The following is a 72,089-nucleotide window of genomic DNA, read 5'->3' on the forward strand; positions in this document are numbered from 1 at the left end:
TGTTTTGTTATCTTTTGTTTTCTTGAGTTTAATCCTTTAATAATGGATTGTTGGAATAGTGTTTCACTTTAATAGCGTTTTTTCGTTCATGAAAAGTGTACGTCACTGATTGTTATCTAAAGGATAATTCACTATGTATTCAGATAATACAAAATGTATTTAGCTATTATGTTATGAATGTTATCGCAGACGTGATTTGTATTATTGATTAAGAACATATTACTGTTATTCAATGTACTGATCTATCTGTTGATTCAGTTCTGTTATTAAGTAATCTATGCTGTTGAATGAAAGATATTGTCATTACCAATACAGATTGACACAGAGACAGCAGCACGAGTCTTCGTCCTTTATTTATGAACATTTCTCCCCTTTATCAGGGGTGTAACATATGCACAAAATGTTTTCTGTGCTAAGTGCAGAACTGTGGTTTGTCACATTTGCTATATACGTGTTAAATAAACTAAGGAATCTTTTAAAAAACGATAACACTCTTTCAAATATTCATTGGGGTATGCAAACATATCAATACGTGGTCTTATAACCCTCTCCTGATGAAAAAAAACTCATATAATTTGTGCTTCTACGTCCACAGGATCCTCATCAAAAGAGCACGCCATGATCACCAACCGTCTGAAACAAAGTTATGCTCAGAGTCAGTTGCTATGGTTACATACCCAGAAAGTTACCTCCGTTTCTGGAACCGAAAGTTGAGGTTATCCACGAACTTACCCTTAAACGTACCCAGGTATGTCACATAACCTGCTTTCTGGAATACCCCCCTGCTTAGACCATTTCTGTTTTGGTTATATAGATTTTTTTTTTTAACGGACAGTCAAGTCACTCAGAGATTGATTTACTATGGTAAAAATCTCAGCGAAATTTAGCACAATTCATGTGCATGAATATTACATTTTTGCATTTTATTTTTACTTTACATTTAACATTTTATCTTGCTTTCATAGCATAGTGTTTGTTTGTTTAGAATTTTTTTCATGCTATTTTTCTCATTTTTAATGGGACACTGTAAGCATTTTATTTGATTAATAATACTTCATTATAATTTGTTGAATTAATTGCTTGTAATATTTAGAAACTATTAAGTAAATTGACCAAATTCAGTCCAGAAGATGTGTACCTATCATATAACAATGAAAACATAGATTCTAGGAGCACAAAATGCACTTTTAACATATGTTAGATTTGAACACACTCTCCCCCCTTAGACTCTTTCTGTCTGATCTTTTTCCCTCCTCCTAGACGTGATTTTCTTTTTATCTCCCCCTAGTGTTCTGTAGTATGTATGATCTATACATCCTTCTACATGTTAGAAGGGTTCAGTCGGTCATTGGTGTGTGCTCTACTCTGAGTCGTGGGTGAATGAGTTTGCTCTACACTTTTGATACTTGACAAGAAGTGTTTTTCTGTCCAAAAGTATTCCTTATATGTTCATAATTTCCTTTATCTTTCTTCCTTTATCTTTTTACCAAATATACAATAAAATAATACTATTGTAAAACAACAGATTTATATCTAAATATATTTTATAAATGTAATTTTTGTGATCAAACCTGAAGTTTTAGCGTTCAGTGTCACACGATCTATCAGGTAAAAAATTATAATATGTTGAATATTATGATAATATTTCTGAAATCTTTCTTTTTATTATCACTGAGAAAAACAGTTGTGCTGCTTCATATTTCTGTGGAAATTGATACTTTTAGGATTCTTTTGTTTATTTTGTTTATAGGATTCAATATTTATTTGAAATATTACAAATGACCCTTATGATCAAAATAATGCTTCCATGTTTAACAAAAGCATTATTTCCCCTCAAAATAATAATAATAAATATAAACATTTTAAAATTCTTACTGAACTTTCTGTACAAAACAGTTAACATGAGGCAAATAACTATTATAAGACATTGCTTTACTAATATATATATATTTAATTAATTTTATTTTTCTCCAGATTATTTTTATTTCTTGATAAATATTTTTAGAATTTAAAACACAGCATATGCAAAGAGCTAAAGTTTTCTATACAATATTTTTTTATTTTTTTTTCCAAATAAAATGTAAAAATACTTTTCTACATATACATTTACAGCTAACTTTAACTTTACCAGACCTGGTTTTCACAATATAAAATTTCCTTAATATTTCAGGGTTTTCACTAATCATCATTCCCAAATCATATTTCTTTCTTTCTTTTCTTCTTTTTGACTCACACGAGGGTTTGAATCTCTAATATTAAGTTCTGATAAATCTACTGACATCAGGTGCTCAATAAAGGTTATTACACAGCATTGAAGATCCTGGTCAGCTCTTCTCAACAGAAATCAGTATCCCGGGATTCTTGTCATTTCTATTTAACCTGAGCATACGTCACATCATTTGATCCAGCACCTGAAAATATACAGATGAGTTCAAAATACACCTTTTTGATTTTTAGTTTGATTTTATTCTTTTATAGATGCAGTTTGTAGAATTGTATTTTAGTTTGACTTACCTTGATCTGTTTTCAGTTTGAGTTTAGAGTAAAAACATTCAGAACTCTCCGCTTTTTATTCTCTAAAAGATGACATCAGTATATTATCAGTGCCTACTCTATGTCCAAAAGTTATATGAAATAGCAATATTTTTATAAAAGCTCTATAGCTAAGATATGTTATTGTTATTCATACTAACATACCTTAATTGTTACTTAAATTGTAGTGATTTTAGCTACTGTTATGATCATAAGAGCATAGTTTTTGTTCACCTTTATTTTCTTTCTTTTTCTTCTGCTTTGTTTTAGATTTCAGTTCAATCTCAGCATATGTGAGTTCAGCAGGTGCACTAACACGGTCTACAATAAGAAAAAATAAAACTTGATTTGCTTTGAATATATCACAGTGATATAAAAAAAGATGATTTCCATAAAAACTAGACTGTTCTTACCATTATTAACAAGAACATCAACAGAGTCATACACATGAGCAGTTCCTGTAAGACATAAATTAAACAAATGAAGTGTTTTTATGAATATTTTTGTTCATTAAAATGTCTTCAATCTCAGATTGTAAAGATCTATTGATGGTTAATGGGTGAAGACTGACCAGTCAGCAGTGTCTTGTATCCGGCGTCACTCTGGTTCTGGTCTGATGTTTGATTCACATTAGAAGGAGATTTAACACCTGTTCAAATAAAACTTCTTTATTGGCATCAATGGACCCGGGATTAAATGTCAATGGAAAATTTTCAATTAACAAAAAGCTCTTTATAGCAGACACTGCTGTGATAACCACCTTCTGGATCCTTTATTTTGAAGAATGCAGTTGAAAACTGCCTAGAAACCTTCTAAACTCAGTCTAAAAAACATCTTTACCAGGTTTGGGAGACCAGTTAAGAGCAGAAAACAGTCTTAACCAGCTGATTAGGAACAGAGTCAGCGTCTGTAAATGTATGATATAAAATTAAAAAGACCTTTGTTGTTTCTGTAGCACCAGAGCAGAACCAAGAAGACAACGATGAAGACTGCAGTCAGTCCTGCTGTTACTCCAATTATCATGGGTTTGAGATCCTCAGATACTGAGCCTGTAGAAGCAGAGATAAAGTTTAACATTTAGATTAGTGCTGTAAAGTGTCCAGAAATATTTCAATAGTTTATATTTCTTATATCTCACGTCTGACTGAGATCCAGCTCTTGGGTGACTCTCCTCTCTCTGGGTGTTTGCAGGAGTAGAAACCCTCGTGTGACTTTGAGACAGGAGAGATGATCATCTCTGTAGTTTGATTCTGGATGAGTGATCCATCTTTATAGAAATCAGCTCTGAGGTTTGATGGAGTGTATCGATATAAACAGTGTAGAGTCAGACTATCTCCTTCAGTCACAGGATGAACAGGACTCTCCAGAATCACTTCAGCTACAGAAACACAGCAGACATACACTGACTGTATAATTGTTATTTATTTATTTATTTATTTATTGTTTTGTTTTTGTCCACTGATGATTAATGCACTTGTCTAATCATCCTGCTTCATGCAATAATTGTAAACACACCAGTTAAATGAATAAAACAGAAACACAGACTCACAGTGTACAGTGATATTAACAGGATGATGTTTCTCTCCAGATTCAGACTCACACCAGTACACTCCAGTGAGTGATGTATAGACGTAACTGATTGTACATGTAGATCCTGTGTGTGATCCTCGAGGTATTGATGAACAATCCTTCAGCCCCCAGAGGTCTGTGTATCTTCTCACTCTCCATACATTAGAGTTACTCTGGTCTTCACAGCTCAGAGAGAGAGAGTCAGATCTGAAGTGTTGAGTTCTGCTGGGACTGACCCTCAGAGAGACTGGAGCAGAAACACCTGAGAACACAGTTACAGCTTTATACAAACTCTCTTTATTCAGTATGAAGCAGTAGTTTAAGTTGTGTTTGACCTCACCGGTGACCCACAGCAGCTGAGTGTTGCTGTACTGTGTTTTATAAGATGATTTCTCTCTCTCTGCTCTGCACACATAAACTCCTGTGTGATCTACAGCAGCAGAACTGATCCTGTATCTTCCTCCTGCTCCTCTGCTGCTGTCTGAGAGCAGATGATAACCACCTGTAAAACCAGACAATATATTAAATGATATTCTGGACTGAATCTCTCATTCAGATGTTTCCACATGAAGCACATCATAACTTACCTGGTGATTGAGTTAAAGTGAACCAGCTGAACGTCCAGCCTGTAGAGAAGTTGTGAACCTCACAGATCAGAGTCACTGGATCTCCTTCAGTCAACCACTTCTGTGGAGAAACACTTAAAACTGATTTGGGATCTGAAATAGAGAAATCTCTCATTAATAACATGTTAAACATGTGTTTGTGTGTTTATGAAGAGATGAATCTCACCTGATACTTTCAGAGTAACTTTATCACTCGTGTGTGACCGGCGTGATCCTCTGATCTCTGATCCTTCACAGGAGTATTCACCTGAGACAGACTCAGTAACAGAACTGAATGTGTGTTCCTGTCCATCACTGAAAACTCTTCTTGAATTATCTTTATACCAGCTGTATCTCCAGCTAGTGACTCCTTCATCATATATGTCACATCTGAGAGTGACTGTTTCTCCTCTGAACACATGTTGATCAGGTTTAATGTTCACTCTGGGTTTTGGTCTTTCTGTACAATGACAACAAATAACAATTAAAATAAGGAATAGTTTTTTTTTTATGAACACAGTTAACTGTAAGATAGATGATAAATCAGAGCAGACTGAAATGTTATTCTGTTATTTCACTAAGTGAGTGTCTCTCAGTTTTTTGTTAAAAATACTTGCCGTATACTGTTACTGTTACAGGTTTACTGTAAACTGTGTAATATCTTCCTCCTCTTCTTCGTGCTCTGCAGCTGTACTTTCCTCCATCAGAGACTTTCTCAGGTTTGATTGTTTTAGTTTGATCTTCAGTAGATTCAGGGTTTGAGTCTTTTCTCCAGAGAAACTCCCATCCATTCTGTGACTGAATCCCCTCACATCTCAGAGTAACTGAGTCTCCGGTGAACACTGGACTCTGAGGATCAGCTGTCAGAGTCAGTTTAGGAAGATCTGTCAATATAAAGTTAGTGGGATTATGAGTTATTAAAGTTTTCCAGCAGAAGATCTTAGTGAAGATCTTAGTATTTGTGAGTAAATCTGAGGTGTGTAAAATGGGGCTGGACAGAAGAAAAAACAGTGTGAGCAAAGGCAGATGTGGATGTTTTGGAGACGGTGATGATCTGAACTGGTCTCAGAAAAGAGAGCTAGTGGAGTGATGGGAAAGTAACTTAAATTAAAATATTTTTCCAGATGCTTTTTCACTTGTAGTTAAGTACAAATTATTCAAAGTAATTATCAAAGTTTTTTTTTAAATTTGAATTTCTTACCAAGTACAACTTTTAGAGCTGTGATGTGATCTCAACATTAAATTATTATATATTTATCATCAAGCTCAAAAATACTCTCACTACATCAACAAAACAAATTTTAAATTACTAGAATTTACCTGTAAATGTGTTGAAATAAAGAAATGCAGGTATGAGAAATAATGATCATTATTATTCTTATTATAATTCTTCTGTTTTTATTCAGCCATTATCAGCCTTTATTCTGATAATCAAACATTCATCAAGTCACATCAATCCCAGTAAACATTGACCCAACTATTATCAAAAGCATTTCTAAATAAATACAACCAAACATTTCCTTGTGACCTTCTGTGAAGTTTTATGACAAACTAGATACTGAAGAAGAACTGAACCTGTTCTGGAGCTGCATCATGCTACATGAGACAGTTTATGAGATTAATACACTTTTACTCAAAGCTCACTTTAAACCACAATCCAGTGTTTGTACTAATCTCCTTTTGAGGTCACATGTGGAATTTGGTCATTTGTTGTTGTTAAAATTGTCGCTGTATAAATTTCTCTCACATGTAACTTTCATTATTATTTCATTATGAAAATATCCAAATCTCAAGAAAATCACATAGAAACCACATCCTATCAGAATCGTGTGTTTATAATAATCTGTTTATTTCTGCTGTGTGAAAGCCTTGTTTTCTCTTGAGGATCGGGGGATCAGCACAAAGTTGAATCTTTATATGCAAATGATGATCATTTCTGAACACAAGCGTCAGATTTTACGTTTTAAAGCACAACTAGAGTCGAGTTTCGTTGCTCAGTGCGTCACAAACATTTTGTATAAAGTGCTGATAAAATATTTTCATTGAGAACTCAGTGTTTACATTTTAATAAAATATGTAAGCTGATATATTGATTTTCTTCTATATTCTATAAAATACTAATATTTTCTATTGTATTATCCCATTTCATTTTCTCATTATTATATGAAATCTATGACTCTTATTGTCCTCTAACTAGATCTAAAACAGAGAAGGGTTCAATCATTAATATGCTTTAAAATGAATATTTCAGCTAATATTTCTGTCACAAGCATGATATGTCAACACCATCTTCCAGTTTCTGAAGAAATGATTTGAAACATCTAGATGATTTTATTCTCCTGAAGCAGGTTCCATTAGTATCTAAAAAGTCTTGCAGGTCTGGTGAATGTCTCACTGAACTGCAGTGTATTATCATCATAGTTGTTTATCCATAGGAGTAAATGTATGCATAAATATAAATACAAATAAATATATATATTATAGAAAACAGCTAAATCTCAAAAAGTGGATTCTTTATCAACAGTCTATCACCCAGCTCTAAATCTGCTCAGTGTTAAAGCATACACTCTAAAAAACACAGAAGGATCTTCAGCGGTTCTTTGGAGAGGTTCATGTGCTGTATAGCACAGATAATGTGTAAAGAACCGGTGGAGCACCTTTATGATTCTTCAGTGGTTCTCTGGGGTTGCAAAGGTGTTATATAGCACCACTGCAATGTAAAGAAACCATTAAGCCATATTTTTTTTTTTTTACTGAACCAGTATTTTTTTGCACTTGGATGGGATTCATGCAAAACAAAAATTCCAAATATGTGTTATCTCACTACATCTCACTTCATTATACTTTAGGTTTCATTTTCTGCAATTAGTAAATTTTTAATTCAATTTTTAAATCAAATTTGTGTTAAAGTTTAATTTTCTGGAATAACAGAAATGTATTTTCTAATTGACAGGTTATAGTTTTTATTTAATTTTGTAATTGCAGTAAATTAAACTTAAATTTTTAATGTTACATCAGATGTGACTATATATATTTAATGAGCACGAAATAAAATGTCTCTCTAACTCATTTAGAGATACCGTAAAAGTAACATCAGTAAATAGTTATGGTGATCAATTATGTATATGTTATATAGCTCTGTCAAAAACAGGTTGATTTTGGCCTGTCTAATTACTATTCATGAACCTCATCATGTCTAGTGAGTTAGTGAGATCTGATTCACCTCATAGTAACAATCCTGTCAGATCGTTCATCCTCAAAGTGCACAGTTCAGATGATCTGGTTTTATCTGTTAAATTCTCTCGGTGAGCAAAGCAGAGAAAGAGGAGGTAACCTTTCCCCGTATGATGACATAAAGACTCCAGATTTGTCGTCTGAGCTTTGATTTTCTCAAAGAATATAGAGAGTGTTTTACACCTATCACCATTTCTAGTCACTGGGGGACCACAGGCAGACTACGAGAACTCATATTAATTAAAAAACCTCATGAAGTTATATTTTCACACCATGGGCCCTTTAAATGTAATGTCTTAAATTAGTAATGAAGTAATGAAATAAATTTGATGTCATGATTATAGATAATTTTCTTAGGACCTCTATCTTCTAGCCCCCTCAGCTTCAGTAGAGAAAAAATTCTGATGTGGTTCATGAGTTCATGGGATAAACATAGGACTTTTACTTTCTGACCCTTAAATTTTATTTTGTTTTAAAGTAAGTAAATTTACTCAAATTACTCATTAATAGCATGTTATATATCTGTATGAAGAGATGAATCTCACCTGATACTTTCAGAGTAACTTTATCACTCGTGTGTGACCGGCGTGATCCTCTGATCTCTGATCCTTCACAGGAGTATTCACCTGAGTCAGACTCAGTAACAGAACTGAATGTGTGTTCCTGTCCATCACTGAAAACTCTTCTTGAATTATCTTTATACCAGCTGTATCTCCAGCTAGTGACTCCTTTATCATATATGTCACATCTGAGAGTGACTGTTTCTCCTCTGAACACATGTTGATCAGGTTTAATGTTCACTCTGGGTTTTGGTCTTTCTGTATACAATGACAACAAATCACAATGAAAATAATGAATAGTTTTTGTTTTATGAACACAGTTACTTGATTGTAAAACTAATTCATATAATACTGAAATGTTGTTCTCTTGCACTTACTGAGTGTCTCATTAAATTATATGCAAATTATGTAAAAATACTTGCCGTATACTGTTACTGTTACAGGTTTACTGTAATCTGTGTAATATCTTCCTCCTCTTCTTCGTGCTCTGCAGCTGTACTTTCCTCCATCAGAGACTTTCTCAGGTTTGATTGTTTTAGTTTGATCTTCAGTAGATTCAGGGTTTGAGTCTTTTCTCCAGAGAAACTCCCATCCATTCTGTGACTGAATCCCCTCACATCTCAGAGTAACTGAGTCTCCGGTGAACACTGGACTCTGAGGATCAGCTGTCAGAGTCAGTTTAGGAAGATCTGTCAATATAAAGTTAGTGGGATTATGAGTTATTAAAGTTTTCCAGCAGAAGATCTTAGTGAAGATCTTAGTATTTGTGAGTAAATCTGAGGTGTGTAAAATGGGGCTGGACAGAAGAAAAAACAGTGTGAGCAAAGGCAGATGTGGATGTTTTGGAGACGGTGATGATCTGAACTGGTCTCAGAAAAGAGAGCGTTTCAGCGGAGGTCGTTTTCCTGCGTCGAGTGGATTGCCATCCCCTGTTGCCTCAGCACTAAAAGAGCATTCGCGGGTGCGTCTTTTTAAAGACGACGTTATGTCTGGCAAACTCGACGCGTCTTGGAAGATAGCGTTGGTCTTGCTTCAGACGACGTACACCTGTGTGTTTCTGGATGCGGTTGTTACCTGGTGTTAAGTGATGGTCACAATCGTTGCCTTGTGTGCCTGGGCTTGGCACGCTGAGGTGGCGGTTGTGGATGAATCATTTCCTTGCGGGGAAATGGTCATCTCGGAGTGATGGGCGGGCTCTGTCACCTTGAAAAAAAGGGGCGGAGCTTGTGTTTGCTTGACTTGGTTCTCATCCTGGCTGCAGACATGTGAGCTCCATTTCGGGTTGTGACACAAAGCTTAAACTCTGCAACCAGTGGAGCTGCAAAAGGGGCAGTCTGGACCCTCGTGTGGGGTATCAGCTGTACCCTCTTGGGCTCCCCCTGATGATCAGAAGTCAATCGCTGCATCGGAAGGTGAGCCAGACATTTCTGGAAGTGAAGATCCGGTTTGCTCTGCGTCTACCAGGCGTTGAATGTACTGGATACAGATCTAGATATGGTGGCTATGCTTGCCCAGGCCGCCGAGGTGATCGGGATCAAGTGGAAACCTCCACTGCTTCCCAGGCCCTCGAGGCTGGATGATTGGTATTTAAGGGTGGCTCGTGCTGGTTCTCAGGGCCCCACCCTGGTACCTTTCTTCCCGGAAGTGCATGAGGAGCTTACTGGGATGTGGAAGGCACCTTTCACTGCCAGAAACTGCCCAGTGGCTCCTCCTCCTTCACCACCCTTGACAGCGGCACAGTCAGGGGGTATACGGTGATTGTCCCCCCAGTGGAGCGGTCAGTTGGGATGCAGCTGTGTCCCAATGCCGTTTCCGCTTAGTGCGGTGATCCTGTGCTCCCCTCCCGGGCCTGCAGGTACTCGTCGGCTCTGAACGGCAGTGCCTTGTGCGGCCTGTGGACAAGCTGCGTCTGCAGCAAACGCTTTGGCGTTGTTGCAGGTTCATCAAGCCAAGGCACTGAGGGATCTGCACAGGGGTGGTCATGACCCGGAAGTTCTGAAAGAACTCTGTATCGTGATGGACCTTGCGCCACGAGCGACAACGGTCACAACGTGGTCTCTGGGTTGTGCGATGGTCACTACGGTGGTCCAGAAACGCCATCTGTGGCTGTGTCTGGTCGACATGCGCGAGGTAGACAAGACACGTTCCTTGAATGCCCCCATGTCCCAGACCGGCCTCTTCGGCGACACAGTGGAGAACTTTGCCCAGCAGTTCTCCGCTGCCCAGAAGCAGACTGAAGTGACTAGGAAAAAAGAAACATCCTGCCTCGGCGTGCAGCTGCTGCCTCCAACCAGCCGCCGACGGCCCGCCTCAGCCAGCTTGTCGCCGAGGGTGCCTCCACCCAGCCTGTCCAGGTTCCTGCCAAACCTGCAGGAAAGTGCAGGTGCAAGAGGTCCTCAGATCCGGCGATGGAGGGAGCTACTCTGCTGGGTGGAGAATCTTGCCGCTGACCTCATGGTCAGTGCTACCTAAAACCTCGACAAGGGCAGTTTCCTATGTCTCTGGGTCCCCAGGGAGAGCGAGGAGTTGAGCGGGTCAGTTCCGCACCACACTTGCACTCTCTTCTTGGGCTAATATGCAGCAGTGGAAAGACTGGGAGGACGAACCAACGGCCTACCCACCTCACTTCTGCGGGGATGCAGGTAAAAGTTGCACACACTCAGACCCCGCTTCGGACCGGCCACGAGACGCCCGAGCCGGGTCTCTGGATGCCTGGTTGAATCTTCCCAGGCTATCCCGGTGGCTCCTGCGAACCCTTCGACTCGGCTATATGATTGTTCGCCCGGCGTCCCAAGTTCAGTGGGATCCGCTATACGTCAGTGAACGATGCAGGTGCCCCTGTCTTGCGTGCAGAGATTGCTGTCCTTCTAGTGAAGGCACAATAAAGTCGGTTCCTCCAGCCGATATGAGGTCGGGGCTTACAGCCCATACTTCATAGTGCCCAAGAAAGGCGGTGGGTTACGACCGATCTTGGATCTGCGAGTCCTGAATCGAGCACTCCCGTTCAGGATGTTGACACAGAAACGCCCATTCAGTGCGTCCGTCCCCAGGATTGGTTGCAACGATCGACCTGAAGGACACATACTTCGTGTCGATTCTTCCGCACCACAGGTTCGCGTTCGAAGGTCGAGCATATCAGTACAAGTCCTACCCTTCGGGCTCTCCCTGTCGCCACGTGTCTTCATGGAAGTCGTGGAGGCTGCCCTTGCTCCACTTAGAGAGCAAGGCGTTCGCATTCTCAACCAACTGGATGACTGGCTCATTCTAGCTCAGTCCCGGGCTCAGTTGTGCGAACACAGGGATCTGGTGCTAGCACCTCAGCCAGTTGGGGTTTTGGGTCAACCAGGAGAAGAGCAAACTCTGTCCAACGCAGAGGATCTCTTTTCTTGGGATGGAGCTGGATTCGATCGATCAGATGGCACGCCTCACAGAGGAGCGTGCCAATTCGGTGTTGAACTGCTTGAATATGTTCAAGAGCAGGACGGCGGTCCCACTGAAATATTTTCAGAGGCTCCTGGGGCATATGGCAGCCGCGGCCGCAGTGACGCAGCTGGGGACTACTCCATATGAGACCGCTTCAACATTGGCTACACGATCAAGTCCCGAGGTGGGCGTGGCAAAGTGGCACTCACCAGGTTCAAATAACACCGGCCTGCCACCAAACCTTCACCCCTTGGTCAGACCTTCGGGCCGGAGTGCCCCTAGAGCAGGTCTCCAGGTATGCTGTGGTTTCACGGATGCATCCACCACCGGCTGGGGGGCCACGTACAACGGGCATGCAGTGTCAGGGGTTTGGACAGGCCCTCAACCGCAATAGCACATCAACTGCCTAAAGTTGCTGGCAGTACATCTCGCCCTAGGCAGTCTCAAGAACCGCCTTCGAGGCCAGCATGTACTAGTCCACACGGACAACATACTGACTGTTGCGTACACCATCCAACAAGGTGGTCTACGCTCCCGTCCTATGTCGCAACTAGCCCACCACATTCTCCTCCTATGGAGTCAGAAGTTCTGAGGTCGCTTCACGCCATTCACATTCCAGGAGTGTGCAACCAGGCAGCCGACGAGCTGTCGCGAGCTGCACTACCCGGAGAATGGAGACTCCATCCCCGGGCGGTTCAGCTGATTTGGGAACGTTTCCGTGCCGCTCAGGTAGACCTGTTTGCCTCTCCAGAGACTTCCCATTGCCCACTGGCACACAGCTGGCCGCGGGGCCTTTGCAAGTATATTATTTCCTCAGTGAGGTCAGGAGGACAAGGAGCAGGTCTTGCTAGTAGCACCCTACTGGTGAAGACTTGGTTCCCAGAACTTGTGCTCCTCGCGACAGCCCCTCCTTGGCCGATTCCTCTGAGGAAGGATCTTCTGACTCAGAGACGGGGCACCCCTTGGCACCCGCGTCCAGACCTCTGGAAACTCCATGTCTGGTCCCTGGATGGGATGCGGAGGCTCTAGGTGACCTACCTCAAGGGGTAGTTGACACTATTTCTTCGGCTAGAGCACCGTCCACGAGACAGGCCTATGCCTTGAAGTAGAGCCTGTTCGTTGAGTGGTGTTCTTCTCAGGGTGAAGACCCCCGGAATTGCCCTATCAGTCGTATCTTCTTGCAGCAAGGGTTGGAGCGAAGGCTGTCTCCCTCCACCCTTAAAGTCTACGTGGCTGCAATAGCTGCAAATCATTACGCCATAGATGGGAGGTCTGTGGGTAAGCATGGCCTGATTACCAGGTTCCTGAGGTTGAATCCTCCATGGCCCCCAACAGTCTCCATCAAGAGGGTAGGGGACCTGCAGGCTTTTTCGGTCGACGATTCATGCCTACAGTTTGGGCTCGCGGATTCCCAGGAGGCCACGGCCCGGCTACGTGCCCAAGGTTCCCACTACCCCCTTCAGAGACCAGGTGGTTAACCTTCAAGCGCTGCCCCTGGAGGAGGCAGACCCAGCCCTAATGTTGCATGTCCCGTCTGAGCACTAAGATGCTACGTTGACCGGACACAAAGCTTCAGGACCTCAGTCCAGCTCTTGTTTGTCACGGAGGCCGGCATAAGGGGAGTGCCGTCTCCAAGCAGAGGATGGCTCACTGGATAGTGGACGCCATTACCCTGGCCTACCAAGCACAGGGTATGCCCTGCCCCCCTCAGGTTGCGGGCACACTCAGCAAGTGCACCAGCAATCTGGAGGGCAGCGAGCTCCTGCGCGACCTCGCCCTGTCGAGTAGCCAGGTGTTTGACGATCTAGTGCTGGCGAATGCTGACCTTGTTAAGCGTCCTCAACAGTTTCTCCATGACTGGGAAGGAGCACTGCGCCAACTGGAAAACTGGAGGCGAGAACAAAAAAAATGTTGGGGTAAAAATGAGATCACTTGCCGGTGTTTTCCTTCAGGAACGTGCCTGCATTCTCCAACGGGGTGAAGAAAACACACAGCAAGGAGATTTTAAGAAAACATACAAAAGGCTGAGATATTGTAGCAGAATATTTTGTTACAAAGGTCTGAAGAGGGCAGAAAGGTTTGTTCCATATTACCAAAAAGTGTTGGGTATGAATACAGCCTCCGATTACATCCTAGGTACTGTGTACTGTTTAAAGGGTTAAAGAGTTAATGAGATAATTAAGGGACTAATTAAATTATGATTGTGCATTACTGATGAATATCTGATGTTATTGAGATCAGATAGTGCTGTTTAATTGGTTAAAATGATGCCACCAGCATGAAGATCTAGTAAAGAACTGAATTTGATAAACACTTATCATATGATCCTCAACAGTGTATGACAGGAGTTTTTACTGTGGTGTTACCCAGCATGCACTGCAGCATGAAGCATTTTGTTGATTGTCACCATTCATGTCTCTGAGTGTCTAAATAATACTGGAGTTTAAATATTACAAAAGGTCAAGGGTCAAGAGTCCAACTAAAGTAAACACTGATAACCATGATCACCTTTCAGTCCCAACAGAACATTAAAAACTAACAGATCTCTCTAGATCTCAGCAACTTCACTTAGTGTGCAACATTTGTACACCTCAGTCAGAATCACAGAAAGTATAAAAATAAGGATGTGTGAATTCATGTGCTGTGGGTAAAACTGCACATCCAGGAGATTTTAAAAGCTTAATAGTATTTTTATCTGGACACTAACAGCACTCTTAAAAGAGAAGTGTTAAAAACAACTCAAAAAACAATGTATCTGAACACAACCTGTGTGTCAGGTTCAGGACAAAACATTTTGTGTTCATTTTAACACAATCAGTGTGTTATTCTTAACTCAGGTTGATATTAAGTAGTGAATATTTAAGAATAGCACATCTCTGACACAAACTATGTTATTTACGACACATTAGTGTGTTAAAAAAACTGATAAAAACAAGACAACTTGTGTTCAAACTTAACACGCCAGTCTGTCTAGTTAAGAACAACACATTTTATGTTAAGTAAATGTTAAGACAGAAGTGTGCTATTTTTCTTAATACAGGCAGTGTGTTAACTAATGTGTCATAAATCATAATTTGTGTCATAGATGTGTTCCGTGTTGGGTCTGAGTACAGCATTAGAGTACATCTGAGTATTTAGCTGAGAATTTATAAAGGATTAAAGCTTAATTTGTGTGTGTCTAAATAATGATGGTGTTCAAGTAGTTGTATACACTTTCATTCAAAAAATAAAAATAAAAAGCAAAAGTTGAAATTTAAATGCAGCAGATATACATTCATAATTCAAATTTATGGGAATAAAAAAAAAAGGTGCACACAGACACCAGAAAGCAGCGTGAGAATCTCAACCACAGTGACAAACAGATATTTCCGCTAATAATTTATTCGTGCCACAGTGCATCATGGGAGCTATGAATGAATTTTAATTGGTGGCACCAAGAATGCACTGCAACATTTGTTTATCACCATTATTGTTGATTTTTGATGTTTGTTTCTAAATCAGAAACACTTGTAAAAGTTCCTGTAATAATTTGTGAATTTTTGCTTAATGCTTCACATCTTCACAATGTCACCACAAGTCTCAGTCCTCAGCGTGTGAACACATTGTGTTGGTAACATTTGTACACGCCTGTCAAAACCACAGTGTATCAATAACCATAACTTTGTGTTTGAGTTCTAAAAACCCCCTGCACATTCAGGAATTGTTGACTTGAAACTTGATCAAATTATTATTATTATTATTAGAATACTAACTGAAAGCATGTCTAAAAATTACCAGCATGTCTATAAAAACAGCATTATGTCGCAAATAATACCAAAAGCCTAAATCTTATTCATTAAAGTAAACGGCTCTTTTGTGTTTATTGACACTGCAAGAATTTTTTTTACAGCATCGGCTGGATTTTTTCTTTATTTAAAAAGGAAACAAATACACAAATGTGTACCGAAAATTGAAAGTGGATTGAATTGGCCCACTTAAGTGTAAAAGTAATACTGTAGTAAACTTTGAGTGGAGGAAGTGTCTGGGGAGAGGGAAGTCTGAGCGTCGCTGCTTAAACTGTTAAAACCACCACGACCCGACCCCGGATAAGCAGTAGTGAATGGATTGATGGATGGATGAATGGATGGAACAGTCCCTTTGATCAAGCAATTATTAATATTAGTGTAAGAACTTCTCTTCTTCAGTGTATGCGTCCCCCTGTGTCCGTTCATCAGCAGTACAGAACAAATTCAGGCGCCTGGAAGCAGCAGTCGGAACAAACCACACGAGTGAAATCAAATCTGGTTTATTCAGAATGCAGCTTAACACAGAGAGAAAAACATCAGCTTATATAGCCCTTATAGGGCGTTGACCTCTATTGCATAGCTGGACATGCCTCAACTCTTTCTGGAGAGACCTTAGGTCTTCGGCACTCCTTATGACACAGCTAGTCAACCTGGCTATATGTAGGCCTTGGCAACAAAAAGAAGTCCCACACCCATACATTTGATGAAGGTACGGGGAGCCAATGACTGACCGAAGGGGAGAACATTGTACAAGTGTTGACCTGAAAGTAAAACATGAGGTATCTTGTGATCCTTGTGAAGTGGGATATGGAAGTAGGCATCTTGTAGATCCACTGTTGTGAACCAGTCTCCTTGTCTGATGAATGTTAAAAGGGTTGAGTTGCTTCAAATGATGATTGAATAAATAATAGAACACCAAATAGAAACAGAAAATTGTGCCATTGAAACACACTTTTATGAGAAAAACAGTCTCAAAAAGTAGTATTGGGTGGTTGTTCTTCACACTTGATAAACAAACTTCAGCTGGTCCAAAAAGCAGCAGCTAGAGTCCTTACTAGAACAAGGCAGACGTGAGGCTGATGATGAGCTTGTCGTTAAGTCAGGAATAAATTAGGCTGAACAATGGCGTCATGTAATCATATATAGGCGTGGGCTAATGTAGCAAAAATGTTGGAAGTGTAAAAGCATTTAAAAGTATTAGAGATAGACAAACTTATGTTTTCTAAAACTTGGCGTTACCTAGTTGCTAGTTCACAATGTCTTAGCTTACATGCACTGAATGTAATAAAATCAGATCCATTTTCATCATAAATGAAGTTAGATGTTTTAATCAAATTAAGTGAAATTGTCTTCTATCACTTGCACCTTCTTTATTTAGCATTAATGTTGAGTTCTATTACTGTATATAAAGTTCAACCCGTCAGAGTGGCTAGTGGGAGTGACTGTGTTTCCCGCCACAACTGAAATCCACCCACGTTTGGCAGGTTGGCGGGTGTTAATGTCAGACTGCTGCTGCAGTCCTCTTACCCAAGCTTAAGACCTTCTGTACTGATAAACCTGACGTAATAGAGACTGTTAAGTTCAAATGAACATTATCCAATTATTTATCCAAATAAATGTGGGTATTTGAAAATATAGATTAAAGTATTTGTGTTCCTACTACAGCCTTGACACACCTGAAAATCTTGAAAAGAGCAAAGAGAATCATCTGATGAAGAGTTCTTCTCCGAACCACTCTCTAAACAACTGCAAAGTCTGGTCAAGCTTGATGACTACCTCAGTATAGATCTGCTTCACTTCTTCCCAGCCATTAAGAAGCTGTCTATGAAGTTAAGCTCTGTTTGTCTCAGCTGCATGTGAACAGCTTGCTGTGAAACAACATTATAATTGCTTTATTTGAATTTGTAGCTGCACGGGTCTAATGAAAAGATAGCCACGCTTCATACTGATGTCTTTTGTTGTTTATTTGTTTCTCTGCTCTCTCTCTCTTTTAGCAGACACAGTGAAAACTACAAGAAATAAAACATAAATAATTCACAGTCTCTCCTTCAAATATCCATTGACAAAATCTGAATCCAATAACATACGTTCTTCACAAACTAATATAAACAACATTAAACACAAAATGACTTGAAAATGAATTACCGTGTGCGCCCTCTTAGACCATGCAGATAAAACTTTCCATGTGCACATCTTTCTTAAAGAACCCCTAGCCTAAACCCATTTTTAAAGATTTTTTTAAAACAGTGAATATTTCTGACTTTGACAGAATTACAGAATTAATAAAAGGAGCAAACACTGTTCTCCATGATGGTGGCCAATTTTAACCAATAAAACATCAATATCTGATCCCCTGTAATTCTCAATAACAGCAGGTGTTCATTTTACAGGGTTAATGGGTTAAATGAGATAATTAGTTGACTAACTATCTCATTTAACCCATTAACCCTTTCAACACTGAGTACATCTACAACACAAATCATGAGTTATGACACATTAGTGTGTTAAAATTGAATTTACACAATAATAATAATTATTCATACTGCAGTGCATGATGGGAGTTTTTACTACCAAGTTACCCAGCATGCACTGCGGCATGAATCATTTTGTTTGTCACCTTTGTTGAGAATCGTGTGCTGGTTCTTTGATGTCTGTGTATCAAGTTCATAAGCAATTTTTATAGTTTTTTTAAACTCATGAGAGCTGAAGTTACTTGGTCTGAAATGACACTTTGGTTCAGTAGTGAGATGTGACAGTGTTTTGAGTCAGGATTGCTGTTAGGGTGTGTGTGCATGTTTTCCCCCAGTTATGTCACTTCTTATATTCATTGTTCTTTAATTCATCTTACCTACTGATGTGAGAGTGTCTCTGCTCATCATATGACCGCTGCAGAGAAAGAGCTGTGATCAGAAGACTGAATACAAACGACACGGAGCAGAGAGCAGACAAACGCGGTCAGTAAACTACATCAGTGGGGTTTTTTTTTCTCACACTGTGGTTCTGACAGGTTTGTACAGAAGTTTCACACTAAGTGAAGATGCTGAGAACTGCTGGTTGTGGTCACACTGTGATGATGTGAAGAGATGAATATGTGTTTAGAGTTAAAACAACAGTGAAGCACAAGAAAAATATTCATAGATTTGAGACATCTTTTAGACATTTTAGCCATTTAAGCCATTTTAGTTGAAGACCCCTGGTCTAAAGCAACTAAACGAACACTGTAAGGTTACAAATTTATGTCATTCTGCATGAAGCAAGAAAAAAACTGATCTGAAAAATAGATGCAAGCTTCACTTCAAACTCTTTTTCTGTAGTACTTCCTCTTTCACACTCACTTCTTTAAATGCTCACACTTGACTTTTCATATGCTCTATTTCTTGTGTTTGGGCCAAGTGTGAGAATGAATTCCACGAGTGTGTGTACAACTTTTATTTACCTGATGGGACACACAGTGTTATAAAAACTCATCTTTACATAGCTTTTATTTTTATTTTAAATACTTAAATCAACTTTTAAATGTCTGTTCAGAACTCTATAACAAGACACAGTTTAATTGAGACAAGGCTCTACAATTTAGGGTACATGTCATGTCCATTAATGAATGAATTTAAGGTAAATTATCTTCACAAAAATAATTTTTCAGTATTATAGCCTTATAATTATAATTATAGTAATATAGTAATATAGTACTTGATGATGTACTTGATGATTGCATTAGGATCAGCTTTCTTAGACATTCTGAACTCCGTTGGGGTTAGACAACACGTCTCTGGACCTACTCATTGTCAAAATCATACTCTAGATCTAATACTGTCACATGGAATGGATGTTAAAATGGTTGAGGTCCTGCAGCAATGTGATGACATTTCAGACCACTATCTAGTCTTGTGTGAACTCTGTATAGTTAAACCTGTAAACTCTGCACCTTATTACAAGTATGGTAGAACCATCACTTCCACCACAAAAGAAAGCTTTCTAAATAACCTTCCTGACTAATCTCAATTCCTTAGTTCATCCAATACGACGCAAAAACTTGATGATATAACAGAAACTATGCACTCTCTTTTTTCTAGCACTTTAGATACAGTTGCTCCTTTGCACTTAAAAAAAGATAAAAGAAAACAATCTGACTCCATGGTATAATGACAACACACGCATCCAAAAGAGAGAAGCCCGGAAAATGGAGCGCAGGTGGAGAAAAACTAAATTAGAAGTATTTCGTATTGCCTGGCGGGAGAGTATCCTGTCATACAGAAAAGCATTAAAAATTGGAAGATCTGATTATTTTTCATCCCTTTTAGAAGAAAACAAACACAACCCCCGGTATTTATTCAGTACAGTAACTAAATTAACAAAAAATAAAGCATCAACAGGTGCTAATATTCTCCAAGAGTATAGCTGCAATGAGTTCATGAATTTCTTTACTTCTAAGATTGGTACCATCAGAGATAAAATTGTAACTATGCAGCCGTCAACTACAGTTTCACATCAGATAGTGAGCTTTAGATCCCCTGAGGTAAAATTACACTCTTTCTCTACTATAGGAGAAGAAGACTTGTTAAATCATCTAAACCAGCAACATGTATGTTAGACCCTGTTCCATCTAAACTATTAAAAGATCTGCTTCCAGAAGTCTTAGATCCTATTTTGACCATTATTAATTCATCATTGTCATTAGGATATGCTCCCTAAACATTCAAACTGGCTGTAGTTAAGCCTCTTATTAAGAAACCATATCTTCACCCCAAAGACTTAGTAAATTACAGACCAATCTCTAATCTCCCTTTTCTGTCATAGATACAAGAAAAGGTAGTAAGAAAATTTTATTTTTGTTTGCTTTGAGTCAAGTAGTGTTGAAAGAGATGAGTTTTGATCTGATGGTTGAAGATATAGTGTATAATTTGACTGAAATGATTCAAGTCTTGATTCAGAGCTCTGTCTGGAAGTACTTGACGTACTCTGTATCAGGTGAACATCATCATCACTGAAATGCAGACATGTACATCCCTCTTTTTCACACATTATTGTAGCACAGTTTGTGCTGAATACAAAATAATTACCAATAGTGTGTTAAAAGAAGCAGAAAAAAGCACAGATGTCAGGGCGTCTCAAAACATCTCAAGGGCCCCAAAATCACCTCGGACCCCAGAGGGTTAAACCTGTATGGATTCTGGTTTTGGATTACCCTAAAAAACTGCATTTGAATTCTCCAATCTTCATGTCCTTGTGCTGATCGTACCTTGACTCTGAATCATGACAACATTTCTGTCCAAAACTTTTTTTTTTTTACATTTTCTGAAAACTTCTAATGACATTTTCTCACACATGAGGTATTTGTATGTCTGTAATGTGTCGTGTTGGATCTGACTGTATGTTTCAGGAAGTCTTGAGACTTTAACACAGTCTGTGTTTAACCGTCTGTCACCATTCAGTCAGTATGGAGCTCAGTCAACTTCCTCTTGTGTTCTGTGAGTATTGCTTTCTCTGAAAGGATTTCAGTTTTTCATGCTTTATAATAATGTTTGTTGAATCAGTTCTGCTGGTGTTTGTTCAGATGTTTAGTGTAGTTTCTTTATTCCTCTGCTTGTGATCAGACTCTTGATTCTCTGCTATGTATGGAGATGAAAACGGTCAAATATTAAACTGGTGTCTCAGTGTTCATCTGCACACATATATGCAGTCCTCCATACAAAATCTTAGTATGACTTCATCTTTATTACTGCACTGAAAAAAAGGTTTCAATGATCCAATTGAAACGTAACACATTTTGACCTGATCGATCGTTATCCCCGTTCAAATCTACCCTCTGCCAAAATCATTATTCTTTTTCCTCATTACAGATCAGAAATATGTTTATTTTCAATAAGAATGACATATTAAAAAAAAGAAAAATAATGAAAATAAAGTCTCAAGTGCAGAATTAATAAATACTATTTATCAGGTTTGTATAAATAGAATCTACTGTTACATTAATTTCAAAGAATTTGCAGCTATTTTTATATAAAGTAAAAAGAGCCTATTGTTATTTTCCTCTTGATGTTAGCAGCATCTTGATAATAAAATTCTAAATAGAATCTATTTGTATTTATAACGTTAACCCCCTCCGGTCCCTGGTACTACTTCTTCACCCTCATTCTTCTTATGGCTCTGTCTGAAGAACATTTCAATAGATGGCACAAATCTCCCTTTCTATAAAAAACATCTATTGCTTAGAAACTAGTAGAGTATTAGTAGACTGGTAGAGTTACCTTTTTAGTGTTTTTGCAAACTTATATACTGTCAGAAAAAAAAGTCCCAGTTCTGTCACTGGGGCAGTATCTTTGTACCTTCCCTCTAAACAGTATATATTACATATCTGTATCTTTTCATATGTCTAATGTAAATGTACACAGTATGAGCTCAATGCTGACATTCTCTTTGTGTTTTAGTGCTGATTTCAAATATCTACTCTGGACAAACTCAAGGTAAATGAATTTATATTTGAATATGAGAGATTTTATACTTTTACAAACCAGCTATTACTTTTTTTTATTATGATTTTAAATTATTATGTATACACCTTGTTAAGTTATTTTATGTTGTGACTAGAGGAAGAAATTTCATTGAACCAATGGCAGTGACACTAAAAATATTTTTCCTCACAATAATGAACTTCTTTTTCATAAGACACTAGTGACTATAACAGCTAAGGGGACCACACTTCAGTTTAATCTGATATAGCATGTACTTTAAAGTAAACTGTTTATACAGTAAAAACAGCACATTTCATAATTCTATTATTTACATATTTTTTTAAATTTTTTAATTGCCCTTTTTATAACTCAGTCTAAAAACCTAAATGAAAGAAAATAGGATTCTTATCCTGATCTCAGAATGAAGTCTTAATAATCAGACATTGTAAAATATATTGTCATATGTTTCTCTCTTTTTTTATTGACACATACTGTATTATTGTCATGATTGATATGAGAGGTTTTTTTTTTCTTTTTTTTTTCTGAATTATTACCAAGTGACAACCTAAACTAGTTATTTAATCAGATCTTACATGTGTTTATTTAGGGCTGTGGCTGAAGAAAACTGTACACTGATTTTTTTTTTTTTTTTTAAATCCAATTAGAAAATCATTCACACCTATATTTTAAAACTTAAGCCAATAAAAAATAAATAACTTGCACTAAGTATATTTGTCTTGTTAATCCATGTTTTTTTAGTTTTGATCTAAAAAAGACAAAATGTGATGAAAACATAGGTTATGTAATATTATAAATTACTTATATATATATATATACTTATATATCTCCACACACAGACATCAAAAAGCAGGAAATGAATCTCAAAAATGGTGAATCAACAAAATGCTTTGTGGACTATAGTAGAAACTCCCATCATGCACTGCAATATGAAAAATTATTCCTAGCTTAAAATGAATGAATAATAGGATACAAACTAAAAAAGCACACACAAAAATAATCAAATAATCAAAATGTGAACATTAACAAGTGAAAACAACTATGGCCAAAATTATACGAAAGTGAATTATATAGCATAGCTTTCAACTTTACATACATATAACTTTTAACAAGCATAAAAAATTAAATGGTTCCTTGTCCTTTTTAACCGAAACATCACAGATTCTCGTGCTGGTGTTGCTGAAATCTGAGATGGTGATAGGCTGCTATTCCCCAGGGAAACCGTGAACTTCAGACCGATGCGTCGTGTTTCACTCGTAGCTGAAAGAAGACGCTGTTCTGACTTCATAACCTGTTATAAACAAAGAGTACAGAGTTTTAAGAAAATATTTCAACACCCTAATTAATTTGAAGAAGTATTATTATCTATAAAGTCAGTTTATGTTTTGCAATTCAAAGCGTGAGAGTTTTTGTCACATGAACCGACCGTTGATGACACATAACTCTCGTCTGTATGTTGTGTGAAATACAATCATTTACAGCACAATAAAAGACTTAGATGAAATAAAATTTATACAAACCTTACTTTCTAATCATCTCATTAACTTGAAGTCTTTGATGACTTGTGATTTGACTCAAGACTTACTTGTGTCTGGAAAGGAAAGGTTCCTCCTCTGATGAATTCAGCTGCTGAGATCATGGGTGAAACAAAACTTACACTTTTACTTTTTAACCCCAGGACTACACTCCTCTGATCACATTATACTTTGCAGTATATTTTCATATATTTTGAACCCAATTCCAGGAAGTGAAGGAACATATCTCTGGTCTGCTCAAAAAGCTTGTCATTCAAGAAAGCTCCAGTTCGTATGCATCTCCAGTGGTGACTGACGGGAGTCTTCGGCTATGCATGGACTATCTGGAAGCTCAACTGTAAAACAAGGCGCAACGCATTCCCATTGCCCCGGATAGATGAGAGTCTGGATGCTTTGTGTAAGGTACCAGCAGATGTCGTTTGGCCTATGTAATGCACCAGCAACATTCCAGCGTCTCATGCAGAGCATAATGAGTGGCCTGGTCTTCCAAATGCTGCTAGTCTATTTGGACGATTTACTTGTGTATTCAAGTACATTCGAGGGACACTTAGTGAGGCTTGAGGCTGTGTTATAGAGGTTGAGGGAGGCCGGACTTAAGGTAAAGGTGGAAAAGTGCCACTTCCTGCAGTCCGAGGTAAAATTCTTGGGGTATGTGGTCTCTGCTCAAGGGGTATCTACAGATCCAGACAAAGTGAGTGCGGTGAGACAGTGGCCAGTTCCCCACACTTTGAAGGAGCTGCGGTCCTTTTTAGGATTCTGCAGCTATTATCGGAGATTCATCGAGGGCTTCTCGAAGGTGGCTGGTCCGCTCCATGATATCGTAAACAAGTGTGTCCACCAGGGGAGTGTTATTCAGGCTAACAAACTGTTTAAGGGCTCCTGGACAGCGGAGTGTCAGAAAGCCTTCAAGCATCTCAAAGAGAAGCTTACATGTGCTCCGACACTAGGCTATGCAGATTTTACCCTACCTTTTGTGCTGGAGACCGATGCCAGTAACCTGGGATTAGGTGCTGTGCTGTATCAGCAACAAGAAGGAAGTAAGACTGTGATAGCCTATGCAAGTCGAAGGTTGAGGGGCGCAGAGCGGAACGACAGGAACTACAGCAGTATGAAGCTGGAGCTTCTGGCACTCAAATGGGCTGTGGTGGAGAAGTTCAGGAGTTACTTGCTGGGATCCAAGTTTACTGTCCTAACGGATAATAATCCTCTCTGCCATCTCAACACGGCTAGGTTGGGAGCCATTGAACAGAGGTGGGCTGCGCAACTTGCAGTATTTGACTTCGAAGTGCAGTACCGCCCTGGGAGGTGTAACACCGCAGCTGACGCCCTCTCTAGAAGGCCAGGACTGGAAGGGATGAACGTGGAAACTGAGGATTCAGAGTACGATGGATGTGTAGCTATTTGTAGTGGGCTTCGTATAGGGACTGCAGTCGGAGAAGATCTGGCAGTGCTAGTAGCGAGTCCTGGAGAGAGAGGAATAGGACTGTTACAAGCAGCTATGGAGGATAGAGAGACTGGAGAGGAACCCCTGGAGAATACTCCAATGTTACCTGGATGCACAAAGTATGATCTTCGTCAGTTTCAGGAGACAGATCCTACTATCAGATCCTACTATTTGATAAACAAACTTCAGCTAGTCCAAAACGCAGCAGCCAGAGTCCTTACTAGAACTAGGAAGTATGATCATATTAGCCCGGTTCTGTCAACACTGCACTGGCTCCCTATCAAACATCGGATAGATTTTAAAATCTTATTAATTACCTATAAAGCCCTGAATAGTTTAGCTCCTCAATACTTGAGCGAGCTCTTATCACATTATAGTCCTGCACGTCCGCTGCGTTCTCAAAACTCTGGCCATTTGATAATACCTAGAATATCAAAATCAACTGCGGGCGGCAGATCCTTTTCCTATCTAGCACCTAAACTCTAGAACAATCTCCCTAACTCTGTTCAGGAAGCAGACACACTCTGCCAGTTTAAATCTAGATTAAAGACACATCTTTTTAACTTAGCCTACACATAACACACCAACACACTTTTTATTATTCAAATCCGTTAAAGGATTTTTAGGCTGCATTACTTAGATTTGCTGGAACCGGGAACACTACTCCCTAAAATACGATGTACTTGTGACATCGTAAAAAGAATGGCATCTACGCTAATATTAGTCCTGTCTCTTTCTCAATCTGTTTTCACAGTTTGTATCCAGACTAGATGGTGGATCAGCACCCAGAGATTATGTTCATCAGAGACCAGAAAACCTAGATGCGCCCGTGGACAGATCACCAGATCCTGATGCACACACACACACACACACACACACACACACACACACTAAGTCATTTACACTATCTGACACAGTTGCGTTTAAAATTGAACTGGAAGTTAAGTGCTGGGCGTCCGGTCAGAGGAGAACTGACCCCAACTGAGTCTGGTTTCTCCCAAGGTTTTTTTTTCTCCATTTTGTATGCATGGGGTTTGTATGCATGGCTGTCGCCTCTGGCTTGCTTGGTTGGGGACACTTAACTTCTAGTGATTTAACGTTGAATTGATTACAGAGACCGTCTCTGCATTTAATAAGAAATTGGTCACTCTCGTCATTATACATCCCTTGTACTATTATACTGTACAGTGCTTTGATGCAACCTGTGTTGTTAAAAGCGCTATATAAATAAAAATGATTGATTGATTAATTGATTGATTGATTCCAGCAAATCTAAGTAATGCAGCCTAAAAATCCTTTAACGGATTTGAATAATAAAAAGTGTGTTGGTGTGTTATGTGTAGGCTAAGTTAAAAAAATGTGTCTTTAATCTAGATTTAAACTGGCAGAGTGTGTCTGCTTCCCGAACAGAGTTAGGGAGATTGTTCCAGAGTTTAGGTTCTAGATAGGAAAAGGATCTGCCGCCCGCAGTTGATTTTGATATTCTAGGTATTATCAAATGGCCAGAGTTTTGAGAACGTAGCGGACGTGCAGGACTATAATGTGATAAGAGATCGCTCAAGTATTGAGGAGCTAAACCATTCAGGGCTTTATAGGTAATTAATAAGATTTTAAAATCTATCCGATGTTTGATAGGGAGCCAGTGCAGTGTTGACAGAACCGGGCTAATATGATCATACTTCCTAGTTCTAGTAAGGACTCTGGCTGCTGCGTTTTGGACTAGCTGAATTTTGTTTATTAAGCGTGCAGAACAACCACCCAATAAAGCATTACAATAATCTAACCTTGAGGTCATAAACGCATGAATTTTATATTTCTGCATTAGAGGTTGAAAGCATAGGTCGTAATTTAGATATATTTTTAAGATGGAAAAACGCAGTTTTACAGATGCTAGAAACATGATTTTCGAAGGAAAGATTGCTGTCCAACAGCACACCTAGGTTTCTAACTGATGATGAAGAATTAACAGAGCAGCCATCAAGTGATAGGCTGTGTTCTAGATTATTATATGTGGGGTTTTTAGGTCCAATTATTAGCACCTCTGTTTTTTCAGAATTTAGCATTAAGAAGTTACTCATCATCCAGCTTTTTATATCGACTATGCATTCTGTTAGATTCTCAATTTGGTGTGTATCACCAGGCTGCGCTGAAATATAGAGCTGAGTATCATCAGCATAGCAGTGAAAGCTAACACCATGACTCCTGATAATATCTCCCAGAGGTAACATGTACAGGTTGAAAAGTAACGCTCCTAGCACTGAGCCTTGAGGAACTCCATATTTCACTTGTGATTGATATGATACCTCCTCATTTAATGCTACAAACTGATAGCGGTCAGATAGATATGATTTAAACCATTGATTCTAATAGATATGATTCTAAAACCTGATTGGAAATCCTCACAGACACCATTTTTTTTCTAAAAAGGAATACAGTTGTGAGGATACTACCTTTTCTAGTATCTCCCTTTACCTTTTCTAGTAAAGGGAGATTAGAGATTGGTCTGTAAATCTTTGGGATCAAGATGTGGTTTCTTAATAAGAGGCTTAACTACAGCCAGTTTGAAGGTTGTCCATGTGACATATCATGCTTGTGACAGAAATATTAGCTGAAATATTCATTTTAAAGCATATTAATGATTGAACCCTTCTCTGTTTTAGATATAGTTGGAGGACAATAAGAGTCAAAGATTTGGTTTAATAATGAGAAAGTGAAATGAGATAATTGTGTTAAATACATTCTGTTATTAATCCCTCATAACATTTACAATAGAAAATATTTGTATTTTATAGAATATAGAAGAAAATCAATATATCAGTTTACATATTTTATTCAAATGTAAACACTGAGTTCTCAATGAAAATATTTTATCAGCACTTTATACAAAGTGTTTGTGACGCACTGAGCAACGAAACTCAACTCTAGTTGTTCTTTAAAACGTAAAATCTGCCGCTTGTGTTCAGAAATGATCATCATTTGCATATAAAGATTCAACTTTGTGCTGATCCCCCGATCCTCAAGAGAAAACAAGGCTTTCACACAGAAGAAATAAACAGATTATAATAAACACACGATTCTGATAGGATGTGGTTTGTATGTGATTTTCTTGAGATTTGGATATTTTCATAATAATAAATGTTACATGTAAAAGAAGTTTGTACAGCAACAATTTTAACAACAATAAATGACCAAATTCCACATGTGACCTCAAAAGGAGATTAGTACAAACACTGGATTGTGGTTTAAAGTGAGCTTTGAGTAAAAGTGTATTAATCTCATAAACTGTCTCATGTAGCATGATGCAGCTCCAGAACAGGTTCAGTTCTTCTTCAGTATCTAGTTTGTCATAAAACTTCACAGAAGGTCACAAGGAAATGTTTGGTTGTATTTATTTAGAAATGCTTTTGATAATAGTTGGGTCAATGTTTACTGGGATTGATGTGACTTGGTGAATGTTTGATTATCAGAATAAAGGCTGATAATGGCTGAATAAAAACAGAAGAATTATGATAAAAGAATAATAATGATCATTATTTCTCATATCTGGTGAAGGTGTTGAAAACTTCTGTTTTCCTTAAACTAGTTTGTCATGTATTTCTTTATTTCATCACATTTACAGGTAAATGCTATATAATTTTTTATTTTTTTTGGTGATATCTTGAAACTGCTTTTAAGCTTGATGATAAATATAATATTTTAATGTGAAGATCACATCACAGCCTTAAAAGTTGTATTCAGTAAGAACTTGTGATTGTACTTAACTACAAGAGAAATTATACACTAAAAAATATGTTCATGAAAGTACAAGTGCCTAAAAACTACTTTTTACACACCTCAGATTTACTCACAGATACCTCACTAAGATCTTCTGCTGGAAAACTTTAATAACTCATAATCCCACTAACTTTCTATTGACAGGTCTTCCTAAACTGACTCTGACAGCTGATCCTCAGAGTCCAGTGTTCACCGGAGACTCAGTTACTCTGAGATGTGAGGGGATTCAGTCACAGAATGGATGGGAGTTTCTCTGGAGAAAAGACTCAAACCCTGAATCTACTGAAGATCAAACTAAAACAATCAAACCTGAGAAAGTCTCTGATGGAGGAAAGTACAGCTGCAAAGCACGAAGAAGAGGAGGAAGATATTACACAGATTACAGTAAACCTGTAACAGTAACAGTATACGGCAAGTATTTTTAACAAAAAACTGAAGAGACACTCACTTAGTGAAATAACAGAATAACATTTCAGTCTGCTCTGATTTATCATCTATCTTACAGTTAACTGTGTTCGTAAAACAAAAACTATTCATTATTTTCATTGTTATTTTGTCGTCATTGTATACAGAAAGACCAAAACCCAGAGTGAACATTAAACCTGATCAACATGTGTTCAGAGGAGAAACAGTCACTCTCAGATGTGACATATATGATAAAGGAGTCACTAGCTGGAGATACAGCTGGTATAAAGATAATTCAAGAAGAGTTTTCAGTGATGGACAGGAACACACATTCAGTTCTGTTACTGAGTCTGACTCAGGTGAATACTCCTGTGAAGGATCAGAGATCAGAGGATCACGCCGGTCACACACGAGTGATAAAGTTACTCTGAAAGTATCAGGTGAGATTCATCTCTTCATAAACACACAAACACATGTCTAACATGTTATTAATGAGAGATTTCTCTATTTCAGATCCCAAATCAGTTTTAAGTGTTTCTCCACAGAAGTGGTTGACTGAAGGAGATCCAGTGACTCTGATCTGTGAGGTTCACAACTTCTCTACAGGCTGGACGTTCAGCTGGTTCACTTTAACTGAATCACCAGGTAAGTTATGATGTGCTTCATGTGGAAACATCTGAATTAGAGATTCAGTCCAGAATATCATTTAATATATTGTCTGGTTTTACAGGTGGTTATCATCTGCTCTCAGACAGCAGCAGAGGAGCAGGAGGAAGATACAGGATCAGTTCTGCTGCTGTAGATCACACAGGAGTTTATGTGTGCAGAGCAGAGAGAGAGAAATCATCTTATAAAACACAGTACAGCAACAAACAGCTGCTGTGGGTCACCGGTGAGGTCAAACACAACTTAAACTACTGGTTCATACTGAATAAAGAGAGTTTGTATAAAGCTGTAACTGTGTTCTCAGGTGTTTCTGCTCCAGTCTCTCTGAGGGTCAGTCCCAGCAGAACTCAACACTTCACATCTGACTCTCTCTCTCTGAGCTGTGAAGACCAGAGTAACTCTAATGTATGGAGAGTGAGAAGATACACAGACCTCTGGGGGCTGAAGGATTGTTCATCAATACCTCGAGGATCACACACAGGATCTACATGTACAATCAGTTACGTCTCTACATCACACACTGGAGTGTACTGGTGTGAGTCTGAATCTGGAGAGAAACATCATCCTGTTAATATCACTGTACACTGTGAGTCTGTGTTTCTGTTTTATTCATTTAACTGGTGTGTTTACAATTATTGCATGAAGCAGGATGATTAGACAAGTGCATTAATCATCAGTGGACAAAAACAAAACAATAAATAAATAAATAAATAAATAACAATTATACAGTCAGTGTATGTCTGCTGTGTTTCTGTAGCTGAAGTGATTCTGGAGAGTCCTGTTCATCCTGTGACTGAAGGAGATAGTCTGACTCTACACTGTTTATATCGATACACTCCATCAAACCTCAGAGCTGATTTCTATAAAGATGGATCACTCATCCAGAATCAAACTACAGAGATGATCATCTCTCCTGTCTCAAAGTCACACGAGGGTTTCTACTCCTGCAAACACCCAGAGAGAGGAGAGTCACCCAAGAGCTGGATCTCAGTCTCAGGTGAACACTGCTGTATTTATAAGCTCACTTTTTTTTCCACATACCCTCATTCATATCTAGTACACTATAAAGTGCTTGTCTGTGTCTTTTTCAGGGTTTCATTCAGAATCTCAGATCTCTGTTCTCTGTATATTCAGTTCTGTACTGGCAGCTTGTCCATATCTGCTGGTGACAGTCGTGCTGATTTTCAAATGCTGCAGAATGAGAGGTAAATCATGACTGATTTATTATTTAAAGCATTTTCTTTGCTCACTGGGCTTATTGTGAAGTGTGAGTGTTCATTTTGGTATCTGTCTTTTAGAAAAAGACATGTTTGTCAAACAACTTTTCACTTTTCAGAAAAGCCAAAAATATAGAAAGAAAAAACAACATATAAAATGTTAATGCTGAGAAGATTGCTCCTATATGTATTTCTCAGACAGGGTTGGGTATGAGCACAGCATTCGATAACATCCACGTGCTTTTAAAAGGGTTAAAGATTTAAAGTTAATGAGAAAATTAATCATTAAATAATGATCGTGCATTAGTGATGAACACCAGACGGTGATGTTTTATTGGTAAAAATGGTGAAAATGATAAAAACTAAAGCAAACACTAACGGTCATTTTAACCAATAAAACATCACCATCTGATCGTTTTTAATAACAGCAGGTGTTCGTCACTAATGCACAAACATAATTTATTTAATAACTTTAAGTCTTTAACCCTTTAAAAATCTTGAACAAAGTACTTGGATGCTGTACTCAGACAGAACACCGGTTGCTGAGACAGTGATAGTTAGCGTGTGTTCTGTTGCTAGCTAATGTAAAATTACATTTTACAGATAATGTTTCACAATAATTATCCAGAAAATATCTGTAACTGTATATTTAGTCTTTTTTTTTTGCCATAGCCATCTCCTGAAGAGACACTGAAAACCACCAGAGGACACTCCTCTCAGGTCATAGTAAAAAAAAACCTCTCTGTCCGCTCCAGACCTTTGAAACTAAATATTCTGATATAATATCTCATGTGTTTGTTTGTTTGTTGGTGTAGTGGGAATTTTCCCTCCAGTGTAGGGCTTGCAGTAATATTATGGTATCTTGGATAACTAGAGAAATTACAAGACCTCAACAAGTCTTCAACCCCTAGTACATTTAATTTCTGAACTTAAAGTATGTTTTTATTTAGTAACAACGACTGAGGATTGAAGGACAGTAATTTAATAACGTACACGGTAGCTCTCTGTGTATTAATACTAACCCTACTTTTCCTCCATCAGCACAAAAAGTGCAAAAGTGTGTTTATTTGTACAGTGTTTGGTAGATGAAAAGAATAACACAACAATAACACAATAAAGAAACCAAAATAAACTCTTCACTTGTGAATTGAGAAATGGAGTGTATGAAATAAATACATTTTGCTTGATTTAATTTGTGTTTGAGTCTCTTTGTTATGAGGTCTAAAACAGTAAGTAATCAGGATCAAGAAAACAGTTCTCTCAAACGTTCAGAAGATATTCAGTTGTAGTAAATTTTTACATTTCTCTTCAAAGACTTTTATGTGACACTCAACATAATATGAATCTTTTACCTCACCACAGAACTGGGCTGGTATTGAAGTGTCCGTGCATGGCAGGGAAATAAGTACAACTCCTGGGAATCTGTTCAGATCAAGTCTTTTCAAAAAAAAACAAGAAAGAACAGTTCAGAGAAAATCTGCAAGAATCACTGTCCATAAACCCAAAAAAATCACCTGTGCAAAAAATAACCGAATGCAGTTCTGTTCCCAGTTCAGTAAGTCCGTTCAGGTCCACCAAAAACATAATTTAAAAGTCTTGAGACGAAGAAAATGTAAATGTCCAGAAAGTTAACCACAAAATAGAGACTACGGAAAACAGAAAAAAAAATTAACACTCAAAAGAGGAAAATCAGTGCTGTCAAAAAATGCATTAGAAAGTCTACAATACAGTTGGCATCCACACAGCGTCAGTAACGTGTTTTCTCCATTTCTAGCCATTTATATATCATGTGGTTCTTCCATTATAATCAGATAATTCAATAGGAATTATCTGTAAAAGGGCTTCTTTCTTTACCATAACACAAGATGAGGCTCTTTCTCTATATGGAAGAGTTCACTTTACACATTTCATAATTGTATTAAATGTATAGACCAGGTCTCAAAAACTGTATAAAAGAGACACCCTTTCAAAATTGTGGATAAATAAGATTGCTTCAAGCATGTGATGCTCCTTTAAACTCACCTGGGGCAAGTAACAGGTGTGGGCAATATAAAAACCACACCTGAGAGAAGTTGACTTAGTCCTAGTCAGCATTGTGTGTCTGTGTGTCCCACACTAAGCATGGACAACAGAGAGAGGAGAAGAGAACTGTCTGAAGACTTCTTCTTCTTCTTCTTCCTCCGCTTATCCGGGGCCGGGTCGCGGGGGCAACAGTCTAAGCAGGGACGCCCAGACTCCCCTCTCCCCAGACACTTCCTCCAGCTCATCCGGGGGAACACCGAGGCGCTCCCAGGCCAGCTGAGAGACATAGTCCCTCCAGCGTGTCCTAGGTCTTCCCCGGGGCCTCCTCCCGGTGGGACATGCCCGGAAAACCTCCCTTGGGAGGCGTCCGAGAGGCATCCGGAACAGATGCCCGAGCCACCTCAGCTGGCCTCTCTCGATGTGGAGGAGCAGCGGGTCTACTCCGAGCTCCTCCCGAGTGACTGAACTCCTCGCCCTATCTCTAAGGGAGCGCCCAGCCACCCTACGGAGGAAACTCATTTCGGCCGCTTGTATCTGGGATCTAGTCCTTTCGGTCATGACCCAAAGCTCATGACCATAGGTGAGAGTAGGAACGAAGATCGACCAGTAAATCGAGAGCTTCGCTTTGCGGCTCAGCTCCTTCTTCACCATGACAGACCAGTACAGCGACCGCATTACTGCAGAAGCTGCACCGATCCGTCTGTCGATCTCTCGTTCCATCCTTCCCTCACTCGTGAACAAGACCCCAAGATACTTAAACTCCTCCACCTGAGGCAGGAACTCCCCACCAACCTGAAGGGGGCAAGCCACCCTTGTCCGACTGAGAACCATGGCCTCAGACTTAGAGGTGCTGATTCTCATCCCAGCCGCTTCACACTCAGCTGCAAACCGCCCCAGCGCACACTGTAGGTCTTGGCCAGATGCAGCCAGCAGAACAACATCATCAGCAAAAAGCAGAGAAGCTATTCTGTGGCCACCAAACCAGACCCCCTCCGGCCCCCGGCTGCGCCTAGAAATCCTGTCCATAAAAATAATGAACAGGACCGGTGACAAAGGGCAGCCCTGTCGGAGTCCTACATGCACTGGGAACAAGTCTGACTTAATGCCGGCAATGCGAACCAAGCTCCTGCTTTGATCATACAGGGATCGGACAGCCCTTAGCAAAGGGCCCCTAACCTCATATTCCCAAAGCACCCCCCACAGGACACCACGAGGAACCCGGTCGAATGCCTTCTCCAAATCCACAAAACACATGTGGACTGGTTGGGCAAACTCCCAGGAACCCTCCAGCATCCTGAAGAGGGTATAGAGCTGGTCCAGTGTTCCACGTCCAGGGCGAAACCCGCATTGTTCCTCTTAAAGCTGAGGTTCAACTATCGGACTGATTCTCCACTCCAGTACCCTGGCATAGACTTTCCCAGGGAGGCTGAGAAGTGTGATCCCCCTATAGTTGGAGCACACCCTCCGGTCCCCCTTCTTAAAAAAACCTCATTTTCCATGGCCTCCCCGAACTCCTCCCAGACCCGAGTTTTTGCCTGCACAACCACCCGGCCAGCGGTCCGCTTGGCCCACCGGTACCTGTCAGCTGCCTCTGGAGTCCCATGAGCCAACCAGGCCCGATAGGACTCCTTCTTCAGCTTGCCGGCATCCCTTACTTCCGATGTCCACCATCGGGTTCGGGGATTGCCGCCACGACATGCACCGGAGACTTTACGGCCACAGCTCCGGACGGCTGCGTCGACCAAAGAGGTAGAGAACATGGTCCACTCGGACTCAATGTCTCCAGCCTCCCTCGGGATCCGGTAAGGCGGGAGTTGAAGATCTCCCTGACAGGGGTCTCTGCCAAACGTTCCCCACCAGGTGGTGATCAGTTGACAGCTCCGCCCCTCTCTTCACCCGAGTGTCCAAGACATGAGGCCGGAGATCGGATGATACAACCACAAAGTCGATCATCGACCTCCGCCCTAGGGTGTCCTGATGCCACGTGTACTGGTGGACACCTTTATGCTTGAACATGGTGTTCGTTATGGACAGACCGTGACTAGCACAGAATTCCAACAACAGAACCCCACTCAGGTTTAGATCGGGGGGGCCGTTCCTCCCAATCACGCCCCTCCAGGTGTCACTAGCATTACCAACGTGAGCGTTGAAGTCCCCCAGCAGGACGACAGAGTCCCCGGTTGGAGCACTTTCCAGCACCCCTCCCAAGGACTCCAAGAAGGCTGGGTACTCTACACTGCCATTCGGCCCGTAGGCACAAATGACAGTGAGAGTCCTCCCCCCAACCCGAAGTCGCAGGGAGGTGACCCTCTTGTCCACCGGGTTAAACTCCAACACATGGCGGCTAAGCTGGGGAGCTATGAGCAAGCCCACACCAGCCAGCCGCCTCTCACATGGGCAACACCAGAGTAGTGGAGAGTCCAGCCCCTTTCGAGGAGATGGGTTCTAGAGCCCAAGCAGTGCGTGGAGGTGAGCCCGACTATATCTAGCCGGTATCTCTCAACCTCCCGCAACAACTCAGGCTCCTTTCCCCCCAGAGAGGTGACGTTCCATGTCCCTAGAACTAGATTCTGAGTCCAGGGGTTGGGTTGTCGAGGTCCCCGCCTTCGACTGCTACCCAAACCACAAGGCACCGGCCCCTTACGGTCCCTCCTGCAGGTGGTGGGCCCACGGGAAGATGGCCCCACGTTGCTGTTTCGGGCTGAGCCCGGCCGGGTCCCGTAGGGCAAGACCCGGCCACCAGGCGCTCGCATGCCGGCCCCAGCCACAGGCCTGGCTCCATGGCGGGGCCCCGGCTGCGCCATACCGGGCGACGTCGCGACTCTAGTATGTTTTTTTTCCATAGGGGTGAAGTGGACCGCTCTTTGTCTGGCTTGTCACCTAGGACCTGTTTGCCTTGGGAGACCCTACCAGGAGCATATAGCCCCGGACAACCTAGCTCCTAGGGTCATTCAGGCACTCAAACCCCTCCACCGCGTTAAGGTGGCGATCCTCGGAGGGGCTGTCTGAAGACTTGAGAACCAAAATTGTGGAAAAATATTAACAATCACCAGAGAGATCTCCATCTCCAGAGATCTAGATTTGCCTTTGTCCACAGTGTGCAACATTATCAAGAAGTTCACAGCCCTTCTATTTATTAGATGAATAGCCTTTTTAAGTTTTATAACTCTTGTTTTACACTTCCCATTTTTAAAACCCCCTGAAACCATAATTAAGACTTTCTTGTATAATTTAAGACTTTATAAGGAAACATCAATTTTAATTTCTTTTAAAATGCAATAGTTTTATCGGTCTGCTTTCATCACAGCACCCAAACAGATCTAGAGCTGATCTTGATGTGCTTGTTTTAGATGTAGATCCAGGTCTGTATGGGATGTTTCTGTGTGTGCACCCGGACCGTGCTCCAGCTGTTATTTGACCACTGCTTTAGACAATAAAAAGCATTATATTAGCCACTTATCAGTGTACTCTGATCAGCTGAAATCATTAAAAAACAAGCCAAGCCAAATCAAAAGAAAAACTAAAATAAAATAGTAAGAATAAAGGAAATTACTAAGACATTTCAGCTAATAATTTATTCATGCCACAGTGCATCATGGATGAATTTTAATTGGTGTCACCCAGAATGCATTGCAACATGTTTTTTGATTATAACCATTATTTTTTTATTAGTAGTAGTATATTGTAATTATATAGCATTTATTAATTATTCTACTGTATTTATTTATTCTGCATTTATTAGTCTATCTGTAGTTTTCTTTTTGTTGTTGTTTGTTTTTTTGAACAATATTTATATGCTATTTGCAAATCTTAGTTAATATGCACAAGATTGACATCTACATTAATTCAAATGTGTAGTTAATGTACATCAGTTACTGTAATAAACACAGTAAAAACAAGCTGTACATACTTTGTGTTAGCTGTAAATGAACTACTGTTAAAACTACATTATTCAACTACACCAGTTAACACGAACAATAATTATGACATTTATTAATGTTCATTAAATTTAAGTTTAAAATGTATTAATACATTACAATACAACTCTAATTTAAATAATATTAGTTTATGTACTGTGAATTAACATGAAATTAATCATTTTATTGTTAGTATTAATTATTGTTTAGTATTAAAGAATTTAATGATTTAAATTATATTGTTCAGTTTTAGTTGTGTTAGTTAATGCATTTACTAATGTTAACCAAAGAGACCTTATTGTAAATTGTTGCAAACACTTTTTTATCTCCAACTGCTTTAAAAATATATATATATTTTAAATGATCTATAAGCATTTGTGAAATAACTATTTAAAATTATTTTACTATTAGAATATATTTTATGCATATTTCTACTTAATTGAACTGAGCAGTTAAAAGTAAAGATTTCTTACCATATTTTTTACTATGATACACAGAGAATTAGTTATCCTATATATTATATTACACTTGTTATTTGTCACGCCCGCACCACTATCATCAGATGAGCCGGTCACATGGTCAAGATCCAAACCACTCGATTACTGACTATCACCACCTGTAGCCTCTTACCCGCTCCCCTTCATATACACACGCTTACATTCACTTGACGGCTGATCTCAAGGTTGCATCCTTACCCGTGCTCTGCCTTCCAGTTTGTCTGCGGATTCACTCGATCTGCCGATCTTCAGAACCCTGGTACTCTCTTGCCCGTGGAAGGGAAGACGTGACAGAAGATTAGCCCTGTCAGTCGTTCCTCCAAGCGGTTCGGGAGTCTCTATCAGCGCCCCCCCAGCTCATCCAGTCCCATTGCGCTACCCACCACTTTCAGCGGAGACGCAACTTCCTGTGCGGGCTTCTTCCTTCAGTGCTCCCTGTATTTGGAGATGCAACCGCATCGTTTTCCGACCGAACGGGGAAAGATTGCATTTGTCATCTCTCACCTATCCGGAAGAGCGCTGCAATGGGCGGAAGCACTGTGGACGACCGACAGTCCCCGGGCGGCTCACTGGATAGTTTCATCGAAACCCGAACCCATGCTCACCGACCATTATCACCTCTCCAACCAGGAACGAGCCCGACGCATCAGAGAAGGATTATGCCTTTACTGCGGTTCCTCGACTCACATCATCCGCTACTGTCCTACCCGACCACCACAACTAACGGTGAGTGTCGCTACACTAATTCCCCTAGTCTCACACATTCCCCATATAGACGCTAACCTCTTTTTCCATCAACAACTTTTCCCAGTTAAGGTCCTGGTAGACTCCGGAGCTTCCGGGAATTTCATCTCATCCCATACATTGGCTAACTTCCACATTCCCCGTCACCGAAATTTTACAACTTACCGTATTTCCACTATTCAGGGCAGACCCCTCTCTAATGGTGTGGTGCGACATAACACAACGCCACTCACCCTCCAGATTGGCACCCTTCACATGGAGACAATCTCCTTGTTAGTACTGGAGGAGGCTACAGTGAATGTGGTTCTGGGTCGACCCTGGCTCGATCTACATCAACCCATCATCAAGTGGAAGACAGGAGAGATTCTGGAGTGGAGCCGACGCTGTAAGGAGAGATGTTTGGTTCCCCTGGCAAGGAGGTCCTTCAATCACATAGCCTGTCACTCCACGACCGTAGAAAGCCCGGAGAATCATGCCAGGTCTACATTCCCACCGTAATACCACCATTACTCAGACGTCTTCAGTAAAACTACTGCCACTCACCTACTTCCTCATCGTTCCTGGGATTGTGCCATCGACTGGCTACCGGGTGCCAAACTTCCCAGGGGTCGGATTTACCCGCTATCGGTCCCGGAGAGAGAGGCCATGGAGGAGTACATTCGGGAGGCATTACACCAGGGGTTCATCCGTCCTTCCACTTCCCCGGCCCCGCGTGCAGTTTTTTCTTCATCGAAAAAAAAGATGGAGGTCTTCGACCCTGTATTGACTACCGTGTGCTAAATGACCAAACTGTCAAGTTCGCCTACCCTCTGCCATTAGTCCCAGCCGCCCTCGAGGAGTTACGTGAAACTCGCATCTTCAGCAAACTTGACCTACGAAGTGCTTACAATCTAATTCGTATCCGCAAAGGAGATGAGAGGAAAACAGCTTTCAACACCCCATCCGGAGACTACAAGTACCGGGTAATGCCATACGGGCTCTCAAACTCACCTTTAGTGTTTCAGAACTTCATGAACGAGATCTTCCGTGACATGCTAAACCGGTTTGTACTGATATACATTGATGATATTCTCATTTATTCACCCAACCTCACTGAACACCGTAAGCATGTAACCCAAGTTTTCCAACGCCTGCGACAACACAAACTGTACCTCAAAGCGGAGAAATGCGAGTTTCACAAGTCATCCATGCACTTCCTAGGGTACACCCTTACCTCATCCGGAGTCCGCATGGATCCCCAGAAGGTAGCGGCTGTTCACAAATGGCCAACCCCGGCCACAGTAAAACAACTTTGCCACAGTAAAACAGCTTTGCCAACTTTTACAGACGTTTCATCGCGAACTACAGTATAATCACGTCTCCGCTTACCTCCCTCCTACGTCGGAACAGAAAGTCGATCGAATGGAATTCGGAGGCGGAAAGGGCCTTCTCAAGGTTGAAGTCCACTTTCTGTTCCGCCCCCACTTTACTTCATCCAGACCCTAGCTTGACGTTCACGGTAGAGGTGGATGCTGCAACACGTGGGGTAGGAGCCGTTCTATCACAACGAAAAGGGGAACGCTCTGTACTACATCCATGCGCCTACTTCTTATGACGTGGGTAATCAGGAACTACTCGCCATCAAGCTAGCCTTGGAAGAATGGCGCCCTCTCTCGTCTCTACCAACCCGATCCGACCCCAGAGGAACCTGAGACCATTCTACCCGCTTCTGTCTTTATAGCACCTATACTGTGGTCCCTAGACGAACAAATTCGAGAAGCTAGGCATGCCGAACCTGCTCCGCCGGGAGGTCCAGAAGGGAAGTTATATGTACCTTCAACACTTCGCTTATCCCTGCTGGACTCAGTTCCCACCTCTCTGGGCTCAGGGCACCCAGGTAACCACCGAACACTCTCCCTCCTCCAAAGCCGTTACTGGTGGCCTAACATGGCCCGGGATGTTGGCCGATACGTCAGGGGATGTCGCACCTGTGCTATTACGTGCACCCCACGCCGTCTACCCGAAGGAAAACTTGTCCCCTTACCCATCCCACGGCGGCCTTGGTCCCACATAGGTATCGACTTCGCCACAAACCTTCCACCCTCCAAAGGGTATACTACTATTTTGGTGGTGGTAGATCGATTCTCCAAGGCATGCAAACTCATTCCCCTATGAGGAATACCCACCGCGATGGAAACGGCTGAAGCCTTGTTCCACAATGTATTAGACACTTTGTACTCCCGGAAGACATTGTGTCGGATAGAGGCTCTCAATTTACCTCCAGAGTGTGGAAAAGCTTCTTCCAGCTGCTAAGCGTTTCCGTAAGTATATCCTCCGGCTACCATCCACAGACAAATGGGCAAGCCGAACGCAAGATTCAGAAGATCGGCAGGTTTCTCCGGGCCTAATGCCATCAACACCAGAGCGAGTGGAGCCAGTATCTACACTGGGCCGAATATGCCCAAAATTCCCTCCGACAAAGTACCACCGACCTAACCGCGTTTCAGTGCATCCTAGGCTTCCAATCTCCCTTGTTCCCTTGGTCCGGCAAACAATCGGAAGTCCCAGCGATAGAATACTGGTTCCGAGAGAGTGAGAGGGTATGGGACTCAGCACAGGTACATCTCCAACAAGCAGTCCGGAGACATCAGTACCACACGAACACCCGTAGATCCGACACCCCCTCTTACCAACCCGGGGATAAGGTCTGGGCCCCTCCTGAAAAAGAGAAATCTTGATAACAGTATATTGAGTAACTATAGACCGATATCAAATCTTCCGGTCATAGGCAAGATCATTGAAAAGGTAGTTCTGAATCAGCTGAACAGCTACTTGAACTCAAATGGTTATCTGAATAATTTTCAATCTGGTTTCAGACCGCACCACAGCACAGAGACAGCGTTAGTTAAGATAATAAATGATATTCGCCTAAACTCTGATTCTGGTAAAATATCAGTGCTGGTACTACTAGATCTTAGTGCTGCGTTTGACACTGTCTATCATAACATTCTTCTAGACAGACTGGAAAACTGGGTCGGGCTTTCTGGAATGGCTCTAAACTGGTTCAGGTCATATTTAGAGGAGGGGTTATTATGTGAGTATAGGAGAGCATAAGTCTAAGTGGACTTCCATGACATGCGGAGTCCCACAAGGCTCAATTCTTGCGCCGCTCTTGTTTAGCCTGTATATGCTCCCACTAAGTCAAATAATGAGAAAGAATCAAATTGCCTATCACAGCTATGCTGACGACACGCAGATTTACCTAGCTTTATCACCAAATGACTACAGCCCCATTGACTCACTCTGCCAATGCATTGATGAAATCAACAGTTGGATGTGCCAAAATTTTCTTCAGTTAAACAAGGAGAAAACTGAGGTCATTGCATTTGGAAATAAAGATGAAGTTCACAAGGTGAATGCATACCTTGACTCAAGGGGTCAAACAACCAAAAGGCAAGTCAAGAATCTTGGTGTGATTCTAGAGACTGACCTTAGTTTCGGCTGTCATGTCAAAGCAGTGACTAAATCAGCGTACTACCACCTAAAAAATATTGCAAGAATCAGATGCTTTGTGCCCAGGCAAGACCTGGAGAAACTAGTCCATGCCTTCATCACCAGCAGGGTGGACTATTGTAATGGTCTCCTCACTGGCCTTCCCAAAAAGACCATCAGACAGCTGCAGCTCATCCAGAACGCTGCTGCCAGGATCCTGACTCGAACCAGAATATCAGAGCACATCACACCAGTCCTCAGGTCCTTACACTGGCTTCCAGTGACATTTAGAATTGATTTTAAAGCACTTTTACTCGTTTATAAATCACTCAATGGACTAGGACCTAAATACATTGCAGATATGATCACTATTTATACACTTAACAGACCACTCAAATCACTAGGATCAAGTCAGTTAGAAATACCAAAGGTTCACACCAAACAAGGAGAATCTGCTTTTAGTTATTATGCTGCTCGCACCTGGAATCAGCTTCCTGAAGAGATCAGATGTGCTGAAACATTAGTCACTTTTAAATCCAGACTCAAAACTCATCTGTTTAGTTGTGCTTTTACAGAATGAGCACTGTGCTGCGTCCGAACTGTGCTACTTTGCTTCTTTTATTTTAAACTGTTTTAAATCAATCTCTTTTTGCTTTAAATTCAATTTATCTTAAATCAGTGTTTTTATTTTATTTTAATTTCTTTTATTGTTATTTAAATCTTGTAATTATTTTATTTCCTCTTTTGTAAAGCACTTTGAATTACCATTGTGTATGAAATGTGCTATATAAATAAACTTGCCTTGCCTTGCCTTGCCTTGCCTTGGGTCTCCACTAGGGACATGTGTCTCCGACTGCCCTGTAAGAAGCTGAGTCCCCGGTATATCGGTCCATTCACAGTCAATCACCAGATCAATGAAGTCACCTACCGACTCAACCTACCAAATCACTATCGTATTTCTCCTTCTTTTCATGTATCAGACCTGACATTATTACAGCATTCACTTCACGTACAATAGCTGTTTAATTTTCTTATGGCCCCTGAGCATTATAAAGTTATGAAACTAACCATATTTAAATACTTGTGTTCTGTTAGTAAAAAAATAATGCACTTTAAATATATAACACAATTACTATTAGACTCACTTATAAAAAAAAATTACCATTGCAACATTCAAGCTGTCCAAAAGCCATTCGCAATTTAAGGTATTTAATATACATGCAACAAAGTTTGGTGGGTATTCCTTGAAGTTTGAATCAAATTAAATAAAGACAAGATGCTGAATTCAAATCATTTTGAAAATGACACACTTCCTGCTTCCAGTTGGTGCCGCTTTAACTTTGACTCCTAATAGTCACATCTATGCGATTGGCATCATACAGCAAACAAACCCATAAAGTTTTAGAAAAATCTGATGTATGAATGTTATTAGACACTTCCTGTTTCTCATTTTTCACGATAATTTCATTGCACCACCACGGGCAAACCGTTCAAGATATCAAAAATCCCTTTGCAATTTAGCATCCCCATTGTCTTGAGAGCAAGTTCACAGAGTTTGGTGTCAAATTTCAAGTTTGCATGCGTTTTTTTAACCCTGAATGGCAGACTTCCTGTTTGGTGTTCATCCCTGAGCCACGCCGGGTCCCAACCTCGGGGACCGCAGATTTCAATGTTTGTGTCCAATTTTAAGGCCCCCAACAGCCCCAAAAGTCTTACAAGAAAAACAATGTACTGATGCTGTGGTGGATAAGTCTCAAATCTCAAAACGTAGGATGGGCTATTTCTTGGAAGATGATATACCCATGTGTTGGGTTGGAGGCTACAGATTACTGATGATGATTATTACATGGTCTGTCAGATTGTTTTGCCGCCTTGTTACCATGCCCAGGTTGTAAAATTGGCTCATGAGCATGTATGTTCTGGTCATCTTGCTCCTGTCTGCTGAGAGGTTTGTGTGTTTTGTAGCTCTATGTAGCTTCGCTCTTCCATTTATCACCCACCCTACATACTAATTATACTATCTATCAAACTAATCTAACAAATTCGACTGTTGTTCGTTTGCTTGCTTTTAGTCTAAAATTGCACAGTGCATTAGCTGATCAGCTTATTACTTTCGTTCCCACCTGTGTTTACGCGCCTATTATTGTTTTCTTTTCCACTCCACTTTTTCTCCCTTGCGCTCATTCGCTCCATTTTTACAAGAGTGGTAAGTAAATCTTCCATCATTCAGGGTGAGTAAATGGCTTCTCCTTGCACTGTCACTTGCACCACTTGCCACATGTATAGTTTATCTCTCTGTCAGTGATCAGGATTCACATGTAATAAATGCAGGGAAATAGCTAGGCTGACAGAGAAGATTTACAGTGGTTTTGGCATTCCAGTGGGCAGTTCATCACACACACCATGCACCACAAGTGATGGTGAAAAAATGGTGAAATGTAAGTTTACTTCTGTCACTTAAAGGCTTTTGAACAAGATTAAAATTAATTTCAAATTAAAATTTTATTTGTCACATACACATACATACATGGTACGACATGCAGTGAAATGTTTTTTTACAACTGTCCAGTGTCGGAAAGAAAACAAAATATCTATCTATCTATATATATATATATAAAATATAAAAAATATATATACAAAGAAGTGTACAAAGTATAAAAGGTAAAAAATAAAATAAAGTATAAAATATAAAATATAAAGTGGCTGTGTGAATGTCCAATGTAAAGTGACTAGTGCAATTTTGTCCAATGTAATTGTCCAATTGTAAGTGAGTATCTTGGGAAGAGGGGTGAACATGGGAATCCCGGTAATTAGGTGCTGGGTGTTCTCTGGTTCAGACTCCGAATGGCCTGCGGGAAGAAGCTCCTCCTCATTCTATCTGTGTTTGCCTTCAGGAAGAAAGCGCTTTCCTGAGCGCAGCAGAGAAAATAGTCCATTGTTGGGATGGCTGAGGTCTTCCACGATCTTCCTGGCCCTGGTACAGCACCGCTTGTTGTAGATGTGCTGCAGCACAGGGAGCTCAGTGCGGATGATGTGCTCAGCTGACCGCACCACCCTCTGAAGGGCTCACCTATCCTGCATGGTGCTGTTCCCGAACCAGGAGGTGATGTTTCCCGTCAGGACACTCTCGATGGTGCAGGTGTAAAAGTTCCTGAGCACCTGAGTTGGGAGTCTGAAGTCCCTTAAGCGCCTCAGATGGTATAGACGTTGCCTTCTTCACCAGGGTGTTGATGTGACAGGACCAAGACAGGTCCTGCGTGATGTGAACACCCAGGTACCGGAAACTGTCCACTCTCTCCACTGGGGTCCCGTTGATCATGATGGGATGGTAAGAGCTGAGAAGCTGGGAACTTCGTGCTGAAGTCCACTATGAACTCCTTTGTTTTGCTGACATTCAGGAGCAGATTGTTCTCCTGACACCATCTCTCCAGGTTGTTGATCTCCTGAAGGTAGGCCATCTCATCGTTGTTGGAGATCAGGCCCACCACGACAGTGTCGTCAGCAAATTTAATGATGGTGGTGGAGTTTGTAGTGGCCACACAGTCATGTGTGTACAGCGAGTACAGCAGGGGGCTCAGAACATAACCCTGAGGGGCTCCAGTGCTGAGAGTGAGGGAGGATGAGGTGTGTTTTCCCATCCGTACGGCTTGTGGTCTGTCGGTCAGAAAGTTGGTGATCCAGTGACGCAGGGATGGGCTGAGTCCCAGGACCTCCAACTTCGAGGTGAGTGTGGAGGGAACTATGGTGTTGAACGCTGAACTATAGTCCCTTTTCTAAAATCCAGGTGGCTTGTGGTTGTGTGGAGGAGGTGTGTGATGGCATCCTCCGTAGACCGGTTCTGGCGGTAGGCGAAGTGTAGTGAGTCGAGTGTGTCCGGTAGCGATGAGGTGATGAAGTCTCTGACGAGTCTCTCGAAGCACTTCATCACTACAGACGTTAGAGCTACAGGGCGGTATAATCATTCAGGCAACATGGTTGAGGTTTCTTCGGCACAGGAACAATGATGGACTGTTTGAAACACGAGGGGACTGTAGACTGTTTCAGGGAGAGATTAAATATCTCAGTGAACACCGGTGCTAGCTGGTCAGCACAGGCTCTCAGCACAGACTCTCAAACCTAATTTTTTTATGTAGGCTTATTTTATTTAACTGCATATGATGTATATGCTACTATGATCTTAGACTGACATGTTACTCTTTTCATGTATTATTTTCTTTGATAATATTGAGAATTGTGGTTGGGTTGTGTGTTCTTATAGATACTGATGGACGGATTGTATTATTGGACTCTGCAGAAAGAACACAGTCTGTCACAGTTGTAAGTGATTTGTTGTGAGGTACCTTTAGTTGCTTTTAGGTTTTTTGGTTTTTGCCAGATAATGTATACTTGAATATTTCTCCTGTAGGACGAAGATGATGAAGATGACGATGAAGAGACCACATCTGCTGTGACAGAAGTGGACAATGCTGGTAGATCCACTGAGGTATGATGCATACCATTATAATGTATTGCCCCTTTTTGCATTAGAGTAACAAACTGTCATTTTCCTTTCACAGTACATACCTAAGGATTTGCCCACAGATGAGGGTCCTTCAACCTCAGCACACAGTCTAAGCAGGGTAACTATTTGTGTCCAGGTGTCCATATTTTAATTATATTGTCTGAGCAAACAATCTCATTTATTATGAGCAATATATATGTATAAAATAGAATTTTACTTTTATTGTTTTTCAGGAAATAAAGAAATAAACTGCCTGGCAGACCAGTGCAAAAAAACGAATAAAAGTAATTTTGACAGATCCTGTCTCTCAAAAGTCCTCCGTCTCTGCTGGCCTGTAAAATCTTTAGGTGTTCCTCTGGGCCATCTTCCTCAATACAAGGAGGGTGGCTCTCTCCTCTTATAGTGGCAATATTGTGAAGCACAACACAAGCCACTATAATGTCATATACCCCTCTGGACTAACCCCAGAGCCCACGCAGACACTGAAACCGAGATTTGAGGATCCCTATAGTCATCTCCACCTTGGCCCGTGATCGGCTTTGAGCCAGGTTAAAGCGTGTCTGTGGTCCAGGCTCAGGTTCAGGGTAGGGTTTCATTAAATAGGGCAGACAAGAGTATCCTCTGTCCCCCAGCAAGTAACCATTGTACTGTCCTGTAATGATTGAAGTGTACAACACAAATATAGTAAAAAGGGAAAAAAAATTGTATAAAGTAAAACATACCCTGCTGAAATGCCTGGCATAATGACTCGCAGAAAATTCTGGCATCATGCACAGATCCTGGCCATTTTGCCTCGACATTGGTAATGATTTGGGTTGCCTCACATATTACCTAGTTAGTGGAAAAAGTAATGACTTTAATGATTTTAAGAAGGGAAAAAAAAAGTTGTTACCTGCACATTGATACTATGAATAGATTTCCTATTAACATAGTCTCCCTCATTTATTGATAGAGCTTTAATAGGAATGTGAGTGCCATCAATGCACCCAATTACATTTGGAAACCCTGAAACAGAAAGTTATGGAAGTATGAAGTGTGTGTGCTCATAATGAATACATGTATAGATATAAATAATATGACTGAATATTAAATATGCGTCATAGATTTTACTACAAAGGACAAACCTGCCACTCTGTGGAATCCGTCAAGCAGAGGTTTATGGCCAGGGAACTGTACAAATGTGGGTAAGAACTGTTTAAGACATACAGACATACTGTACGAACGGCTCGACGCACATGCTCTGAATCACCCACACTGTACAAAAAAATGGCTATGCACAAAATGTGCTATGCACAAAATGTTTTCTGTGCTAAGTGCAGAACTGTGGTTTGTCACATTTGCTATATCGTGTTAAATAAACCCTAACCTAACCCTTACCTAACCTAACCTAACCTAACCTAACTAAGGAATCTTTTAAAAAACGATAACGCTCTTTCAAATATTCATTGGGGTATGCAAACATATCAATACGTGGTCTTATAACCCTCTCCTGATGAAAAAAAACTCATATAATTTGTGCTTCTACGTCCACAGGATCCTCATCAAAAGAGGTCCTCATCAAATTTCCTTTATCTCATATAAGTACATATGTTTTGTCATGGATACAACATATGTCATCTTTTTGTCTCATTGGCTAGAGAGGTAAAACCCCCCTCTGAAAACGCCTATATTAATCATTGTATTCTGGAATAAACTTTGGAGAAAGGAAATATACGTCTCTGTGTGTCTTCTTGCTCCCCGGCTGTTACACCCTATGAGATCGAGAATTCGTCTAGAGGTATTCTACGAGAACAGTGGAAACTTAAACTTTGTTCATTATTTAACAGCATACTATTTAAAAGATGTATTTAGTTAACCCTTGAGTGTACTTGTCACGTCTTTGGACTCTTTTGTTGCTGTTCTTGTCTTGTACCATGTGCTCTGTGTGCCCTACCTTCCGTTCCTGTTAATTGTGTCATTGTCTTCAGCTGTTTCTTGTTAATTTAGTCAGTTCCTTTGTGTATTTAAGTCCTGTGTGTTTGTATTCAGTTTGTCCGATCGTTGAGGTTACATACTTGTGGTTTTTGTTCTGTCTGCCTGCATATTATTGTTTTGTCAGTTTGAAGAGATTAAAACTGTTTAAGTTTATTTACTTTGGTCGAGTGCTCCTTCACACTAAACCACAACGTGACGGTACTATTGTATGAAAGATGGTTTCAAGTGTGCTACAAGTGGTAACTAAATACTCTTTCAAAGACAAAAGTAGTACATTAAAAGTGAATTTTAGATCATATTCATGGTGTCTCAAAATAGCACAGTTAAGTACACTTAGATGATCTTACGTTTATCTTAATTTTTAGTATATTAAGTACAAATTATGGAAGTGTGCTTGTTTTTTACCTGGGTAAGAAACGTTTGTTAACTCTTCTCCAGAATTATAATCATTAAACAACAACAAAATTACAGAACAGAAGCGCCTTTATAAACTCTCTTTTGTAAACATTCCTGCATGCATTTTAAGAATAAACTTCTTTCATGACATATATCATTCTTTCATGACGGCTCAATACCTCGTGCAGGTTCACCCAGCGTGACCAATCGGCCGCAAACCACAGATACAGACAATTTTATCCATTCCCAACATAAATGCATTCAATAAACACATGAAATTTCACAGCAGCGTGTGACTTCTTCATACATCGTCCCCTGGCATCACCCACCAGTGTTTACAGACTCAAGTGATGATATAATAGGCATCATTACACAGAATGAACAAATAGTAAAGCTGCAGTCTGTATATTTTGCCTCTTTGTCACCATCTTTGAAAACCTGACATCGCAGTTCCTGGCAGAATTACATTTCTTGTGGGTTGTTGTGTTTTTTTTTTGAGGAAAACATTTCAGGATTTCTCTCCATGTAATATATTTCTACAGAGCATACAAACAGAGCATCACATGTTTCTAAAGCAGAGGTTCAAGATCCTGTTACTGTCCTGGAAAATTCAGCTCCAACTCTAATCAAACACACCTGCTTTTAGTTTTCAAGCGATCCAGGACAGTTGATCTCCAGGAGCAGGACAACCTTTTCCCACCTGATCAGAAATAAGAATTCTATCTAGAGAAAGTTAGGGTATGTCTAAAATCTCATTTTCTCCTTCAACTTCAATATTGTTCAGTGTCACTGCAGAGGTACTGACTCATGGTTTACATCCAAAGTTGAAGATCCAGAGAAGATCAAATGCCTTGAACAATGTAGGACTGTTCTGGAGTTGGAAGAGATAATGAGATTTTTTAGACATGTTTATGGCCATGCTGTGTTCTCAGCTCTTATTTATCACAATGTTTTTCCTTTGTTCTCAGAGATATACTTGTTGTGTTTCCTGGAGTTTTGATGTGTTTTGTCATACCACTTACCTTGTTGTGTAATTTATGACACATCCGTGTATTAAATATTTGATTATATTATAACACTGCCTGTATTAAGAAGAATGTCACACTGGTTGTGTTAAAATGTAATAAACACAATACGTTTTAAGAGTGTGCAAGAACTGAGTAGACTATTATTATGCATCTCTATATTTATTAAGTTTTCACAACAAACCATTACACACATAAATAGAAATGTTAACATTCTCAAATATAGTGAACTATACAGAAGTACTTGGGAGGAATTGTTTTTTTTAAATACAATACGTTTTAATTCCACATTTTATTTGTTCAAAGACATTGTCAAACAGTAAACTTTAAAATATTAAATAAAATAGTAAAATAGTAAATAATGTAAAAAATGTAAAAAAAAATATATGTTTTTGCTTTTGTATTTATTTTTACCAAATAAACAATAAAATAATACTATTTTAAAACAACAGATTTATACCTAAATATATTTTATAAATGTATTTTTGTGAGCAAACCTGAAGTTTTAGCGTTCAGTGTCACACGATCTATCAGGTAAAAAATTATAATATGTTGAATATTATGATATTTCTGAAACCTTACTTTTTATTATCACTGAGAAAAACAGTTGTGCTGCTTCATATTTCTGTGGAAATTTATACTTTTTGGATTCTTTTGTTTGTTAATAGGATTCAATATTTATTTGAAATATTACAAATGACCCTTATGATCAAAATAATGCTTCCATGTTTAACAAAAGTATTATTTTCCTCAAAATAATAATAATAAATATATACATTTTAAAAACTTTCTGTACAAAACAGTTTTTTTATTAAATAGAATTTAATATTTTTGTAATCTATTGCTTTACTAAAATATATATATATATATATATATATATATATATATATATATATATATTTTTATTTTTATTTTTATTTTGATAAATATTTTTAGAATTTAAAAGACAGCATATACAAAGAGCTAAAGTTTTCTATACAATAAAAATGAAATAAAATGTAAAAATACTTTTCTACATATACATTTACAGCTAACTTTAACTTTACCAGACCTGGTTTCACAATATAAAAGTTCCTTAATATTTCAGGGTTTTCACTAATCATCATTCCCAAATCATATTTCTTTCTTTCTTATTTTCTTCTTTTTTTCCTCTAACAATGAAAGATAAGCATGCAAACTTTTTGACTCACACGAGGGTTTGAATCTCTAATATTAAGTTCTGATAAATCTACTGACATCAGGTGCTCAATAAAGGTTATTACACAGCATTGAAGATCCTGGTCAGCTCTTCTCAACAGAAATCAGTATCCCGGGATTCTTGTCATTTCTATTTAACCTGAGCATACGTCACATCATTTGATCCAGCACCTGAAAATATACAGATGAGTTCAAAATACACCTTTTTGATTTTTAGTTTGATTTTATTCTTTTATAGATGCAGTTTGTAGAATTGTATTTTAGTTTGACTTACCTTGATCTGTTTTCAGTTTGAGTTTAGAGTAAAAACATTCAGAACTCTCCGCTTTTTATTCTCTAAAAGATGACATCAGTATATTATCAGTGCCTACTCTATGTCCAAAAGTTATATGAAATAGCAATATTTTTATAAAAGCTCTATAGCTAAGATTTGTTATTGTTATTCATACTACCATACCTTAATTGTTACTTAAATTGTAGTGATTTTAGCTACTGTTATGATCATAAGAGCATAGTTTTTGTTCACCTTTATTTTCTTTCTTTTTCTTCTGCTTTGTTTTAGATTTCAGTTCAATCTCAGCATATGTGAGTTCAGCAGGTGCACTAACACGGTCTACAATAAGAAAAATAAAACTTGATTTGCTTTGCATATATCACAGTGATAGAAAAAGATGATTTCCATAAAAAACTACACTGTTCTTACCATTATTAACAAGAACATCAACAGAGTCATACACATGAGCAGTTCCTGTGTATTAAACAAATGAAATGTTTTTATGAATATTTTTGTTTATTAAAATGTCTTCAATCTCAGTTTGTAAAGATCTATTGATGGTTAATGGGTGAAGACTGACCAGTCAGCAGTGTATTGTGTCGGCGTCACTCTGGTTCTGGTCTGATGTTTGATTCACATTAGAAGGAGATTTAACACCTGTTCAAATAAAACTTCTTTATTGGCATCAATGGACCCGGATTAAATGTCAATGGAAAATTTTCAATTAACAAAAAGCTCTTTATAGCAGACCTTCTGGATCCTTTATTTTGAAGAATGCAGTTGAAAACTGCCTAGAAACCTTCTAAACTCAGTCTAAAAAACATCTTTACCAGGTTTGGGAGACCAGTTAAGAGCAGAAAACCATCTCAACCAGCTGATTAGGAACAGAGTCAGCGTCTGTAAATGTATGATGTAAAATTAAAAAGACCTTTGTTGTTTCTGTAGCACCAGAGCAGAACCAAGAAGACAACAATGAAGACTGCAGTCAGTCCTGCTGTTACTCCAATTATCATGGGTTTGAGATCCTCAGATACTGAGCCTGTAGAAGCTGAGATATAGTTTAACATTTAGATTAGTGCTGTAAAGTGTCCAGAAATATTTCAATAGTTTATATTTCTTATATCTCACGTCTGACTGAGATCCAGCTCTTGGGTGACTCTCCTCTCTCTGGGTGTTTGCAGGAGTAGAAACCCTCGTGTGACTTTGAGACAGGAGAGATGATCATCTCTGTATTTTGATTCTGGATGAGTGATCCATCTTTATAGAAATCAGCTCTGAGGTTTGATGGAGTTGTGTATTGATATAAACAGCGTAGAGTCAGACTATCTCCTTCAGTCACAGGATGAACAGGACTCTCCAGAATCACTTCAGCTACAGAAACACAGCAGACATACACTGACTGTATAACTGTTATTTATTTATTTATTGTTTTGTTTTTGTCCACTGATGATTAATGCACTTGTCTAATCATCCTGCTTCATGCAATAATTGTAAACACACCAGTGAAATGAATAAAACAGAAACCCAGACTCACAGTGTACAGTGATATTAACAGGATGATGTTTCTCTCCAGATTCAGACTCACACCAGTACACTCCAGTGAGTGATGTATAGACGTAACTGATTGTACATGTAGATCCTGTGTGTGATCCTCGAGGTATTGATGAACAATCTTCCAGATCACTGTCTGTGTATCTTTTCACTCTCCATACAGTAGAGTTACTCTGGTCTTCACAGCTCAGAGAGAGAGAGTCAGATGTGAAGTGTTGAGTTCTGCTGGGACTGACCCTCAGAGAGACTGGAGCAGAAACACCTGAGAACACAGTTACAGCTTTATACAAACTCTCTTTATTCAGTATGAAGCAGTAGTTTAAGTTGTGTTTGACCTCACCGGTGACCCACAGCAGCTGTTTGTTGCTGTACTGTGTTTTATAAGATGATTTCTCTCTCTCTGCTCTGCACACATAAACTCCTGTGTGATCTACAGCAGCAGAACTGATCCTGTATCTTCCTCCTGCTCCTCTGCTGCTGTCTGAGAGCAGATGATAACCACCTGTAAAACCAGACAATATATTAAATGATATTCTGGACTGAATCTCTAATTCAGATGTTACCACATGAAGCACATCATAACTTACCTGGTGATTCAGTTAAAGTGAACCAGCTGAACGTCCAGCCTGTAGAGAAGTTGTAGAACCTCACAGATCAAGTCACTGGATCTCCTTCAGTCAACCACTTCTGTGGAGAAACACTTAAAACTGATTTGGGATCTGAAATAGAGAAATCTCTCATTAATAACATGTTAAACATGTGTTTGTGTGTTTATGAAGAGATGAATCTCACCTGATACTTTCAGAGTAACTTTATCACTCGTGTGTGACCGGCGTGATCCTCTGATCTCTGATCCTTCACAGGAGTATTCACCTGAGTCAGACTCAGTAACAGAACTGAATGTGTGTTCCTGTCCATCACTGAAAACTCTTCTTGAATTATCTTTATACCAGCTGTATCTCCAGCTAGTGACTCCTTTATCATATATGTCACATCTGAGAGTGACTGTTTCTCCTCTGAACACATGTTGATCAGGTTTAATGTTCACTCTGGGTTTTGGTCTTTCAATGACAACAAAAATGAGAATAACAAATTTTTGTTTTGAACACAGTTTTGTTTGTAAGCTAAGTGTATAGCTATTGTTCTCTTGCACTTACTGAGTGTCTCATTAAATGATATGTTCATTATGTAAAAATACTTGCCGTATACTGTTACTGTTACAGGTTTACTGTAATCTGTGTAATATCTTCTCCTCTTCGTGCTCTGCAGCTGTACTTTCCTCCATCAGAGACTTTCTCAGGTTTGATTGTTTTAGTTTGATCTTCAGTAGATTCAGGGTTTGAGTCTTTTCTCCAGAGAAACTCCCATCCATTCTGTGACTGAATCCCCTCACATCTCAGAGTAACTGAGTCTCCGGTGAACACTGGACTCTGAGGATCAGCTGTCAGAGTCAGTTTAGGAAGATCTGTTAATAGAAAGTTAGTGGGATTATGGGTTATTAAAGTTTTCCAGCAGAAGATCTCAGTGAAGTATCTGTGAGTAAATGTGAGGTGTGTAAAATGGGGCTGGACAGAAGGAAAAACAGGCAGATGTAGGCAGGATGTGGATGTAAATGAACTTCCCAAGTTACTGTATTTAAGTAGTTTTTAGGCACTTGTACTTTCATGAACATATTTTTTAGTGTATAATTTCTCTTGTAGTTAAGTACAAACACAAGTTCTTACTGAATGCAACTTTTAAGGCCGTGATGTGATTTTCACATTAAAATATTATATTTATTGTCAAGCTTAAAAGCAGTTTCAAGATATCACAAAAAAACAATAAAAGAAAATTATATAGCATTTACCTGTAAATGTGATGAAATAAAGAAATGCATGACAAACTAGTTTAAGGAAAACAGAAGTTTTCACACCTTCACCAGATATGAGAAATAATGTTCATTATTATTCTTTTATCATAATTCTTTTGTTTTTATTCAGCCATTATCAGCCTTTATTCTGATAATCAAACATTCATCAAGTCACATCAATCCCAGTAATCATTGACCCAACTATTATCAAAAGCATTTCTAAATAAATTCAACCAAACATTTCCTTGTGACCTTCTGTGAAGTTTTATGACAAACTAGATACTGAAGAAGAACTGAACCTGTTCTGGAGCTGCATCATGCTACATGAGACAGTTTATGAGATTAATACACTTTTACTCAAAGCTCACTTTAAACCACAATCCAGTGTTTGTACTAATCTCCTTTTGAGGTCACATGTGGAATTTGGTCATTTGTTGTTGTTAAAATTATCGCTGTATAAATTTCTCTCACATGTAACTTTCATTATTATTTCATTATGAAAATATCCAAATCTCAAGAAAATCACATAGAAACCACATCCTATCAGAATCGTGTGTTTATTATAATCTGTTTATTTCTGCTGTGTGAAAGCCTTGTTTTCTCTTGAGGATCGGGGGATCAGCACAAAGTTGAATCTTTATATGCAAATGATGATCATTTCTGAACACAAGCGTCAGATTTTTACGTTTTAAAGCACAACTAGAGTCGAGTTTCGTTGCTCAGTGCGTCACAAACACTTTGTATAAAAGTGCTGATAAAATATTTTCATTGAGAACTCAGTGTTTACATTTTAATAAAATATTTAAGATGATATATTGATTTTCTTCTATATTCTATGAAAAACTAATATTTTCTGTTGTAAATGTTATGAGTGATTAATAACAGCATGTATTTAACACAATTATCTCATTTCATTTTCTCATTATTAAATGAAATCTATGACTCTTATTGTCCTCCAACTAGATCTAAAACAGAGAAGGGTTCAATCATTAATATGCTTTAAAATGAATATTTCAGCTAATATTTCTGTCTCAAGCATGATATGTCAAGACCATCTTTCAGTTTCTGAGGAAATGATTTGAAACATCTAGATAATTTTATTCTCCTGGAAGCAGGTTCCATTAGTATCTAAAAAAAAGTTCTGCTGGTCTGGCAGATGTCTTACTGAACTGCAGTGTATTATCATCATAGTTGTTTATCCATAGGAGTAAATGTATGCATAAATATAAATACAAATATATATATGTAAATATATATATTATAGAAAACAACTAAATCTCAAACAGTGGATTCTTTATCAACAGTCTATCACCCAGCTCTAAATCTGCTCAGTGTTAAAGCATACACTCTAAAAAACACAGAAGGATCTTCAGCAGTTTTGGAGAGGTTCATGTGCTGTATAGCACAGATAATGTGTAAAGAACGGTGGAGCACCTTTATGATTCTTCAGCGGTTCTCTGGGGTTGCAAAGGTGTTATATAGCACCACTGCAATGTAAAAAAGCCATTAAGCCATACATTTTTACTGAACCTGTATTTTTGCACTTGGATGGGATTCATGCAAACAAAAATTCCAAATATGGGTTATCTCACTACATCTCACTTCATTATACATTAGGTTTCATTTTCTGCAATTAGTAAATTTTAATAAAAATTTTAAAAATCAAATTTGTGTAAAAGTTAAATTTTCTGGAATAATCTCTGAAATTTATTTACTAATTGTCATGTTATAGTTTTATTTAATTTTGTAATTGCAGTAAATTAAACTTAAATTTCTAATGGTACATCAGATGTCGCTCTAACTCATTTAGAGATACCATAAAAGTAACATCAGTAAATAGTTCTGTTATATAGCTCTGTCAAAAACAGGTCGATTTTGGTCTGTCTAATTAGTATTCCTGAGCTTCTCTTCTGATTGGCCTGTTTTTCTTTCAGAAGTGACACACAAGCAGGCCTCAAATCAAATATGGTTGCATACTTGATGCCACTGACAGACCAAACAAAACCACCATAAGGCTTGAGTTTGCACATTTCTTAAAAGACAACACTTTCTTGAACCTCTAAAGCATCTAAAGTTTTATTGACATTTATGAAATAATGTCTGTGTGCATGTGTGTAAAACAACAAACTGCTGATTTATATATAATCATGTGTTATTGTATATTCATTGCTGTGACTAGATGGGAATAATAATATCTCTGTAAAAATGTATTGCCTGAAGAAACTACAGAAATGTGTTCATCTTCATCATGACTAGATAGACACAGTGAGTTTGTGAGATCTGATTCACCTCATAGTAACAATCCTGTCAGATCATTGCATCCTCAAAAGTACAGTTCAGATGATCTGGTTTTATCTATTTAAATTCTTTCGGCGTGGGCAAAGCAGAGAAAGAGGTAACCTTTCCTGTATGAAGACATAAAGACTCCAGATTTGTCGTCTGAGCTTTGATTTTCTCAAAGGTGAAGCAGAATATAGAGTGTTTTACACCTATCATCACCATTTCGCGAGTTAGCACTTACATATAATTAATCATAATAGCAGTAAAAGTAAGCGTGTTTGGCATGCTGTCAAGGGAGGCTGAACTTGGTGGACTACGAGTCAGAGTTTTTCCTCTTGTCTGTGAAAAGTGGACAGGGCTCGGTGTCGACCCGATCCTGAGTGCCCCAAAAAGCCAATTAAGACAGCAGCCAAAAAACACGTGTAAGCAGCCCCCAAAAGCTACTGACTTAGCTAAAAAGGAGGATGAGCATGGATATGTTGGTTGAAATTGGAATGGTATTAGGATGATGTTATGTGGGTGTAGGAGAATGGGCATGGAATGTGTGAGGCTGAAATATGAGTGAGGAGGGGTTGTGAGTTAAGGTGGCGTCTCTAGCGGGAGTGGTCCACGGCAGTGGGTGCAGTTCTCGGCTAGGCGGTCCCACTGTAATGGAGCAGCATGTGGGAATGGCCGTCTCTGGCAGGAGCTGTCCACAGCGCTGGGTGCAAGCTCCCGGCTTTGCGGTCTGCTGCTAAAGTCAGTGGAGTGCAGTGTCGTCTCTAGCGGGAAGCGGTCCACGGCGGTGGGTGCAATGCTCCTGCCTGTGTTGGCCACTGCGGTGGCAGGTTTTGTATACCGTCATGTACAGCGGGAGCGGTCCACAGCGATGGGTGCAATGCTCCTGCCTGTGTTGGCCACTGCGGTGGCAGGTTTTGTATACTATCATCTACAGCGGGAGGCGGTCCACGGCGGTGGAGTGCAATGCTCCTGCTTTGCAGTCTGCTGCCTAAAAGCAGTAGGTGCATGTGAGCATCTCTGGCAGGAGTGATCCACAGCGGTGGGTGCAGTACTCCAGCTAGAGTGGTCTGCTGCTAAGGTAGTGGAGTGTATTAGCATCTACAGCGGGAGGCGGTCCACAGCGATGGGTGCAAGGCTCCTGCTTGTGTTGGCCACTGCGGTGGCAGGTTTGTATAGGGTCATCTACAGCGGGAGCGGTCCACAGTGAGTGGGTGCAAGGCTCCTGCTTGTGCTGGCCCTGCGGTGCAAATTTGTATCGCGGTTGTCACGGCGGGAGGCGATCCACGGCGGTGGGTGCAATGCTCCTGCTTAGGGTGACCACTGTGGTGGCAGGTTTGTTATGCCTCACGGTCATCTGTGGCGTGACAGCGGTGGATCACGATTCTCCTGCTTGGCATTGCCACTGCGGTGCAGATTTTGTATCTAACCGTCTATAACAGGAGCGGTCAGGCGGTGGCTGTAATGCTCCTGTATTGGATATCACGGCCGTCTATAGCGGGGAAGCGGTTCAGGGCGGTGGGTGCAATGTTCCTGCTTGGTATGGCCACTGCGGTGGCGGATTTTTAATATATGGCTGTTTATAGCGGGAGGCGGTCATGGCATGGTGGATGCAATGTTCCTACTTGGTATGGCCACTGCGGTGGATTTTGTATATGGTCATATACAGAGCTAAGCTGGCCGTTGTAGAGGAAGAGATGCCCTGCCTTGGGTGATCCCCTGCGGGGGTGGTAGGTTTGGAGTTCTGTTGGGACTGGTTAGGGTCTGGAGGGCTTTTTGATGAGTGATTGGTCTGAACAGATATGGCTTTTGTATGCGTTAGAAGACCAGCCGAGGGTTTGAATTTGCTGTTGGGAGAGACCTTTCTCTGCTGCAGTGATGGCTGCCCCTATTCTGAAGGAATGTGTGGAGAAATTTTTGTGGGATTCGGGTAAAAGAGGACTGATTTGAGGTACTTTTGGAACCAGAATCGAGATACAGGGTGGTTGGAATCATCTGTGAACAGAGGGTCAGTGGAGTTTTAGTTTGGGATTTCCTGTATTGGAGGAAAGCTAGAAGTGTTTGAAGGGAAAAGTAGGAGTTCGGAGGTTAAAAATATATATGAAATGCCCATTTTTGGACTGGTCGGTTTACTTTGTTTGATGCAAAAGGATAGAGTTTCTTGTTCTACGATAGATAGGTCAGAGATAGTGGGTTGAATATTTGGGTCAAAACTGGAGTTGACTGTAAATTCTGAACATCTGAGGAAACCGATAGAATGGTAGATGGATAGAAGAGTAGCCTCTGCGGAGAGGTGGATATACATTTTGAAAAGAATCTCAGGGTGATGGGCATCCTTGAGTTGGATTAGGAAGGATGCCTTCTTTGGATGCCCTTGATTAAAAAGTGAAGTCTGAGCATTGGTTATTTGAGGTGGTGATGCCATGAATAAGTTTATGGAAAATTGAATACCACTTAAGTAGCCCTTAATAGAACCGACTTGCAGATTTTTTTTGAGGTGTTAAGAAAGGAGATGAAAGAAGTGATACACAGCAGGGAAAAATCAGGGGTGGAGGTTATACCTTGCCTGGAAAGATTTAAAGCATTTCAAGCGGTCAGGTAAGATTGCAGGGTTTTGTGAGAAACTGCTTGTAGGATTAGTCGAGGGAGGCTTGAGGAGAGGGACCTTAAAGGATGGTGCACTGGAATATTTGTTGTCAATAGAGAAGAACCAGGGTTGCATAGGGTCCTGCTTCTGGCGCCAGCATCCTGGATTTCTGCAAGAATCTGTACTCTGATGGAATTGGAGACAGGGGTGGGGGAGCTACTTGTGGGGGTGGAGTTGGAGCTCACGGCGGCTCTGGCATTGGGATCTGGGGAAAAGAGTGGAAAAAATAGGGAGGGAAAGAAGAATAGGTGTGTAAAGATGATGAGGGTCTTGAACCTGGGTTCAGACTGGTAGCAGAAAAATAGGGGAGGAGGAGGGAATAGGAGGTGCTACTGTCCACATCTCTGGACTTTATTATTGTTTTTGTCTCGAGTCACGTGCTATCTGTGCCCTGCCTTCCCTTCGTGTTTAATTGTATTATTGTCTGCAGCCATGTCTCATTAATGTAGTTAATGTCCTTGTGTATTTAAGCCCTGTGTTTTGTGTTCACGTTTGTCCGATCGTAGAAGTCCCTCACGTGTGGTTTTTGTTCTGCCTGCCTGCCTATGTTTATTTTGCAAGTAAAAAAAATTCAATCTGTTTAAGTTTATTTCGAGTCTCGAGTCCTTTTCTCTCCCAAGAAACCACTGGAAGCGTAACAGCTACGGCTGGGATCTTCAGTGGAGAGCATCTGTGTGCCTGTGCTGGCACCTATGGCTGGCTGGGCTGTGGGACGGAAATGGGCGAGTTGGGTCCTAGAACAATAGGAGAAACTTGAGGCTGGTAAATACCGGACAGTGGATTGGGTGGGCTGGTGGCCAGGCATGGTGGAGAGAGACTTGGGCAGAGTACTGTTGTTGTGGGTTCATCTGATCCAATAAGCGAGGTGGTGGTACGGGCTGGGCTGATGGCTGGAACCGTGGTGCCTGCGCGTGGGTTGCCCGCTGGAAACTGGAGGAAGAGCTGCTTGTGTTTGGGTCCTGGGCTTTGCTGACACTAGCTGAGGGCCTTCTGCCGTCTCCTGGTGGGCGGAGGCTTAATACGGAGTGCAGAGGCTGACTTCTCGGGTCTTCCATGGGAATTAGGTGGAGGGTGGGTGGAAGCGAGCGTGATCTTAATCGCGTTGGCAAATGGATAGTTGCTCGCGTTAGTTTTCTGCCTCTGGGCGAAGCTGCGTGCGTGCTCGTTTGAAGTTCGGGCGGGCGTTAGCGTGCTTGCTCAGCGAGGTCGTGGAGGGCTCGGCGTCCTCGATTTCGTGAGTTTCTGGCGATTGGTCTTGTTAGGACATGCTGAATATCATGCTAGGAACGAGATATCGGTAAGAGGCTTGTGCGAATTTATAGTAGGCTTCTCTTGCTCTGGTTGGATAATTGCGTGATTAGGAAACGAGAAGCCAGCCGCGTTAATTATCAGTGCGTGCACCTCCCGAAATTTGTTTATAGCTAAACATCATTTCTAGTCACTGGGAGACCACAGGCAGGCTAGGAGAACTCATATTACATCCGTGTCATTGCATTCTTCTACTTTATACTGTTCAGTGCTTTGATGCAACCTGTGTTGTTAAACGTGCTATATAAATGATTGATTGATTGATATTAATGTTAAAAAACCCTCATAAAGTGATATTTTCACGCCATGGGACCGTTACATGTAATGTCCTCTTTAAAAAATTAGTAATAAAGTAATAAAGTAAATTTGATGTCATGAATATAGATAATTTTCTTAAGACCTCTATTTTCTAGCCCCCTCAGCTTCAGTAGAGAAAAAAATCTGATGTAGTTCATGGGATAAACTTATGGTAGGACTTTTACTTTCTGACCCCTAAATTTTATTTTGTATTTTGTTTTAATACATAATGTGAAGTAAAATTACTCAAGTTACTCATTAATAGCATGATATATATCTGTATGAAGAGATGAATCTCACCTGATACTTTCAGAGTAACTTTATCACTTTCGTGTGTGACCAGCGTGATCCTCTGATCTCTGATCCTTCACAGGAGTATTCACCTGAGTCAGACTCAGTAACAAACCAGATCTTGTGTTCCTGTCCATCACTGAAAACTCCTCTTGAATTATCTTTATACCAGCTGTATCTCCAGCTAGTGACTCCTTCATCATATATGTCACATCTGAGAGTGACTGTTTCTCCTCTGAAACACATGTTGATCAGGTTTAATGTTCACTCTGGGTTTTGGTCTTTCTTAATACAATAACAACAAATAACAATGAGAATAGTTAGTTAATTTAATAAATAAAAAAGTAATGTGTTAATCATTTATGAACACTTGATTGTAAAACACACACTAAATCTTTGTAATATGGAATGCCGATAAGAAAAATAAATATGGTAATTGCTGTAAATGTATTAAATGTGTTTATGTATTAATTTGTTTATTTACACATTCATGAATTTATTTACATTGTTTCTTTATGACTTTATATATTTAATTGTCTTTACATTTATTTATTTGTACATTTCTTTGTCAGGGTAATGATGAGTGTATTTTGTGTCTGGAAAAGCAGTCGGACCAGAGTAGTCAGGGGAAGTTTTAAGGTCCCTGTTGATGTGTGATTTGGCCAAAATCTTAGCTCACAGATATTATTGTAGTTTTACTCTGTGGGTTGTTTCAGATGGGAAGCTTGTAATCTGTGATCTTTTTGAGCTAACTACATTTTAAATCAACCAGAAACAATGGCAGGATAAGAAACAAACTCTAAACTGATGTCCAGAAGCTTTGAAAATAAAATCATTCATAAATTTATGCATCATGAATATTGAATGCTAGAGCAGTGGATGAAGTCCCTGTCACCAGACTCACTCGACCCCAGAGAACCTAACTATCATTTATCAGACCTCTTCCAGAGACCTTGTCACTGTTGTGTATCAGTATATGATTTTCTCATTTACATTAGATATTATTAAGCTGATAGCAGTTTGTTAGATGCATACAAGCTTCTTTACCTCATTTCTTTCAGAATATAACTCTAAAATACTAGCATCCAACATAATCACTTATGCTCTTTATTCCTATTAATAGATGTCTTCATTTAGTAGTTGCTGATGACTTTTGTCTGTCTTTTGTTAATAAAATTTTTATTACACTTATGTTTTCCTTGTGTTGAAGATACAGAAAAGGTTCTAGAAGTTATCAATCTTTCTAATGTGATGCACTCATAACCTCACCTTAAGTGACACGAGCTCCCATCATTATCATATTTAGCTCCTTGGGTTGGACGAAAGCCAAGTTCATTACATTAGCAACCTTAATATTCAGAAAAGTATTTGTCACCAAGCCAGCAGAGGAGCTCTTACCTCTGGGTGATCGGTGATCACTCCCTCTGCTGCTACTTCCTGTCTAAGGACTATAAATTCAGTAGCAGGCCCCTCACCTGCAGGTTGCATTGTTTGCCTGTTGTTTTGTTAGATCGCTATTGGATTATTGTTTCTGTTTCCCTGGTTTTGACCCTGCCTGTCTTCTGTTATTCTGATTGTTTGCTGCCTGACCTGACCTTCGCCTTTTTTTGGATTGTTGTTGCCTTGCCTCTGATACTTCTGTTTGCTGTGTTTTGGACGCCTGCCTGCTTTGACCATGCCTTTGCTCAATAAAAGCCTGCGAATGGATCCATACGCCTCAGACCCCTCAATCATGACAGAATTTTATGAATATTTTAATGTTTAATGTTTTGAATTTACACACAGATTTAAGAAAAATCATATTAACCCACATGTACATTGATATGCTGCACATATATACAGTCCACAGACAACATTTAGGAACATTGTTGAACTGCACTGTTAAAATGTTGAAATTGTTAAATGCACTGAAAACTTTAGGATAATGATTCACAATTCTTAAATAATATTCTTAAATAACTTGCACTAAACAATAACAATATATTTTTTCAATCATTCAATTAAAATAATATGTGTAATGGCCCATGTGGTGGCCACATTAAACGATCGGGTGAGAAATACACAATACACCAATACACTAATCTATATTTATTTATTTTGTTTAAATGGTTCATTATTATTATTTGAAATAAGACTCGTACACAGTTTGTTAGTTTATTTATTTTAAAGCAGTTAACCGTTTGGGTGCACACAAGTTGGTTTACTGTGTTTATTTAGTTTAATATATATTTCTTTGAGTTAAGTTACCATGTCGGTGGTGTGGAGAGTGGCAGAGGTACCGGCTGTTCCTTTGTGAGTCCGGCAGTTTAAAGGCGACCCGCCACCACGGCTGCTCTTTTTAGTTCCGCATGGCTTGTTCCATCAGCTGGGAACTTGTAGGGGAAGCGCTGATGTGGTCAACTGTTTTGAATTTGTTAATCTTATTTTTTTCCCTTTTGCTATATTTCTTTCTCCGTTTATGATTTATCTAAGCAACTATTTGTTATGAAATGATTTGTTGTTGTTAGATTTATGCAAGCATTTAAAATATTGATTTCCTGTGTTTCCCTCCTTGTTTCTAATGGATTAGTCCGTTTGTATATAAGTGCTCTGTCATTTTGGGGTGGGGTTGGAGTTGGTGTCGTCTTTGAGTTGCTAGTAGTTTTCTGTTCTCTGTATTTTTGTTTTATAAGGCCTGCTTATTGATTTGGGAATTTTTGTGTGTTAATATATATTTTTGGCTCTTTATTAAAAGTATTTTTCCCCTTTAAAGCTTTGTTTGTGCTGGTGTAAGCCCTTACAATTCTAAAACCTGGTGTGATCCCTCACAAGTGGTGTCAGAAGTGGGATCGTTTAACGCCAGTAAGGGCATAGTAACCAGTGCATTTGTTTTTTTTTGGCTATGAGTCGGGTTGGACGGAAAGGCCTCCCGAAGCCTGTTCTAGGAGAGCCACCTAAAGAAGCACCTGAACTACTGCAAGATGGGGACGTACAGGATGTCAGAGATGGAGATCAAGAGCTGGCAGGTAGTGAACCAACCCCCGTTGATTTGGTTGGTCTGCTTAAAGCACATATGGCACGTATGGATGCCCAGGAGGTGCAAAGGAATGCAGAGATGGCACAGCAGGAGCGACGGTTCAAAGCTCTCCAACATCAGTTTGGGCTATTGCAAATGGAGGTGCAGGCCCATTTACACTCCCATTCCTCAGTCAGTAGTAATGTCACCAGATGGACTGGGCAGCGATGAGATTGTTGGTCCGGCGGGCCATTGTTGCAGTCTAACACCTGGCAGAAAGCAGGGACTGAACCTCGTGAGACAGGTTGGTCTTCATTCAAAGAACCGAAATTAGAAAAGTTATGTGATTCTGATGATATTGAACATTTTCTAACTACTTTTGAGCGAATGGCAGTAGTATGCCGGTGGCCAAAGGAGAGTGGGTCTTTCATCTGATTCCTCTTCTGACTGGTAAGGCCGGGCTGCCTATGTTCATATGGATGTGGAGGATTCTCTGAGTTATGAGGAACTGAAATTGGCTGTCTTGAGAAAATATGATATTAATCGAGAAACGTATAGACAGAAGTTCCGATCACTTGAAGTGGATCCTCGTGAAAGTCCTAAAGAACTGTATGCGAGGCTAAAAGAGTTATATGGGAAGTGGATGCAGCCTAGAAGTAAGACAGTTGATGAAGTTGGAGAAGTGATTATACTTGAGCAATATTTGAGAATGCTTTCCTTTGAGCTTCAGGTTTGGATTCGGGAACATGATCCACAGACTGCTTCACAAGCTGCTGCATTGGCTGATGTGTTTGTGGCCGCCGTAGGAAACCAGTCCTGGAGTTGGAAGTCTGTCGAGAAGACCAGAGATGGGATCCATCCCAGTCAGTTCGGAAGATTTTTCCAAATGCTGGTAAGCCTCCAGGAGGAGGACCTGCCTTTGTCTCTGCTTCTAAGAACTTCAGGAAAGTGCCTGTTTGTTACCTGTGTGGGCTGGAGGGTCACACGAAACCCATGTGTCCTAAAAATGTCAGCAAAGCTACTCACCTGTGTTCTGTGCCCAGGAGTGACAGGTATATACCAAAAGGCAGTTGGAGGAGCAACACCAAGGACTACTGTGGTGGTGAATGGAAAGGAGATGGATGCTTTGATTGATACAGGAAGTGAGCAAACTCTAGTACATCGAAAATACATTCCCTCCGCACTTATCCACCCACTCACCAAGAAAGGCTGTGCGCTGTGTACATGGAGATGAGAAACTACTACCTACTGCTGTGATTTATTTAAAAGTGAGAGGACAGACGTATTTGATGGATGTAGGAGTCGTGGACCACCTACCCTACCCGGTAGTGCTGGGTCTTGATCTGCCAGTCCTGTTGAACTTGTTACGCCCGGCTTCCGCCTGCAATTTGGTGACAACTCGAGCACAAGCAAAGCGAAGGAGGAAGGAGAACTGTTGAGTACCCTGCCATTTTTTCAATGAGGATGTGGAGTCTGTTAATATTGTTAAACCCAAGAAGTCACGACGTCAGAGAGAATTGAGAAAATCCAGTATCAAGCTTCTGCAAGATCAGGAGAGACTTTGTCAGACTTTGCTCCAGAGTTCCAGCTGCCTACCAACATCAGACAGTTACAACAGGAGGATGCTAGTCTTGTCTTGTATCTGGAAAGAGCCAAGCAAGAAAATGTTGTGAACTCTTTTGCTAAGGAGAGATTTGTTTTCGACAGGGTATACTATACCATCAGCTGGGGCAAGAGACACAATTGGTGGTACCACAATGTGTCCGTGAAGTGATTCTGACTCTGGGTCATTCGATTCCCTGGGCTGGCCACCTGGGAGACGGAAAACCATTGCCCGGATCCGAAAATACTTCTTCTGGCCTGGTTTGATTTCAGATGTTACTCAGCATTGCAAGACCTGTCGGAATGTCAGAAAGTCTCTCTTACAAACCGAAACATGTTCCTCTTCAACCACTTCCACTCATAGGCACTCCTTTGAAAGACTGGGAATGGATATTGTTGGGCCTTTGGAGAGAAGCCGTTCAGGTAATCGCTTCATGCTGGTGGTGACTGATTATGCTACCAGGTACCCAGAGGTGTTTCCTTTAAGGTCCATCAAGGCATAAAATATGTGGCAACTTGCTTGTTGCAGTTGTTTTCTCGAGTTGGTTTCCCAAGAGAAGTCTTAACTGACCAGGAACTAACTTTATGTCAAAGTTGCTGAAAGAAACATACCAACTGCTGGGCATTAAAAGTCTGAGAAACCACTCCTTTCCACCCTCAAACAGATGGACTTACTGAGAGATTCAATCAAACTTTAAAACAAATGATTGAAAGTTTGTATGTGATGCTGGGACTGACTGGGATCGATGGCTGCCTTACCTGATGTTTTGCGTACAGAGAAGTGCCCCAATCCTCTACCAGATTCTCCCCATTTGAATTGTTATATGGCCATGAGGTAAGAGGGCCCCTCTCTTTACTTAGAGAAACATGGGAAGAAGAGCCTCAGCGAGGTGAACCAAAGAATGTAGTGGCTTATGTGATTGAAATGAGAAAACGTCTACAGAAGATGTCAGCCTTGGCTCAATCTCACTTGGCAGAAGCCCAAAAGCGTCAGAAAACTTGGTATGACAAGTCTGCTCGTGATCGACAGTTTGAACCTGGTCAGAAGGTTCTGGTGATGTTACCCAGTTGTGAAAATAAACTGTTGGTAAAGTGGCAAGAGGGCCATATGAGGTCAAAAGAAGATTGGGTCACACTACTTATGAAGTTGCCTTACCTGATAAAGATCGTTCAGTACGACGTCTGCATGTCAACTTGCTTAAGCAGTGGTTTCCTCGCCCAGATGATTCTGTCCAGAGCCTGATGATTAGGCGGGTGCAGGAGGAAGAGGAATCTGAGCAGTTCTTACCTCAACATGCTCTGGAAGGCGGGTCCCTGGACTTGAGTCACTTGTCCCCACAACAACAACAGGAGGTGAGGGACATCTGTTCCACAGAAGTCTTTTCAGAATATCCTGGATACACTACCTTGATTGGAGCATAACATTGTTTTGAAACCTGATGCTGTACCACGAAGAATGAGTTACAGGATTCCTGAACGCCTGCAAGACACACTGAAACAGGAAGTGGATCTGATGATGAAGCTGGGAGTTATAGAGCCCTCTAACAGTGAGTGGTGTCATCCGGTGGTTCTGGTTCCTAAGAAGGATGGTGGTATAAGATTCTGTATTGACTTTCGTTACCTCAATTCAGTCACCAAGTTTGATGCCTACCCTACTCCACGAATTGGTGATCTCACAGACCGATTGGGTACTTCAAGTTTCTTACCACCATTGATCTGTCTAAGGGCTATTGGCAATTCCTTTAACCTTGCAATCCAGAGAACTGACTGCCTTTAAAACTCCCTGGGGCTTATTCCATTTTAAGGTCTTGGCATTCGGACTGCATGGGGCACCTGCCAGTTTCCAAAGACTCATGGATACTGTACTAAGAGGTTGGACTTTACAGCCGCTTACTTGGATGACATTGTGATTTACAGCCAGACATGGGAGACCCATATTCAGCATATTGAGCAAGTCCTAAAACGTCTCAAGGTAGCGGGTCTGACTGTTAACCCTCAGAAGTGTGCTATAGCGAAGGCTGAAACGAAGTATCTGGGGTTTGTCATTGGCAAAGGAGTCATCAGGCCCCAAGTGGAAAAGATACGTGCCATTAAAGAATGTCCAAAGCCACGAACTCGCAAAGAGTTAAGATCATTCTTGGGTATGGCTGGATTCTACCATCGATTCATCCCTAATTTCTCTAGTAGAGCAGCAACATTGACTGATATGGTGGGCTCTAGGAGTCCCAATCAGCTCCAGTGGACGGCAGAGACTGAGACCGCTTCCAGGATCTTAGAACAGCCCTGAGTAAGGACGCTGTATTGCATAACCCTGACTTCCAGCAGCCCTTTGTCTTACAGACTGACGCTTCAGATCGAGGTCTGGGAGCAGTGTTGTTACAAGGTGGTCCTGATGCCCGGCGTCCTATTGCTTTCCTCAGCCGTAAACTCTTCCCTAGAGAAGTCCGGTACTCTATTGTGGAAAAGGAATGCTTAGCCGTGAAGTGGGCTCTGGATTCGTAAAGTACTACCTTTAGGTACAGAGTTTGTTCTGGAAACGGATCACAAGGCATTACAGTGGCTTCAAAAGATGAAAGACACCAACAGTAGAATTACTCGCTGGTACCTGGCAATTCAACCCTTCAGATTCTTTATAAGACATGTCCTGGCAAAGAAACCTCACCGCAGATTACCTTTCCGTTGTGCCAGTGACATTCCTGAAGGGGGTATGTGACGGCCCATGTGGTGGCCGCACATTAAACGATCGGGTGAGAAATACACAATACACCAATACACTAATCTATATTTATTTATTTTGTTTAAATGGTTCATTATTATTATTTGAAATAAGACTCGTACACAGTTTGTTAGTTTATTTATTTTAAAGCAGTTAACCGTTTGGGTGCACACAAGTTGGTTTACTGTGTTTATTTAGTTTAATATATATTTCTTTGAGTTAAGTTACCATGTCGCGGGTGGTGTGGAGAGTGGCAGAGGTACCGGCTGTTCCTTTGTGAGGTCCGGCAGTTTTAAAGGGCGACCCGCCACCACGGCTGCTCTTTTAGTTCCATGGCTTGTTCCATCCAGCTGGGAACTTGTAGGGAGCGCTGATGTGGTCAACTGTTTTGAATTTGTTAATCTTATTTTTTCCTTTTTGCTATATTTCTTTCTCCGTTTATGATTTATCTAAGCAACTATTTGTTATGAAATGATTTGTTGTTGTTAGATTTATGCAAGCATTTAAAATATTGATTTCTGTGTTTCCCTCCTTGTTTCTAATGGATTAGTCCGTTTGTATATAAGTGCTCTGTCATTTTGGGGTGGGGTTGGAGTTGGTGTCGTCTTTGAGTTGCTAGTAGTTTTCTGTTCTCTGTATTTTTTTTGTTTTATAAGGCCTGCTTATTGATTTGGGAATTTTTGTGTGTTAATATATATTTTTGGCTCTTTATTAAAAGTATTTTTCCCCTTTAAACTTTGTTTGTGCTGGTGTAAGCCCTTACAATTCTAAAACCTGGTGTGATCCTCACATAATAGCTTAATGGTTCACATGTATATTTTATAACTAGGTAACTAAGGTCAGAAGCTCTGTTGTTATCAAAGGAGTTTAACAGAACTTGTGGCCATAGTTGACTGATGATGGTTTTAGGAAATGAACTCAAGTTTGATTTTCATACAGAAGTTCTTCTTGAGAAAGAACTCGGTCTTGGACTGTTTAGTGTTGTTTTGTTTTTCCTCTTTAGCTGCAATTGTTTTTAAAAACACTTTGTAACGACAAAGAAAACTAGTAGAAGACATGATAAGATGATGTAGATGAAATTGTGAAATCATCAACATAATTTTGTTGCAATGCATTCTGGGAGCATTCTTTTTCTTTTTTGAAACATTGAGATTCAGAAGCTGGTTCTTGATGGAAGTGTGTGTTTTAAGAGAACAGATATTAAAAGTGCATGAAACAATACACAAATCAATTTTACTCACATATTGATTGGAAAATTTTTAATTCACTCATTAATTTTTAGTGGTTTGACACCATCACAAAAACTTAACTTTAAAACATTTCTTTTTTTATTAAAGCATTAGCATTTATACTGATCTTTCAAAGAAAAGTCCCACTAAAGTAAACTCTGATCACAATAATGATGGTTTGTTAAAATTCAACATTTTTCTATTTTAGTGAATAATGCTTTACATGCTTTACTTTTTAGTTTCTAGGTTCTGGTGGTGAAATTATAAACTACAAGCACTGGTTCATTGCCCCACTCCCTTCCTTTAGAGAAGATACAGTGTCAACTTACTAAAGCTTGCTGTAAAATAACATTGTAAGCGCTTAAAAGCATATTCTTTTAAATTGGTAAAATGGCCAAGAGCCCAACTAAAGCAAACACAGTCCTCCATGATGGTGACATCATCATTTGAACCAATAAAACATCAATATCTGATCCTCTGTAAGTCTCAGTAACAGCAGGTGTTCATCACTAATTCACAATCATCATTTAATTAGTCACTTAATTATCTCATTAGGTCTTTAACTCTTTATAAGTCCTTAGCAAAGTGTTCAGAAGCTGTACTCAGACACAACACTGATCTCATCTACGACACTTTTTATGATTTATGACACATTAGTGTGTTATATTTTAAAACACTGCGTATATTAAATAAATCATTTTAAAATTGAATTAATACAAAGTGTTGTCCTTAAATAAACACACTGGCAGGTTAAGTTTTAACACAAGTTGTGTTGTTTTTAACGCATCTGTTTTTTTAAGGCACTAATGTGTCATAAATAACAGTTTGTGTCAGAGATGTGTTATTCTTAAATATTCACTATTTAAACATTTGAAGAATATCAACCTGAGTTAAGAAGAAGAACTGGTCGTGTTCAGATGAACTAAATGTGTTGTTCTTAACCTGACACACACGTGTGTTAAAATACAGCACGGTTTAACCCCCAAAAAACAGCAATGCACCGAATCAGTGAGGGGACTATTTTGTCACTTTTGATTTGTTCTCACTACAGCCGCTTCAGACCCACAGCCTTTAGTTTAACAGAGTCTGAACTACTGAGACTCATCAGTGACCAAAGTTCTGATCAGATACAGCAGTTTACAAAACATTTCAGAACGACAGAGTGATCAATGATGATAAAATTAGTCTTTCTTCTGACCAGTATGTGGAGCTCTTACCAAACACAAAACCATTCCTACAAAGCTTTTTAAACAGGGAAGTGTTGAAGAGACTCATCATTTGAAGAACTAGTTTAGGGTGTCACTTAGTAATAGTTCAGCAAAAAAAAAAGAAAAAACTCTTGACAATCATACAGTATGTGTCAATTTATAAAAAACAGATGACAATATATTTTACAATGTCTGATTATTATTATTATCACTTATTAATAACATATGAAATGTGTGTTTGTGTGTATGAACAGATGATCAGACTCACCTGATACTGTCAGAGTAACTTCATCACTGCGGGGAGACCAATACGATCCTTTAAATCTATTACAGGAGTATTCACCTGAGTCAGACTCAGTAACAGAACTGAATGTGAGTTCCTGTCCTTCACTGAAAACTCTGTTTAAACCTTCTTTATACCAGAAGTATCTCCAGCTAGTGACTCCTTCATCATATATGTCACATCTGAGAGTGACTGTTTCTCCTCTGAACACATGTTGATCAGGTTTAATGATCACTCTGGGTTTTGGTCTTTCTGTACAACGAGAATTAAAAAATAATATAAATAATAAAACTACAAATGTGCTGTTTTTACTGTATAAACAGTTTACTTTAAAGTACATGCTATATCAGATTAAACTGAAGTGTTGTTCTCTATAGCTGTTATAGTCACTAGTGTCTTATGAAAAAGCAGTTCATTATGTGAGGGAAAAATATTTTTATTGTCACTGCCTTTTGGTTCAATGAAATTTCAAAACAAAGTTATTCTAAACACAGAATAATTAACTAACGAGGTGTATTTATAATAATTTAAAATTATAATTCCTGGTTTGTATAAAATATGTGAATAAATAAAAGTATAAAATATGTGATTAAATTCAT

The 72,089-nt window shown here is 39.9% G+C and overlaps 2 protein-coding genes and 2 long non-coding RNA genes across 4 annotated transcripts; 1 reads left to right on the forward strand and 3 right to left on the reverse strand.

Annotated features, from left to right (window-relative positions):
• Window positions 1-2,725: 2,725 nt before the first annotated feature.
• LOC122358587 (Fc receptor-like protein 5) lies at window positions 2,726-54,073 on the reverse strand. The gene is made up of 14 exons (XM_043258474.1): window positions 54,018-54,073; window positions 53,581-53,849; window positions 8,923-9,189; window positions 8,486-8,758; window positions 5,324-5,590; window positions 4,894-5,166; window positions 4,689-4,820; window positions 4,442-4,603; window positions 4,082-4,363; window positions 3,671-3,910; window positions 3,471-3,581; window positions 3,104-3,181; window positions 2,946-2,990; window positions 2,726-2,853 (listed from the first exon to the last, which is right to left on the reverse strand). Exons 1-14 carry the CDS (start codon window positions 54,071-54,073, stop codon window positions 2,726-2,728), a joined length of 2,583 nt encoding a protein of 860 aa, XP_043114409.1.
• LOC122358730 (Fc receptor-like protein 3) lies at window positions 21,085-32,366 on the forward strand. The gene is made up of 10 exons (XM_043258569.1): window positions 21,085-21,176; window positions 22,137-22,172; window positions 29,076-29,342; window positions 29,504-29,776; window positions 29,850-29,981; window positions 30,067-30,228; window positions 30,307-30,588; window positions 30,760-30,999; window positions 31,094-31,207; window positions 31,892-32,366. The coding sequence occupies exons 1-10, from the start codon at window positions 21,146-21,148 to the stop codon at window positions 31,900-31,902; spliced, it is 1,548 nt and encodes a 515-aa protein (XP_043114504.1). The 5' UTR covers window positions 21,085-21,145; the 3' UTR covers window positions 31,903-32,366.
• On the reverse strand, window positions 50,944-51,294 carry LOC122358743. The gene is made up of 2 exons (XR_006252638.1): window positions 51,238-51,294; window positions 50,944-51,134 (listed from the first exon to the last, which is right to left on the reverse strand). It is a non-coding gene; the product is annotated as an uncharacterized LOC122358743 (long non-coding RNA).
• LOC122358742 lies at window positions 51,944-53,451 on the reverse strand. The gene is made up of 5 exons (XR_006252637.1): window positions 53,376-53,451; window positions 53,129-53,290; window positions 52,772-53,050; window positions 52,366-52,608; window positions 51,944-52,285 (listed from the first exon to the last, which is right to left on the reverse strand). It is a non-coding gene; the product is annotated as an uncharacterized LOC122358742 (long non-coding RNA).
• Window positions 54,074-72,089: the final 18,016 nt, after the last annotated feature.

This window comes from Puntigrus tetrazona, chromosome 15 (genome assembly GCF_018831695.1).
Source record: "Puntigrus tetrazona isolate hp1 chromosome 15, ASM1883169v1, whole genome shotgun sequence".
NCBI classification, from domain to species: Eukaryota; Metazoa; Chordata; class Actinopteri; order Cypriniformes; family Cyprinidae; genus Puntigrus; species Puntigrus tetrazona.

Coding starts and splice junctions, on each gene's coding strand:
- LOC122358730 (XM_043258569.1), top strand. CDS start 21,146: ATGGAGCTCAGTCAACTTCCTCTTGTGTTCT. Junction 29,777..29,849: donor AGTTACTCTGAAAGTATCAG/GTGAGATTCATC, acceptor TCTCTATTTCAG/ATCCCAAATCAGTTTTAAGT. Junction 30,229..30,306: donor ACAGCTGCTGTGGGTCACCG/GTGAGGTCAAAC, acceptor CTGTGTTCTCAG/GTGTTTCTGCTCCAGTCTCT.
- LOC122358587 (XM_043258474.1), bottom strand. CDS start 54,073: ATGGAGGAAAGTACAGCTGCAGAGCACGAAGAGGAGAAGATATTACAC. Junction 8,759..8,922: donor TGTAACAGTAACAGTATACG/GCAAGTATTTTT, acceptor CATTGTATACAG/AAAGACCAAAACCCAGAGTG. Junction 5,591..8,485: donor AGTTACTCTGAAAGTATCAG/GTGAGATTCATC, acceptor TTATATTGACAG/ATCTTCCTAAACTGACTCTG.